Below are 72,089 nucleotides of genomic sequence, written 5' to 3'. Positions count from 1 at the left end.
ACAGTGATGGAAAAAGGCCATAATAGTTGAAAAATTATTTTTCCATATTTATTGCTTTTATTTGCTGTGATGTGTATGTGCATGATAAAATCCTCATTTTAAATAACTAAGTGGGAGAGAGATTTATAAATAAATTCCACTGTCTCCATTATTGGTTTGTAAGTGATGCAACAAACTTGCGCGTTAGCTCTAAGTGCCTCCCTCCACATCAGATGAGTTTGTTTGCGGATCACCAGATCAAACTTCCTTTATGGATGATTATAGAAAATTATTTAGGATGTGTGTGATCTTCTCCAATTGAAGGGGCACAATTCTTTTAGTGGACTTAGTATCAAGTAATGGTATACACACTTAGACACATTTAATAGTATCCTCCCCATCGGAGTCATTGCTACTATTTGCATGACCGAAGAAAAACTAACTATTAATTTATCATAAATCAAGGTAAACCCCCCTCTTACAAATGTTTGAATTTGTATATGTCCACACTAACCTGACATACAAAATTCATGGTGTTTGAGGTAATTTTATTTGTTATAAAGTTAGGTTGACAAAATTAAATGGGTAAAACCTCCTCTATAAATAATTGAATTTGTATACGTCCACACTATCGTGACATACAAAATTCATGGTGTATGAGGTAATTTAAGGTTGACAAGATAATTAATGGGTAAGACCCTCCTCTTACAAATGTTTGAATTTGTATACGTCCACACTAACGCGGCATACAAAATTCACGGTGTTTGAGGTGTTGGTGAATTTAAATAATATTGTTTTGAGGAATTAATATTATTTTAAATTCTAAAGTTTTGACCAAATATTTGATCGAAGACAGACCAAATATTAATTTTATTTGTCATAAAGATAGGTTGATAAGACAATAAAATTAATGGATAAAATCTCGTCTTACAAATGTTTGAATTTGTATACGTCCACACTAACGTGGTATACAAAATTCACGGGGATTTTGAGGTGTTGGTCTTGACCAAATATTTTTGTGATTCTTAGGATTTCAAATGTTTTTCAATCCCCTAGATGTTAGAAAATACACTTACTAGTCCAAATTATAATGATTGAAAACAAAACTTGGATACTAAGGTGGACTGCCTTCTCAGAAATGAGAACAATAAAGGTGTATTTTATTCATTAGTTGTTGAAACATGTTTAGTGGTGTTATCTACTGGTACCTGGTGTGTAGATACGGGAACCACTGATCATGTCTGCAATTCATTACAGGGGTTCCAGGTAACCTGACAACTACATGAAGGAGAAATCACTGTTTACATAGGCAATGCTGCAAAAGTAGCAGCTATTGCAGTGGGAGATGTTTATAGGAATAAAATATTAGTTTTGAGAAATTGTCTATTGTTGGGACTTTCGGGCTGCAAAAATCACTTTTTACGTTGCGGAAACCCCGAAGTCTTACCATCGGATCCGTGTGAAGATTAAAATAAATTCATGTACTTTTTTCTATTCTAGATCTACATGGTAGAGATTTTATACCTTTGATGCGAAGCCCTTCGCTTATCCCGCTCGTCCAAGGTTGCCGGATCTCGAGAGTGTCAAGTGAACACTCCTCTATATGTATCCACACGAACAACGAGATGGAGAAAAGACACTAGAGTGTGCTAGCACTCTTTGTGGCTCACAGCAATGGAGGAAGAGGGAGAGTAGAGAGGAAGAGATGAGGAAGAAGGAGTGAATGAGCACACAATTGCATTCACTTGCAATCAAGTGGCCGGACACTTCATGGAGAGGTTATAAACCTCCATGGGATACCAAGAGTCATGGCTCTTGGTCTCCCTCATGAGGTGGCACACACATAAGCCAACCTTGATGATGTGGAACATCATCATTGGCCCACCTTATGCCAACACACAAATGATGTGGCATTGGTCAAGTCAAACTTGACCTTTCATCTTCCCTCTCAAGTCAAGTCAAACTTGATCTCTTATCTCTCATGGTTGATCAAATCTAACCATTGGTTCAAGTTAATTTGATTTAATGAATCTCTATTTATTGAATTAAATTGACTCAATGAATCCAAGTATAAATTAGACTCATTTAACACATGAATCAAATTGAGTCCAACTCAATTAGTTTAATTTGGATTACTCTTAATCCAATTTGGTTCATCATATGAACCTAATCCTCTTGGTTCATCAAATGAACCTAATCTCCATCTAATTGTCCTTTGTGTGTGACCCTATAGGTTCTTGTAACGTTGGCAATGCTCCTAAACCCATTAAGAAGCATAAGTAATGAGCGGTATCTAGCAACACATCAATACTACCTAAGTTGCAAGAATGTTGAGATCAACATCACCTTGTGACTACTAATTGTGACCCTTCACAATATATGATAATGTCCTTCTATCCTTGACATCTAGATTGATCAATTTGAGGCATAGACCGTGTCATCCTCTAATCAATCTAAATCTTGAACTCCAAGTAGACTCACTCTAATCAAATGAGCTCAATATCTCATATTGACTCATTTGGGCATGGCCATGCACTAAGTGGCCTCACTCTATCAAGAATAATGATGTCGCTCCCCTCATATCGGAGGGATATATCCCATCTACATCACTCACATCCCTCCGCATAATTTGTTACATACCCAGTAATCGCCTTTATATTCTACCCAGTTACGGGTGATGTTTGACGAAGCCAAAGTATGTAATGCCTTATGCAGGGAACCATGGCGACTTCAGGTCCAAGGACTAATATGACACTCATATAATGATCCATGATACTTTCTCATGGTGGGTCATTCAGTATACATTCTCCAATGCATACCCATGTGTCAACTTGATATCTCTTTATCCATGACTGATGTGCGTAGATTTTATATACTTTTATGCATGTTTTGACGCACATTTACATACTTTGAGCTTGCTTGATTTATGCATTTTTATACTTCCAGCTTTTCTTTTAGCATATTTACTCTTTTTGTTCGGAGATATACTTTTTGTGCATTTTTTGTACACAGGAGTCGAATTTGGTGAAGATTCTACATTCTTGGACAAACTTATGAGCTAAGCATTGGAGAAAGCACTTGGCTGTGTGCCACACACGGCCCTGCCTGGGTGGAGTGCTATGGCCGCGTGGTCAACCAGGAGAAACAGACAAGGAACTTGGCCTGGCCGTGTGAACCTCACACGGCCGTGCCAAGTTTTGAAGCAAATCAGAGTTCAATCCTTATATGACCGTGTGGATCTACATGGCCGTGTAAGGTTTCCAGAGACCAAGAAGGCCCTGGCCGTGTGCATCACACGGTCGTGCAGGGTTCCCAACGCTTAAAAGTGTTTTGACCGTGTGCACCACACAGTCGTGTTAGGTTTCTAGAAGCTGGGGCAGTCCAGGCCGTGTGGATCTACACGGCCGTGCTTGGAGGTCTTGATGGGAGTTGTCCACGGCCGTGTACACCACACGACCGTGTATGGATGACAGAGAGGGGAAAGGCTCTGGCCGTGTGAACCTCACACGGCCATGCCTCAGGGCCGTGTGGCGCCCGAAAGCCCCCCTCTATTTAAAGCCTCTTTGAATATTTGAAAGGGGATCTTCTCCCCTTTGGGAGAAAGCAAGATTTGGTGGATTCCTCCCATTCTTGGGAGGATTTTTGGGTGATCTAAAGGGATATCTTGGCGAATTCGACTCCGGGAGTGAGGATTAGATCCGAAGATGGAGCTATATTGTAGATAAATTTTCTTTCTCTCCTCTTCTTGGATTGGGATTGAAGAAATGCTTGTAATCTTCTTATCTTTGGTTTTCTTTCTTCGTTTTATGGAGTAGATCTTTTTGTTCTAGGATGGAGGGAGTATTTGTGAGATAAATTGATGTAAACTCTTGTGGATTTGCCATTTCTTTGTTTCTATGATGTTGCCTAGTTTGTATCAATTGGATCTTGAATGATTAATTGTGATTAGGGCTTATTCTCATTCTTGATTGATTGTTTGGATATCTTATAGACTTTGTAGAGATTAACTCTCACTCGATTTTCCGAGGGATCCACGTGATAGGTGCAAGCCCGTGTAAGGACGTTTGAGGGATAACCTTGAAGGGGAAATGAGAATATTCAAGAGGGTAGGATAGATTTTATGATTCAATCCTTGTATCTTTATGGGTTAAGAAGCTATGAACTTCTATGTTGATATCCAAGGGAAGCATAGTAATAGGTGCAATCCTGTGTAAGGACAACGTAGGTTTATATCTAATTGATCACATTTAGGTACATTTTTCAGTCCTAAGCCGGTTATCTATTGCAAGAGAGAACCGGTAACCTTCTACAAATATTAGACAATTGAGAAATAAGAATTGGTAAACCATATACATTCAAGAGATCTTACAAAGAAACTAAAACTCCTAGAACCTCCCTTTATCATAACTCAAACCCCAAACTCTTGTTTGTTAATCTTTCATTTTAGATTTGTTTTTCATCCTTAGCATTTGAAACAAATTGATTAGTTGTTTAGCTAATTCGCTTTGAGATATTTCTAGTGCTTATTCCAGTCCCTGTGGATACGATAAATATTACTTGCGACATTTCCGTACACTTGTGGAACGTGATAATGACATGTGAGATCAAGTCATCGAGTTGACCTACATGCTAGTCTCGTCGCATTAATATTGTCCCTGAATGTTAATACTTGACTAGGAATGATTAAGAGTAGTGTTCTCTATATCATCTCACTATCGATTCAACCAATCGATTGATATAGATATGAACCTTCTACTCAAGGACGCTATTATACTTAGTTATTTGGCACCAATACAAATAAGTATAATAACCATAATGAAATGCCTTTATAAATATATAGGAATATGATACATCGAGTCCATACAACAATCATCATATGATTGACTCTAGGGCTATAACTAATAATCTCCCACTAGCACAAGTGCCAATCAGTGTTGGCTATCATGCTTTCTCTGTGCCAAAGCCTTGGTCAATGGATCATCGACGTTAGCCTCTATGAACTCTTCCAGCTTGCAGCACCACCATTCAAACAAAAACACAAACCCAGACTACGATCTATAATCATCCTGGTCAGTTTGGAAGCTGGCATCACTGTAACCCTTTACAGCTAGCTCGTCATTGCCTCCATATATCAAGAAATATTCTTTAGTCCTTCTCAAGTACTTAAGAATATTCTTGACTGCTATCTAGTGACTTTCACCTGGATCTGACTGGTATCTGCTCGTCATGCTCAAAGCATACGAGACATCAGGATGAGTTCATAGCATGGCGTATATAATAGATCCTATGGCCGAAGCATAAGGGATCTGATCCATGCGGTCTCTCTCCTCTCTAGAAGAGGGACCTTGAGTCTTCGAAAGACTCACACCATGTGACATCGACAAAAATCCCTTCTTGGAGTTCTGCATGGCAATCCATAGTAGTACCTTGTCAATGTATGTACTCTGACTTAGGCCAAACAATCTCTTAGATCTATCTCTATAGATCTGTATGCCTAGAATGTGGGATGCTTCACCTAAGTCTTTCATTGAGAAACAAGTCCCTAGCCAAGTCTTGACACTCTGCAGCAAAGGGATGTCTTTCCCAATCAGTAGTATGTCATCCACATACAATATAAAGAAGACAACTGTGCTCCCAACAACCTTCTTGTAGACACAAGGTTCATCTTCATTTTTGATGAAACTAAAATGTTTGATTGCATCATCGAATCGAAGATTCCAGCTCCGAGAAGCTTGCTTTAGTCCATAAATGGACCTATACAGCTTGCATACTCTGCCAGTATGCTGTGGATCTACAAAACCCTCAGGTTGTGTCATGTACACATCCTCGAGTAGGTTTCCATTCAGAAACACGATTTTGACATCCATCTGCCAGATCTTATAATCGTGGTATGCTGCAATAGCAAGCATGTTCCGAATGGACTTAAACATCGCTATTGGAGAAAAGGTTTCATAATAGTCAATACCATGAATTTGCTTGAAACCTTTAGCTACCAAGTGACTTTTATAAATAAGTCCATCCATGTCAGTCTTTCTCTTAAAGACCCACTTACACCCAATGGGGTTGACCCCTTCAGGTGGATCAACCAAAGTCCATACTTGGTTGGTGTATATGGATTGCATCTCGGATCTCATGGCCTCTAGCCATTTCTCAGAATCTGGTCTCATCACAGCTTCCTGATAGGAGGTAGACTCATTCTCAACGAGCATAATATCATCATGATCAGACAAGAGAAATGAGTATCTCTCAGGCTGACGACGTACCCTATCAGACCTGCGAAGAGGTATGTCTACTTGAACTGGTTGTTATTTCTCAACTCCTTGTGGAACAATCTCATCATCCACAACACTTTGTGGTTCCAGTTCAACTTCCATCAAGGCATCAGTGCTATGGTCCATATCTTGAACTTCATCAAGATTGAACATACTCCCACTAGGTTTTCTAGAAATAAAGTCCCTTTCTAGAAATACCCCAATTTTTGCCACAACTACTTTGTATTGACTGGGAATGTAGAAGTAATATCCCTTCATTTCCTTGTCATATCCTATAAAATAGTACTTATTGGATTTGGGTCCTAGTTTGTCCGAGACTTGACGTCGAACGTAAGCCTCACAACCCCAAATCCTCATAAAAGGCACCTGAGCATCTCTCCTAGTCCATATCCTATATGGTGTCTTTATCACAACCTTGGATGGAACACAGTAAAGTATGAAGGCTGATGTGTCTAGAGCATAGCCCCAAAGAAATATAGGAAGATCTGTGTGACTCATCATAGATCGCACCATATCTAATAGGGTACGATTCCTCCTTTCGGATACACCATTCCACTGTGGTGTTCCAGCAGGAGTGAGTTGGGATAGAATCCCACACTTAGCTAGATAGTCATGAAACTTATGGCTAAGGTATTCACCACCTTGATCTGATCGAAGTATCTTAATACTCTTGCCAAGCTGATTTTGTACTTCATTCTTGAATGCTTTGAACTTTTCAAAGGATTCTGACTTATGTGTCATGAAATACACATAACCATATCTACTGAAGTCATCAGTAAATGTAATGAAGTACCTATAACCACCTCTGGCAGCGACATTGAAAAGGCCACATACATCACTATGTATAAGTCCTAACAAGTCAGTCGCTCTTTCGCTGTGACCACTAAAGGGAGTCTTGGTCATCTTGCCCAGTAGGCATGACTCGCATGTCTCATATGATTCAAAATCAAATGAGTCCAGCAAACCATCATTATGGAGTTGGGATAAGCGTTTGTCATTTATATGACCTAAGCGACAATGCCAGAGATAGGTTTGATTCATTTCATTCGATTTGAACTTTTTGGTATTTATGTTATAGATGGGGTTCTCTAAGTCTAGAATATAGAGTCCGTTCATCAGAAGTGCACTACAATAGAACATATCGTTTAAATAGACGGAACAACATTTGTTCTTTATGATAAACGAAAAGCCTTTCTTATCCAAACAAGAAATTGAAATTATGTTCTTAGTAAGAGCAGACACATAACAACATTCATCTAATTCTAGTACAAGCCTAGAGGATAGAGATAGAAAATAAGTCCCTACAGCAACAGTAGCAACCCGTGCTCCATTGCCTACTCATAGGTCCACCTCACCCTTCGTCAATGCCCAACTATTTCTCAATGCCTGCACATTAGTACAGATGTGAGAAGCACATCCGGTATCTAATACCCATGATGAAGAAATAGAGAGATTAACTTCTATAACATATATACCTGAAGTAGAAGTCTCACTTCTCTTCTTCTTAAGATCTTCCAGGTAAACTTTGCAGTTCCTCTTCCAGTGCCCAGTTTGACCACAGTGGAGGCAGGTAATATCCTTGGCATCCCCTCCTTTAGGTTTCAGTGCCTTGCCTTTGCCCTTGGCTTAGGACTTTCCCTTACCTTTAGGCTTGCCCTTGCCTTTGCCCTTTTGCACCATCAAAATGGAGTTGGGCTTTACCTTCTTAAGGTTTAGCTCAGCAGTTCTCAACATGCTTAGCAGCTCGGGCAGTGGCTTGTCAATTTCGTTCATGTTGTAATTCATGACAAATTGACTGTAGCTCTCTGGCAAGGATTGCAAGATCAAGTCTGTGGCCAGCTCTTGGCCAAGTGGGAATCCCAACCTCTGTAGGTTTTCTATGTACCCAATCATCTTAAGCACATATGGTCCTACGGGAGTCCCACCTTGCATCTTGCACTGAAATAATGCCTTGGAGATCTCGAATCTCTCGTGCCTCTCTTGTCCTTGATATAGTTGACAAAGATGTTCAAACATATCATAAGCTGTAACACCCATAGGATCCCTAGCAATTTTATAAATTTTTCCATGATTAAAATAGGATTTATGTAGATTTTTCAAAATTAAAAATGAAATGGAACCAAAAAGAGGCATAACCAAGGTTTGAACCTTGAACCTCTTGGTAAGTGATTTCAAGTGATAACCAGTGGCCCCAGCAGGGGTGTGCTATTAGGAAAAGAAGGGAGATTGTAGTTAAGGTGAAGGCCCCTTCACTTAGAAGGAGAAGTTTGAGTTTCCTTCTTCCTTCCCAATGAGAAGATGGTTTTGCCTTCTTCCTTCATTTTGGCATAAATAAGAGAAAGGAAGGGAAAATTTCATTTTGTCTTCTCTCTATTTCCTCCTCTCTTCTTCCACCGAAATTCCCAACCATTTCCCTTCATTTGCCGAAACCAAGCTAAAGGGGATCTTCTTCTTAGGCAAACTTCTCAAACAAGGGTTTTTTTCTTAGCGAAAGGATGTAAGTATTCCCTCACCTACAGTACAAGTATCTCTCGTATGCTTTATGTTAAAAGGTTGTTTGAAAAACCTAGGAATTTGCCTTGCAAATTTCGGCCAAGATAAGGATTTGTGGTTACCTATGGTTGTTAAGTTTTCATGCTACATGTTGTATTAAAAAGTTTAGAACCTTACCTTAGAGTTTCGGCCAAGATTGAATAAGGCTTAGAGCAAAGTTTTGAAATCTAACCATGCTTGTTTATGCTTCTTCATGATGTATGATCTTTTACATGTTGTTAGTTTAAGTTTTCATGCTTCATGTTGTATTAAAAAGTTTAGAACCTTACCTTAGGGTTTCAGCCAAGATTGAATATAAGGCTTAGAGCAAAGTTTTGAAATCTAACCATGCTTGTTTATGCTTCTTCATGATGTATGATCTCTTACATGTTGTTAGTTTAAGTTTTCATGCTTCATGTTGTATTAAAAAGTTTAGAACCTTACCTTTAGGTTTCGTCCAGGATTGAATATAAGGCTTAGAGCAAAGTTTTGAAATCTAACCATGCTTGTTTATACTTCTTCATGAAGTATGATCTCTTACATGTTGTTAGTTTAAGTTTTCATGCTACATGTTGTATTAAAAAGTTTAGAACCTTACCTTAGGGTTTCGGCCAAGATTGAATATAAGGCTTAGAGCAAAGTTTTGAAATCTAACCATGCTTGTTTATGCTTCTTCATGATGTATGATCCCTTATATGTTGTTAGTTTAAGTTTTCATGCTACATGTTGTATTAAAAAGTTTAGAACCTTACCTTTAAGTTTCGACCAAGATTGAATATAAGGCTTAGAGCAAAGTTTTGAAACCTAACTATGCTTGTTTATGCTTCCTCATGATGTATGATCTTTGATATACGGTTAGTTTAAGTTTTCATGCTTCATGTTGGGTTAAAAACCTAGAATCCTACCCTTTAAGTTTCGGCCAAGAATGGATGAAAGGCTTTAGGAAAAGTTGTAAACCTAACTATGCTTGTTTATGCTTCCTCATGATGTATGATCTTTGATATATGGCTAGTTTAAGTTTTCATGCTTCATGATTGGGTTAAAAACCTAGAACCCTACCTTTAGGTTTCGGCCAAGAATGGATAAAAGGTTTAGGGAAAAGTTTTGAAACCTAACTATGATGGTTTATGCTTCCTCATGATGTATGATCTTATATATATTGTTAGTTTAAGTTCCATGCCTTATGTTGCATTAAAAATTTAGAATCATGCATCTAGAGGTTTCGGCCAAGGGTTGAACATTAGGGTTAGAACCTCATTTATGCCTATTAGGAGTCTCTCTTGCTATACTAAGTATGGTATGAAAGTTTCATGCTTTAAGCTGATAAAAGAAAACTAGAATCATGCTTACAAGTTTCGACCAAGTTATGATTTAGGGTTTGTAGGAAGATCAAAACCCCAACCATGCATGATAATGACAACTTATGATGTGATATGGTTTTATGTCACCATGATGTATGTTATGTGCACTTGTACCATCATGTTACGTTTTCTCTATGATATGCTAAATGTTATGTGCACTTATGCCATCATGTATGCTTTCTCTATGATATGCTAAATGTTATGTGCACTTATGCCATCATGTATGATTTCTCTGTGTGTTATGCGCACTTTATGTCATTATGTTATGCAAGGCTTATGTATGAAGTGTTAGTTAGAGCCCTAGAGCCAATCATTTGATAATTGTATTATGTACTTGTTGTATCATATTCTTATATAAATAAAGGCATTTGTTTTGGTTATTATACTTACTTGTATTGGTGCCAAATAAACTAAGTATAATAGCGTCCTTGAGTAGAAGGTTCTTACCTATATCAATCGATTGGTTGAATCGATAGTGAGATGATATAGGGAACACTACTCTTAATCATTCCTAGTCGAGTATTAATATTCAGGGACAATGTTAATGCAATAAGACTAGCATGTAGGTCAACTCGATGACTTGATCTCACAAGTCATGGATATAGAGATATCAAGTTGACACATGGGTATGCATTGGAGAATGTATACTGAATGACCCGCCATGAGAAAGTATCATAGAGCGTTATATGAGTGTCATATACTTTCTCATGTGGCTATTAGTATGACTACTAGTCCTTAGACCTGAAGTCACCATGGATCCCTACATAAGGAGTTATGTACTTTGGTTTCGTCAAACGTCACCCGTAACTGGGTGGACTATAAAGGCGATTACTGGGTATGTAACAAATTATGCGGAGGGATGTGAGTGATGTAAATGGTATCTATCCCTCCTATATGACGGGAGTGACATCGATATTCTTGATAGAGTGAGACCATGAAGTGCATGGCCATGCCCAAATGAGTCAATATGAGATATTGAGCTCATTTGATTTAGTGAGTCTACTTGGAGTTCAAGATTTAGATTGATTAGAGGATGACACAGTCTATGCCTCACATTGATCAATCTAGATGTCTTGGATAGAAGGACACTTGTCATATATTGTGAGGAGTCACAATTAGTAGTCACAAGGTGATGTTGGATCTCAACATTCTTGTAACTTGGGTAGTAATGATGTGTTGCTAGATACCGCTCATTACTTATGCTCCTAAATGGGTTCAGAGGCATTGCCAACGTTACAAGAACCTATAGGGTCACACACTAAAGACAATTAGATTGAGATTAGGTTCATATGATGAACCAAGAGGATTATATTCATGTGATGAATCAAATTGGATTAAGAGTAATCCTAATTGGGCTAATTGAGTTGGACTCAAGTTGATTCATGTGTTCAATAAGTCTAATTTAGATTATGACTCATTGAATCAATTTAATTAAATGAATTAGATTCATTATATTAAATTGGCTTGAATTAAATGGTTGGATTAGATCAACCATGAGAGAGATTAAGTCAAGTTTGACTTGACTTGAGAGGAAGAGGAAAAGTCAAGTTTGACTTGACTTTATGCCACATCATTTGTGAGTTGGCATTAAGTGGCCAATGATGATGTGACACATCATCAAGGCTAGCACATGTGTGTGCCACCTCATGGAGGTTACAAATCTCCTATTTAATGTGGCCTCCACATTAAATTAGAAGGGGGTTACAAGCTTTGTGGTGGCCGGCCACTTATGGGGTTTTGATGAGGTGAATTTCATTCAAGCATTTTGTAACTCTCATCTTCTTCCTTGCTCCAATTCTACTCTCCCTCTCCTCTCCATTGCCGAGACCTTCTTGGAGTGCTAGCAGACTCTAAGGTTCTCCCTCCATCGATTTGTTCATGTGGATACTTCTAGAGGGTTGTCTACTTTGACAATCTTAAGATTCGGCACCTTGGACGAGCGGGATTTGCGAAAGACGCGCATCAAGGGTAAAACTCATACTCTAATGTAGATCTAGAGTTTGTAAACTCATACTCGTAGGTTTTCTCAAAATTTTATTCTTCGCACGGATCCGGTGGCGGGGGTTTCGGGGTTTCCGTGTCGCGAAAACGCGGTTTTCGCGGGCCGAAAGACCCAACAGTGGTATCAGAGCCACGTGCGAAGCGAGTACGAATTTAATTTGATTTTTTATGAAAAATATAGGTTCTATAACTTTCTGTAATTTTATGGTTTTTATGATTTTTATGGGTATTTTTCTTGTAGAAGCGAAGCACAAGTGTTTCGACACTTGTAGGCTTCAACTACCGAGAAGTTTTTTCCGAAACGGCAAGGTTTCGCCCCAAAACTTTTTGGGACCCGGGGCTAAGGCGCTGTAGGATCGCTTAGGGACACTCGCGATGGTTAGATCACGAGTAGGGGCGCTGCCCCTGGCCTCGCAAGGGGATTCGTTCCGCGATTGCGTCCGAAAACCGCTAAACGGGACCGCCGGGAATTTTTACTCGTAAAAATTGTAGAAAAATTACAGAAAATTATAGAAAATAGATAATTTAGAATTATGTATTATTTTTATTATTTTGTGATAGTCATGGCCCAAAAAGACCCAATCTGATTGGAAAAGTGTTGTAACTCATATTACGGCCTGCGCGCCGTCATTTGTGTTGTGTGTGCTCTATACTTGATGCGCGACCTGCGCGTCGTGCCTTTCTGCATTTATTCTTGTTGTAAATTTGTTTAGACTCGAATGTAACTCAAGTTTTAAAAATTGTAATATACAAAATTGGAGCGGTGGAAGGTCCACTCGAGACGGAGTTACGAGGAGGGCGCGAGCAACACAAGGTGGTCAACGGGAGGAGCTTGAGAAGCTGTTGACCTTAGGTTGACCATCCGATCTTCTCATTGGCTTGAGAAGATCGTAGTAGGGCCATGACTAATCAAAAATAATTTAATTAATTGCTTGTGTGTATGTGATGCATAATTAGTAATTAATTAGTGCCTAACGATTATATTAGATTACTGTTGGTTGCTATTCGGAAAGCCTAATGGTTCCACTGTACAAAAATTTTGTACAAAGGTCTGAACCTTTCCTAGCTACCATGTGTTCTTTTAAATTAAACTTGGATCGCCTGTGGAACTTAACAATTTTGATCCCAAGTTTAACTTATATATTTTTTTAGGTTTAGACTTGGATCTCCTGCGGAACTTAACACGTTCGATCCAAATCACCTAGGTCACAAAGTTAATTAAATATTAATTTCCAAATTTGGCTTCCAAGACTGCATGGCGAGGCACATGGCCTTCTTGGATATGGGAACAACCACCACCGCCTAGACAAAGCCTTTTAAGGAAAGTTAATATTTAATTTCCTTAAATAAATCTAGGTTAACCAAAAAGAATAATCGAAGCACAAGTTCGAAAAGAAAACAAAAGAACACAACATCGAAAACTAATTCAAAATCTAGAATCACATGCCTCTTGTATTTGGTATTTTTACAAAGAAATAAAACTAGTATGATGCGAAAATTAAATACTAGTGTACCTTCTCTTTTGCAAGCAAAAAACCTCTAGGTCTTCTACCGTATTCCTCTTCTAACCTCGGACGTTGTGTGGGCAACGATCTTCCGAGATGAGAAACCACCAAAGCACCTTCTTCTCCTCCTTGCAAGGTTCGGCCACAAAAAGAGCACCTCTAAGGATGAAGAGATTCAACCACCACCAATGCTCCAAGGGATGCTATAAAAGAGACTTCTTTTCTCTCCTTCTTCTCCTTCTTCTCCTTCTTAGATCCGACCACCAAAGCTATCTCCACCAAGAGAAGGTTTCGGCCACACAAAGGAGAGGAGAGGAAAAAGAAGGGCAGGCCACACCCAAGGAGAAAAGAGAGGAAAAATAGAATAGAGATGTTAGCTATGAAGGCACCTCTACCTCCTCTTTTATAATCCTTGGTCTTGGCAAATAAGGAAATTTAATAAAAAACTTACTTAATTCTTTTGCCATGAAAAAGAAAAATTATTTAATTAAAAATAATTTTCTTTTCTTAATAACAATGGCCGGCCACCTCAAACCCCAAATCAAGGAAAGTTTTAATTAAAACAAGAATTAAAACTTCCTAATTTGTTTCCGGAAATTTATAAAAATTTCTCCAATAATTTTAATCCCTTAATGATTGGTTAATAAAAAGAAAATTTTATAAATTAAAATCTTTCTTTTAAACATGTGGATAAAAAGAAAGTTATCTCTAAAAATTAAAATCTCTTTTAATCTACAAATAAGGAAAGATATCAAATCTTTTCTTAATCTCTTGTAGAAACTTATAAAAGAGAATATTTAATTTTTAAACTCTCTTTTAAAACATGAACATGGTTAAAAAGAAAATTTTTATTAAAATTTAAAATCCACCTTTTAATCAACAAATAAGGAAAGATTTCAAATTTTAAACTCTCTATTAAACATGTAGATGATTTACAAATAAGGAAAGTTTTTACCAAAAATTAAAACCATCCTTTTAATCTACAAATAAACAAAGAGATTAATCTCTTCTCTTAATCTTTTGTAGAAAGCTATAAAAGGAAAATTTTAATTTTTAAACTCTCTTTTAAAACCATGATATCCACATAAGAAACAATTTTAATAAAAATCCTTTTTAATATTTTAGTGGCCATCCACCTAAGCTTGGGACCCAAGCTTTGGCCGACCACCAACTTGGCTCATCCACTTGGTCTTTGCCGGCCCTAGCTTGGGTTCTAAGCTAGCTTGGCCAGCCCCATTGGATGGATAAGAAGGTGGGTATAAATCTCTATATACAAGAGGCTACGATAGGGACCGAGAGGAGGAATTGGTTTTGGTCTCTCGATAAAATTAAGCATCCCGTGTTCGCCCCGAACACACAACTTAATTTCATCAATAATAATTCATTCCACTAAAGAACTATTATTGAACTACCGCACCAATCCCAAATTACATTTTGGGCTCCTTCTTATTATGAGTGTGTTAGTCTCCCTGTGTTTAAGATAACAAATGTCCACTAATTAAGTAAGTTACTGACAACTCACTTAATTAATATCTAGCTCCAAGAGTAGTACCACTCAACTTCATCATCATGTCGAACTAATTCCACCTGCAGGGTTTAACATGACAATCCTTATGAGCTCCTCTTGGGGACATTCTCAACCTAGATTACTAGAACACAATTTCCTTCTATAATCAACAACACACACTATAAGTGATATCATTTCCCAACTTTTCTGGCTTATTGATTTATCGAACTAAATCTCACCCATTGATAAATTAAAGAAATAAATATCAAATATATGTGCTTGTTATTATATTAGGATTAAGAGTACACACTTCCATAATAACTGAGGTCTTTGTTCCTTTATAAAGTCAGTATAAAAAGAAACGACCTCTAATGATCCTACTCAATACACTCTAAGTGTACTAGTGTAATTATATAGTTAAGATAAACTAATACCTAATTACACTACGACCTTCCAATGGTTTGTTCCTTTCCATCTTGGTCGTGAGCTACTGTTTATAATTTATAAGGTACTGATAACATGATCCTCTATGTGTGACACCACACACCATGTTATCTATAATATAAATTAATTGAACAACTACATTTATCATAAATGTAGACATTTGACCAATGTGATTCTTATTTCTAGATAAATGTTTATACCAAAAGCTAGACTTTTAGTATACAACCTAACAGCTACCTGCTTTCATTGCGGTCAGACCGGACATAGGAAGAGGAACTGCAACGTGTAACTGGAAGATCTTAAGAAGAAGCGAAGTGAGACTTCCACTTCAGGTATATATGTTATAGAAGTCAATCTATCTATTTCTTCATCATGGGTATTAGATACCTGATGTGCTTCTCACATTTGTACTAATGTACAGGCGCTGAGAAATAGCAGGGCATTAGCAAAGGGCGAGGTGGACCTACGCGTAGGCAATAGAGCACGAGTTGTTGCTGTTGCTGTAGGAACTTATCATCTATCTTTGCCCTCTGGGCTTGTATTAGAATTAGATGAATGTTGTTATGTGCCTGCTTTAACTAAGAACATAATTTCAGTTTCTTGTTTGGACAAGAAAGGTTTCTCTTTTATAATCAAGGATAAATGTTGTTCTATTTATTTAAAAGATATGTTCTATTGTAGTGCACCTCTGATGAACGAACTCTACATTCTAGACCTTGAAAGCCCTATCTATAACATAAATACCAAGAGGTTCAAGTCAAATAACTTGAACCAAACCTATCTCTGGCACTGTCGCTTAGGTCATATAAATGATAAGCGCTTATCCCAGCTCCATAAGGATGGTTTGCTGGACTCATTTGATTTTGAATCTTATGAGATGTACGAGTCATGCCTACTAAGCAAGATGACCAAGACTCCCTTTAGTGGGCACAGAGAAAGAGCGACTGATTTGTTAGGACTTATATATAGTGATGTATGTGGCCCTTTCAATGTCGCTGCTAGAGGCAGTTATAGGTACTTCATCACATTTACTGACGACTTCAGTAGATATGGTTATGTGTAATTGATGACATATAAGTCAGAATTCTTTGAAAATTTCAAAGAATTCAAGAATGAAGTACAAAACCAGCTTGGCAAGAGTATTAAGATACTTCGATCAGATCGAGGTGGAGAATACCTTAGCCATGAGTTTCGTGACTATCTAGCTGAGTGTGGGATTCTATCCCAACTCACTCCTCCTGGAACACCACAGTGCAATGGTGTATCCGAAAGGTGGAATCGTACTCTATTAGATATAGTACGGTCTATGATGAGTCACACAGATCTTCCTACATTTCTTTGGGGCTATACTCTAGACATGGCAGCTTTTATACTCAACCGAGTTCCATCCAAGGCCGTAATAAAGACACCATATAGGATATGGACTGGGAGAGATGCCCAGGTGTCTTTTATGAGGATTTGGGGTTGTGAGGCTTACGTTCGACGTTAAGTCTCATAAAAATTAGGACCCAAATCCGACAAGTGCTACTTTATTGGATATCCCAAGGAAACTAAGGGATATTACTTCTACATTCCCAGTCAGCACAAAGTAGTTGTGGCAAAGACAGGGGTCTCTCTAGAAAGGGAATTTGTTTCTAGAAAGACTAGTGGGAGTACGTTCGATCTTGAAAAGTTAAAGATGCGGACCATAGCACTGAAGCCTCGATGGAAGTTGAACTGGAACCTCAAAGTGTTGTGGATGATGTTGTTCCATAAGGAGTTGAGGAACAACAACCAGTTCAAGTAGACATACCTCTTCACAGGTCTGATAGGGTACGTCGTCAGCCTGAGAGATACTCATTTCTCTTGTCTGACCATGATGATGTTGTGCTCATAGAGGATGAGCCTACCACCTATCAGGAAGCTGTGATGAGACCAAATTCCGAGAAATGGCTAGAGGCCATGAGATCTGTAATGGAATCCATGTACACCAACCAAGTATGGACTTTGGTTGATCCACCTGAAGGGGTAAAACCCATTGGGTGTAAGTGGGTCTTTAAGAGAAAGACTGATATGGATGGACTTATCTCTAAGGGTCGCTTGGTAGCTAAAGGTTTCAAGTAGATTCATGGTATTGACTATGATGAAACCTTTTCTCCAGTAGCGATGTTTAAGTCCATTCGGATCTTGCTTGCTATTGCAGCATACCATGACTATGGGATATGGCAGATGGATGTCAAAACCACGTTTCTGAATGGAAACCACCTCGAGGATGTGTACATGACACAACCTGAGGGTTTTCTAGATCCACAGCATACTAGCAGAGTATGCAAGCTACATAGGTCCATTTATGGACTAAAGCAAGCTACTCAGAGCTGGAATCTTCGATTTGATGATGCAATCAAATAGTTTGGTTTCATCAAGAACGAAGATGAGCCTTGTGTCTACAAGAAGGTTGTAGGGGATATAGTTGTCTTCCTCATATTGTATGTGGATGACATACTACTCATTGGGAAGGACATCCCTTTGCTACAGTCTGTCAAGACTTGGCTAGGGACATGTTTCTCAATGAAGGACTTAGGTGAGGCATCCCGCATTCTAGGGATACAGATCTATAGAGATAGATCTAAGAGATTGCTTGGCCTAAGTCAGAGTACATATATTGACAAGGTACTCCTTCGGTTTGCCATGCAGAACTCCAAGAAGGGATTTCTACCGATGTCACATGGCGTGAGTCTTTCGAAGACTCAAGGTCCCTCTTCTAGAGAGGAGAGAGACCGCATGGATCAGATCCCTTATACCTCAGCCATAGGATCTATCATATACGCCATGCTATGTCCTCGACCTGATGTCTCGTATGCTTTGAGCATGACGAGCAGATACCAGTCAGATCCAGGTGAAAGTCACTAGATAGCGGTCAAGAATATTCTTATGTACTTAAGAAGGACTAAAGAATATTTCTTGATATATGGAGGTGATGAAGAGCTAGCTGTAAAGGGTTACAGTGATGCCAGCTTCAAGACCAATCAAGATGATTATCGATCGTAGTCAGGGTTCGTGTTTTGCATAAATGGTGGTGCTGTGAGCTGGAAGAGTTCGAAGCAGGACACAGTAGCTGATTCTACGAAAGAGGCCGAGTACATTGCTACATCAGAGGCAGCAAAGGAGGCAGTTTGGATCCGCAAGTTCATCACTAAACTTGGGGTGTTTTGCAAAAAGCGGTTTTCGCGGCCCGAAAGACCCAACTGTGGTATCAGAGCCACGTGCGAAGCGAGTACGAATTTAATTTGATTTTTTTATAAAAAATATAGGTTCTGTAACTTTCTATAATTTTATGGTTTTTATTGTTTTTTTGGGTATTTTTCTCGTAGAAGCGAAGCACAAGTGTTTCGACACTTGTAGGCTTCGACTACCGAGAAGATTTTTCCGAAACGGCAAGGTTTCGCCCCAAAACTTTTTGGGACAATGGGCTAAGGCGCTGTAGGATCATTTAGGGACACTCACGATGGTTAGATCACGGGTAGGGGTGCTGTCCCTAGCCCCGCAAGGGGATTCATTCCGCAATTGCGTACGAAAACCGCTAAACGGGACCGCCGGGAATTTTTACTCGTAAAAATTGTAAAAATTGAAGAAAAATTACAGAAAATTATAGAAAATACATAATTTAGAATTATGTATTATTTGTATTATTTTTTGATAGTCATGGCCCAAAAAGACCCAATCTGATTGGAAAAGTGTTGTAACTCATATTACGGCCTGCACGCCGTCATTTGTGTTGTGTGCTGTATACTTGATACGCGACCTGTGCATCGTGCCTTTCTCCAATTATTCTTGTTGTAAATTAGTTTAGACTCGAATGTAACTTGAGTTTCAAAAATTGTAATATACAAAATTGGAGCGGTGGAAGGTCCACTCGAGACGGAGTTACGAGGAGGGCACGAGCAACACAAGGTGGTCAAAGGGAGGAGCTTGAGAAGCTGTTGACCTTAGGTTGACCATCCGATCTTCTCATTGGCTTGAGAAGATCGTAGTAGGGTCATGACTAATCACAAATAATTTAATTAATTGCTTGTTTGTATGTGATGCATAATTAGTAATTAATTAGTGCCTAACGATTAGATTAGATCTAAATCGTGTACAAGATGCACCCTCTCGATTAGATTAGATCTCAATCGCGTCAACTCAAATGCCTATCGTGCCGTGATACCTATCACTACCTCTATCACATGTGTTGTTGAATCTGGCAAAGCAGAGCAACACATATTATCTGTTAGCTAGTGCCCTAGAGCCAATCATTTGATGATTGTATTTTGGACTTATTGTATCATATTATATATAAATAAAGGCATTTGTTTTTGGTTATTATACTTGTATTGGTGCCAAATAAACTAAGTATAATAACGTCCTTGAGTAGAAGATTCTTACCTATATCAATCGATTAGTTGAATCGATAGTGAGATGATATAGGGAACACTGCTCTTAATCATTCCTAGTCGAGTATTAACATTCAGGGACAATGTTAATGCAATAAGACTAGCATGTAGGTCAACTCGATGACTTGATCTTACAAGTCATGGATATAGAGATATCAAGTTGACACATGGGTATGCATTGGAGAATGTATACTGAATGACTCGCAATGAGAAAGTATCATAGATCGTTAAATGAGTGTCATATACTTTCTCATGTGGCTATTAGTATGACTACTAGTCCTTAGACCTGAAGTCACCATGGATCCCTACATAAGTAGTTATGTACTTTAGTTTTGTCAAACGTCACCCGTAACTGGGTGGACTATAAAGGCGAATACTGGGTATGTAACAAATTATGTGGAGGGATGTGAGTGATGTAGATGGGATCTATCCCTCCTATATGACAGTAGAGACATCGGTATTCTTGATAGAGTGAGACCACGAAGTGCATGGCCATGCCCAAATGAGTCAATATAGGATATTGAGCTCATTTGATATAGTGAGTCTACTTGGAGTTCAAGATTTAGATTGGTCAGAGGATGACACGGTCTATGCCTCACATTGATCAATCTAGATGTCTAGGATAGGGACACTTGTCATATTTTGTGAGGTGTCACAATTAGTAGTCACAAGGTGATGTCGGATCTCGACATTCTTGTAACTTGGGTAGTAATGATGTGTTGCTAGATACCGTTCATTACTTATGCTCCTAAATGGGTTTAGGGCATTGCCAACGTTACAAGAACCTATAGGGTCACACACTAAGGATAATTAGATGGAGATTAGGTTCATATGATGAACCAAGAGGATTAGATTCATTTGATGAATCAAATTGGATTAAGAGTAATCCTAATTGGGCTAACTTGAGTTGGACTCAAGTTGATTCATGTGTTCAATGAGTCTAATTTTGATTATGACTCATTGAATTAATTTAATTTAATGAATTATATTCATTATATATTAAATTGGCTTGAATCAAATGGTTAGATTAGATCAACCATGGAAGAGATTTGGTCAAGTTTGACTTGACTTGAGAGGAAGATTAAAAGTCTAGTTTGACTTGACTTTATGCCACCTCATTGGTGAGTTGGCATTGATGTGGACTAATGATACTCCACTTCATCATGGTTGCCAGCTCATGGGAGTTACTAGTGAGTGCCACCTCATGGAGGTTACATTCTCTCCTTGATGACAACTTAATGCATTAATGAGGGGAGTTACACATGAGAAAGGTAGCCGGCCACATTTTGAATGGGGTGTGAATTGATTTTCATAATTCATTCAAGTGTGGAATTTTGCATCTTCTTCCTCTCAAGCTCTCCCTCTCCTCCTTCCTTGGCCGAACCACATAGGTGCTAGCACACCTTGGCTTTTTGGTCACCTCCACCTAGTGTGTTCGTGTGGATACGTGTAGAGAGTTGTCTACATTGACAACTTCGAGATCCGGCGTACCGAGGACGAGCGGGATACGCAAAAGGGCACGCAACAAGGGTAAAGATCTTCATCATGTAGATCTAGAAGTTTTGTAACTCGTACTCATATGTTTTCGAATTTTTCTTCGCACGAGATCCGTTGGCTAGGGTGATTCGGGGTTTCCGCGACGCGAAAAAGCGGTTTTCGCGGCCCGAAAAATCCAACATTATCTTGGTAGGGTACGGAGGGACAATCTTGGCCCCGCCTATCAATGCATGGGTGAGTAGAGACTCATTTTGATTGAGTACAACTAGTTAAATCGAGATTAACTGTAGGCATTCTTCCAACGGTTGGAAAGATAGGACATAAATCACATTTATATTAATTCTTGGGCGTATTAGCCAAAGCTAAATCAAGTTTTAATATAACTGCGGATAATGATCCTATAAACTAGAGTTGCATAGAGATGTAATTGGTAAACCGTTACTTATCGATCATACTAAATCTTGGGCGTATTAGCCAAAGGTAACTCAAGGGTTAGTATGATGTGGATCTTGTCCCACATGAATTATAGAATTCAGTGGGAGCATCATTTAGTTAAAGGCCTAATTAAATGATTTAAAAGAATATGATATTTATTTTCTGCTTTAATTTTTGTTGTAGATTGCCATTACGTTGAATACGAAATCTTTCTCCCTGCGTTCTGTCCTTGAGAAGGACAAGCTCAACGGAGCAAATTTTCTGGACTGGTACAGGAACTTGAGAATAGTTCTCACCCAGGAATGTAAACTGTACGTTCTGGAGCAGCACATTCCGGAGGCTCCTCCTGCCATTGCCACGCGAGCAGACAAAGATGCTTACAAGAAGCATCAAGATGACGCATTAGATGTGTCCTTTCTAATGCTCGCAACCATGAACTCTGAGCTTCAGAAGCAACACGAGTTGATGGGCGCTTACGATATGGTTGAACATCTTCGTCAACTGTATCAAGGACAAGCGAGGCATGAGAGATTTGAGATCTCAAGGGCACTATTTCAGTGCAAGATGTCAGATGGGGCTCCCGTAGGCCCATATGTACTCAAAATGATTAGGTACATAGAAAACCTACAGAGGTTGGGATTCCCGTTTGGCCAAGAGCTGGCCACTGACCTGATCTTACAATCCTTGTCGGATAGCTATAGTCAATTCATTCTAAACTACAATATGAACGAAATTGACAAGCCACTGCTCGAGCTGCTCAGCATGTTGAGAACTGCTGAGCTGAACCTTAAGAAGGCAAAGCCCCACTCTGTTCTGATGGTTCAGAAACACAAGGGAAAGGGCAAGCCCAAAGGCAAAGGAAAGTCTCAAGCCAAGGGCAAAGGCAAGGCACTGAAGCCTAAAGGAGGGGTCGCCAAGGATGCTACCTGCTTCCATTGCTGTTAGACCGGACATTGGAAGAGGAACTGCATGGTGTACCTGCAAGGTGTAACTTCGTCTCGAGTGGACCTTCCACCGCTTCATTTTTGTACATTAAAAATTTGAAACACAAGTTACATTCGAGTCTAAAATCTATTTACAACAAGAATTAAATTAGAAAGGCACGACGCGCAGGTCGCATATCAAATACAATACACACAATTACACAAAAAATGGCACGCAGGCCATATTATGAATTACAACACATATTTCCAATCAAATTGGGTTCTTTGGGCCATGACCATCACAAAATTATACATAATTCTAAATTATGTAATTTCCATAAATTTCTATAATTTTATTACTATTTTTATAATTTTATGAGTTACAACTTCCCGGTAGTTCCGTTTAGCGATTTTCGGACGCGATCGAGGGACAATGGCCCTTGCGGGGTTAAGGGCAGCACCCATTCTCGTGAAATGAGTCTCACGAGTATCCCACGACGATCTAACAGCGCCATAAGCCGCTGTCCCAAAACATTTTGGACGAGACCTTGCCGTTTCAGAAGGTGTTTCTCGGTAGTCGAAGCCTGCAAGTGTCCAAACACTTGTTGCTTCGCATTTACGAGAAAAATACCCAAACAATCCATAAAAATAATAAAATCACAGAAACTTACAGATCTATAATGTTTCATAAAAATTAAAATAAAACAAGTACACGCTTCGCACGTGGCTCTCATACCACTGTTGGGACTTTCGGGCCGCAAAAACCGCTTTTTGCGTTGCGGAAACCCCAAAGTCTTGCCACCGGATCCGTGCAAAGATTAAAATAAATTCATGTACTTATTTCTATTCTAGATCTACTCTAGATCTGCATGGTAGAGATTTTATACCTTTGATGCGAAGCCCTTCGCTTATCCCGCTCGTCCAAGGTTACCGGATCTCGAGAGTGTCAAGTGAACACTCCTCTATATGTTTCCACACAAACAACGAGATGGAGAAAAGACACTAGAGTGTGCTAGCACTCTTTGTGGCTCACGGCAATGGAGGAAGAGGGAGAGTAGAGAGGAAGAGATGAGGAAGAAGAAGGAGTGAATGAGCACACAATTGCATTCACTTGCAATCAAGTGGCCGACCACTTCATGGAGAGGTTATAAACCTCCATGGGATACCAAGAGTCATGGCTCTTGGTCTCCCTCATGAGGTGGCACACACATAAGCCAACCTTGATGATGTGGAACATCATCATTGGCCCACCTTATGCCAACACACAAATGATGTGGCATTGGTCAAGTCAAACTTGACCTTTCATCTTCCCTCTCAAGTCAAGTCAAACTTGACCTCTTATCTCCCATGGTTGATCAAATCTAACCATTGATTTAAGTCAATTTGATTTAATGAATCTCTATTCATTGAATTAAATTGACTCAATGAGTCCAAGTCTAAATTAGACTCATTTAACACATGAATCAAATTGAGTCCAACTCAATTAGTTTAATTTGGATTACTCTTAATCCAATTTGGTTCATCATATGAACCTAATCCTCTTGGTTCATCAAATGAACCTAATCTCCATCTAATTTCCCTTTGTGTGTGACCCTATAGGTTCTTGTAACATTGGCAATGCTCCTAAACCCATTTAGAAGCATAAGTAACGAGTGGTATCTAGCAACACATCATTACTACCCAAGTTACAAGAATGTTGAGATCCAACATCATCTTGTGACTACTAATTGTGACCCTTCATAATATATGATAATGTCCTTATATCCTTGACATCTAGATTGATCAATGTGAGGCATAGACTGTGTCATCCTCTAATCAATCTAAATCTTGAACTCAAAGTAGACTCACTCAATCAAATGAGCTCAACATCACATATTGACTCATTTGGGCATGACCATGCACTTAGTGGTCTCACTCTATCAGGAATAATGATGTCACTCCCGTCATATAGGAGGAATAGATCCCATCTACATCACTCACATCCCTCGACATAATTTGTTACATACCCAGTAATCGCTTTTATAGTCCACCCAATTACGGGTGACGTTTGACGAAGCCAAAGTATGCAACTCATTATGTAGGGAACCATGGTGACTTCAGGTCCAAGGACTAATAGTTATACTAATAGCCACATGAGAAAGTATATGACACTCATATAATGATCCATGATACTTTCTCATGGCGGGTTATTCAGTATACATTCTCCAATGCATACCCATGTGTCAACTTGATATCTCTATATCCATGACTTGTGAGATCAAGTCATCGTGTTGACCTACATGCTAGTCTCGTCGTATTAACATTGTCGCTGAATGTTAATACTTGACTAGGAATGATTAAGAGTAGTGTTCCCTATATCATCTCACTATCAATTCAACCAATCGATTGATATAGGTAAGAACCTTCTACTCAAGGACGCTATTATACTTAGTTATTTGGCACCAATACAAGTAAGTATAATAACCATAAACAAATGCCTTTATATACATAAGAAATATGATACAATGAGTCCATACAACAATCATCAAATGATTGGCTCTAGGGCTCTAACTAACAGCTGCTTCACCTAAGTCCTTCATTGAGAAACAATTCCCTAGCCAAGTCTTGACAGACTACAACAAAGGAATGTCATTTTCAATAAGTAGTATGTCATTCATATATAATACAAGGAAGACAACTGTGTTCTCAACAACCTTCTTGTAGACACAGGGTTCATCTTGATTCTTGATGAAACCAAACTGTTTGATCGCATCATCGAATCAAAGATTCCAGCTCCGAGATGCTTGCTTTAGCCCATAAATGGACTTATGCAGCTTGCATACTCTGCCAGTATGATGTGGATCTACAAAACCCTCAGGTTGTGTCATGTACACATCCTCGAGCAAGTTTCTATTTAGAAACGCGGTTTTGACATCCATCTGCCAGATCTCATAATCGTGGTATGCTGCAATAGCAAGCATGATCCGAATGGACTTAAACATCGCTACTGGAGAAAAGGTTTCATCATAGTCAATCCCATGAATTTGCTTGAAACCTTTAGCTACCAAGCGACCTTTATAAATAAGTCCATCTATGTCAGTCTTTCTCTTAAAGACCCACTTACAACCAATGGGTTTGACCCCTTCAGGTGGATCAACCAAAGTCCATACTTGGTTGGTGTACATGGATTGCATCTCGGATCTCATGGCCTCTAGCCATTTCTTATAATCTGGTCTCATCACAGCTTCCTGATAGGAGGTAGGCTCATTCTCAACAAGCATAACATCATCATGGTCAGACAAGAGAAATGAGTATCTCTCAAGCTGACGACGTACCCTATCAGACCTGCAAAGAGGTATGTCAACTTGAACTGGTTGTTGTTCCTCAACTCCTTGTGGAACAATCTCATCATCCACAACACTTTGTGGTTCCAGTTCAACTTCCATCAAGGCTTCAGTGCTATGCTCCATATCTTGAACTTCTTCAAGATTGAACGTACTCCCACTAGTTTTTCTAGAAAAAAAGTCCCTTTCTAGAAATACCCCAGTCTTTGGCACAACTACTTTGTGTTGATTGGGAATGTAGAAGTAATATCCCTTCATTTCCTCGGGATATCCTATAAAATAGCACTTATCAGATTTGGGTCCTAGTTTGTCCGAGACATGACGTTGAACGTAAGCCTCACAACTCTAAATCCTCTTTAAAGACACCTGGGCATCTCTCCCTGTCCATATCATATATGGTGTCTTTATCATAGCCTTGGATGGAACACAGTTAAGTATGAAGGCTGATGTGTCTAGAGCATAGCCCCAAAGAAATATAGGAAGATCTGTGTGACTCATCATAGATCACACCATATCTAATTGGGTATGATTCCTCCTTTCGGATACACCATTCCACTGTGGTGTTCCAGGAGAAGTGAGTTGGGAAAGAATCCCACACTTAACTAGATAGTCATGACACTCATGGCTAAGGTATTCACCACCTCAATCTGATCGAATTATCTTAATACTCTTGCCGAGCTAATTTTGTACTTCATTCTTGAATGCTTTGAACTTTTCAAAGGATTCTGACTTATGTGTCATCAAATACACATAACCATATCTACTGAAGTCATCAGTAAATGTAATGAAGTACCTATAACCACCTCTGGCAGTGACATTGAAAGGGCCACATACATCACTATGTATAAGTCCTAACAAGTCAGTCGCTCTCTCGCTGTGTCCACTAAAGGGAGTCTTGGTCATCTTGCCCAGTAGGCATGACTCGCATGTCTCATATGATTCAAAATCAAATGAGTCCAGCAAACCATCTTTTTGGAGAAGGGATAAGCATTTGTCATTTATATAACCTAAGCGACAATGCCAGAGATAGGTTTGGTTCATTTCATTCGATTTGAACCTTTTAGTATTTATGTTATAGATGGGGTTCTCTAAGTCTAGAATATAGAGTCCGTTCATCAGAGGTGCACTACAATAGAACATATCGTTTAAATAGACGGAACAACATTTGTTCTTTATAATAAATGAAAAGCCTTTCTTGTCCAAACAAGAAACTGAAATTATGTTCTTAGTAAGAGCAGGTACATAACAACATTCATCTAATTCTAGTACAAGCCCAGAGGGCAGAGATAGAAAATAAGTCCCTACAGCAACAGCAGCAACTCGTGCTCCATTGCCTACTCGTAGGTCCACCTCGCCCTTCGTCAATGCCCTGCTATTTCTCAACGCCCGCACATTAGTACAAATGTGAAAAGCACATCCGGTATCTAATACCCATGATGAAGAAATAGAGAGATTAACTTCTATAACATATATACCTGAAGTAGAAGTCTCACTTCTCTTCTTCTTAAGATCTTCCAGGTAAACTTTGCAGTTCATCTTCCAGTGCCCGGTCTGACCGCAGTGGAGGCAGGTAGCATCCTTGGCAACCCCTCCTTTAGGTTTCAGTGCCTTGCCTTTGCCCTTGGCTTGTGACTTTCCCTTATCTTTAGGCTTGCCCTTGCCTTTGCCCTTTTGCACCATCAAAATGGAGTTGGGCTTTACCTTCTTAAGGTTTAGCTCAGCAGTTCTCAACATGCTTAGCAGCTCGGGCAGTGGCTTGTCAATTTCGTTCATGTTGTAATTCATGACAAATTGATTATAGCTCTCTGGCAAGGATTGCAAAATCAAGTCTGTGGCCAGCTCTTGGCCAAGTGGGAATCCCAACCTCTGTAGGTTTTCTATATATCCAATCATCTTGAGCACATATGGTCCTACGGAAGTCTCATCTTGCATCTTGCGCTGAAATAGTGCCTTGGAGATCTCGAATCTCTCGTGCCTCGCTTGTCCTTGATATAATTGACGAAGATGTTCAACCATATCATAAGCACCCATCAACTCGTGTTGCTTCTGAAGCTCAGAGTTCATGGTTGCAAGCATGAGGCATGACACATCTAATGCATCATCTTGATGCTTCTTATAAGCATCTCGGTTAGCTCGCGTGGCAGTGGCAGGAGGTGCCTCGGGAATGGGCTGCTTCAGGACGTATAGTTTTCATTCTTGTGTGAGAACGATTCTCAGATTCCTATACCAGTCCAGGAAATTAGCTCCATTGAGCTTGTCCTTATAAAGGACAGAACACAGAGAGAAGGTGTTAATGTTTGTCGACATGACAATCTACAACAGAAAAATGTAGAAAATAAATATCATATTCTATTAATCATTTAATTAGGCCTTTAACTTAATGATGCTCCCACTGAATTATAGAACTTTTGTAAAATCAAGTCATGGATGTGGTCAAACCACACCTACTAGATTCTAACCAACTATAATTCGTGCGGGACAAGATCCACATCATACTACGCCTTTGAGTTAGCTTTGGCTAAATCACCCAAGACTTAGTATGATCGGTAGGTAACTATTTACCAATTACATCTCTATGCAACTCTTGTTTATAGGATCAAGATCTGCATGTATATTAAAACTTGAGTTATCTTTGGCTAAATCACCCAAGAGTTAATATAAATGCGATTTTGACCTATCTACCAACCATTGGAAAATGACTATAGTTAAACTCGATCCAATTGAGTTAACTAGTTACTCAATCTAATTGAGTTGTACTCACCCATACGTTGATTGGCGGGACCAAGATTATCCCTCCTCACCCTACCAAGATAATATGCGTTGCTCTGCTTTGGCAGATTCAACAACAACATGTGATCGAGGTAGTGATGGGTATCAAAACGTGGTAGGCATTTCGAGTTGACGCGATTAAGATCTAATCTAATTGTTAATGTGTATCATATACGCGATTAAGATCTAATCTAATCATTAAGATGTATCATATACGCGATTAAGATCTAATCTAATCGTTAAGACACTAATTAATTACTCTACTCTAGCATGCATCACATACACACAAGCAATTAATTAAATTTTTGATTAGGTCATGGCCCTACTATGATCTTCTCAAGCCAATGAGAAGATCGGACGGTCAACCTAGGGTCAACAACTTCTTCAAGCTCCTCCCTTTGACCGCCATGTGTTGCTCGCACCCTCCTCGTAACTCCGTCTCGAGTGGACCTTCCACCGCTTCATTTTTGTACATTACAAATTTGAAACTCGAGTTACATTCGAGTCTAAAATCTATTTACAACAAGAATTAAATTAGAAAGGCACGACGCGCAGGTCGCGTATCAAATACAACACGCACAATCACACAAAAAATGACACGCAAGCCATATTATGAATTACAACACATATTTCCAATCAAATTGGGTTCTTTGGGCTATGACCATCACAAAATTATACATAATTCTAAATTATGTAATTTCCATAAATTTCTATAATTTTATTACTAATTTTACAATTTTATGAGTTACAACTTCCCGGTGGTCCCGTTTAGCGATTTTCGGGCGCGATCGCGGGACAATGCCCCTTGCGAGGTTAGGGGCAATACCCATTCTCATTAAATGAGTCTCACGAGTGTCCCTCGACAATCTAACAGCGCCTTAAGCTACTGTCCCAAAACATTTTGGATGAGACCTTGCCGTTTCGGAAGGTGTTTCTCGGTAGTCGAAGCCTACAAGTGTCCAAACACTTGTTGCTTCGCCTTTACGAGAAAAATACCCATAAAATCCATAAAAATAATAAAATCACAGAAACTTACAGATGTATAATTTTTCATAAAAATTAAAATAAAACAAGTACACGCTTCGCACGTGGCTCTCATACCACTATTGGGACTTTCGGGCCGCAAAAACCTCTTTTTACGTTGCGGAAACCCCGAAGTCTTGCCACCCGATCCGTGCGAAGATTAAAATAAATTCATGTAATTGTTTCTATTCTATATCTACTCTAGATCTACATGGTAGAGATTTTATACCTTTGATGCGAAGCCCTTCGCTTATCCCGCTCGTCCAAGGTTGCCGGATCTCGAGAGTGTCAAGTGAACACTCCTCTATATGTATCCACACGAACAATTAGATGGAGAAAAGACACTAGAGTGTGCTAGCACTCTTTGTGGCTCACGGCAATGGAGGAAGAGGGAGAGTAGAGAGGAAGAGATGAGGAAGAAGGAGTGAATGAGCACACAATTGCATTCACTTGCAATCAAGTGGCCGACCACCTCATGGAGAGGTTATAAACCTCCATGGGATACCAAGAGTCATGAGGTGGCACACACATAAGCCAACCTTGATGATGTGGAACATCATCATTGGCCCACCTTATGCCAACACACAAATGATGTGGCATTGGTCAAGTCAAACTTGACCTTTCATCTTCCCTCTCAAGTCAAGTCAAACTTGACCTCTTATCTCCCATGGTTGATCAAATCTAACCATTGGTTCAAGTCAATTTGATTTAATGAATCTCTATTCATTGAATTAAATTAACTCAATGAGTCCAAGTCTAAATTAGACACATTTAACACATGAATCAAATTGAGTCCAACTCAATTAGTTTAATTTGGATTACTCTTAATCCAATTTGATTCATCATATGAACCTAATCCTCTTGGTTCATCAAATGAACCTAATCTCCATCTAATTGCCCTTTGTGTGTGACCCTATAGGTTCTTGTAACATTGGCAATGCTCCTAAACTCATTTAGAAGCATAAGTAACGAGTGGTATCTAGCAACACATCATTACTACCCAAGTTACAAGAATGTTGAGATCCAACATCACCTTGTGACTACTAATTGTGACCCTTCACAATATATGATAATATCCTTCTATCCTTGACATCTAGATTGATGAATTTGAGGCATAGTCCGTGTCATCCTCTAATCAATCTAAATCTTGAACTCCAAGTAGACTCATTCAAATCAAATGAGCTCAATATCTCATATTGACTCATTTGGGTATGGTCATGCACTTTGTGGCTTCACTCTATCAAGAATAATGATATCGCTCCCGTCATATAGGAGGGATAGATCCCATCTACATCACTCACATCCCTCCGCATAATTTGTTACATACCCAGTAATCGCCTTTATAGTCCACCCAGTTACGGGTGACGTTTGACGAAGCCAAAGTATGCAACTCCTTATGTAGGGAACCATGGTGACTTCAGGTCCAAGAACTAATAGTCACATGAGAAAGTATATGATACTCATATAATGATCCATGATACTTTCTCATGGCGGGTCATTCAGTATACATTCTCCAATGCATACCCATATGTCAACTTGATATCTCTATATCCATGACTTGTGAGATCAAGTCATCGAGTTGACCTACATGCTAGTCTCGTCGCATTAACATTGTCCCTGAATGTTAATACTTGACTAGGAATGATTAAGAGTAGTGTTCTCTATATCATCTCACTATCGATTTAACCAATCGATTGATATAGATATGAACCTTCTACTCAAGGATGCTATTATACTTAGTTATTTGACACCAATACAAGTAAGTATAATAACCATAATGAAATGCCTTTATAAATATATAGGAATATGATACATCGAGTCCATACAACAACCATTATATGATTGACTCTAGGGCTCTAACTAACATCTATACGTACCAAGTTTTTGAAAGAACTTGATTTTAATTGGTTTCTAATCTATACAAGGATGGATATTCTGCCTATTTTGATAACAAAGGTGTTATCAAGAAAAATAGGGAAGATATTAGTTCTGGTACGTTGATTGGCAATTTGTATACTCTAAATCCAATAACTCCCATGATGCAACAAATGGAAATTAATAACACATCTTCTAATTCTAATAAGAGAAAGCAACCTTCGGAAATGAACCAAACATATCTTTGGCATCTAAGGTTAGGTCATATTAACTTGAGTAGGATTCAAAGGTGAATAGCCGATGGACTTTTGGGTTCATTGGTGGTAGAAAACTTTTCAACCTCCGAGTTTTATTTGGAAGGAAAAATAACCAAGAGACCTTTTAAGGCCAAAGGGTATAGAGCCAAAGATGTGTTGGAATTGGTTCATTATGATTTGTGTGGACCTATGACCATCCAGTCAAGAGGTGGTTTCGAATATTTCATCTCTTTTATAGACGACTATTCAAGATATGGGTACATTTACTTGATGCGCCGTAAGTCTGAGTGCTTTGATAAGTTCAAATAGTAAAAGGCTGATGTGGAGAAACGTCATGGTAAAAGTATCAAGACACTACGGTGAGATCGTAGTGGTGAGTACCTCTTAGGAGAGTTTACAAGTCACTTATCAGAAGTCGGAATTCAATCCCAACTGTCTGCACCTGGTACACCCCAACAGAATGGTGTGGCAGAAAGAAGGAATAAGACTATTATGGAAATGGTTAGATCAATAATGAGTTATTCAGAATTACCAAATTTGTTTTGGGGATATACTCTGGGAACGACAGTGAACATAGTACCTTCTAAGTCAGTATCCTCTACCCCATAGAATTGTGGAATGGGCATAAGCCTAGTCTGAAGCATATTCGAATTTGGGGTAGTCCAGCATATGTGCTAAAGGGAGACACTGATAAGTTGAAATTACGAATTTGGGGTTATCCTAGAGAAACGAAAGGAGGTTTATAGTCCTAAAAATCAGAAGGTCATTGTTAGCACTAATGTCCGATTTTTAGAAGAGGACTATGTTATGAACCACAAGCCATGAGTAAAATTGTTCTTAAGGAAATAATAAAGGACTCTTCTAATCTAGTACCAATAGTACAAGATGAGATACCACAAGAAACTGCAACACGTGTCATAAATGATGCACAATTATAAATAGTACCTCGTCGTAATGGGAGGGTTGTTAGGCAACTTGAAAGATTCATGTTTTGGGAGAGTCTTTGGACTTGATCCCTGGTGAACATAAACCTAATCCCCGGATATATGACGAAGCACTCCTAGATAAAGATGCAGCATCTTGGCAAAGAGCAATGAATACAGAAATAGAATATATGTATTCTAATCAAGTCTGGGAGCTTGTAGAACCATCAAATGGTGTAAAAGCCATTAGGTGTGAATAGGTCTACAAAAAAAAAAGAGGGACAAACGGGAAGGTGGAAACCTTCAAAGCAAGGTTTGTTGTGAAGGGGTATACTCAGAAAGAGGGAATCGATTATGAGGAAACCATTTTGCCAATTGCTATGCTTAAGTCTATCCGGATACTCTTATCTATTGCTGCTTATATGGATTATGAGGTTTGGCAAATGGATGTCAAGACAGTTTTCCTTAACGGAAGTCTTGAAGAAAACATCCATATGAAGCAACTAGAGGGGTTTATTACAAAGGGTAAAGAACATCTAGTATGTAAACTCAATCGATCTATTTATGGACTGAAGCAAGCTTCAAGATCTTGGAACATCCGGTTTAATGAAGTAATCTAGTCTTATGGATTTGTTCAGTATCCAGATGAGTCTTGCGTATACAAGAAGTGTGACGAAAACATGGTGGTATTTCTTGTACTATACGTAGATGACATTTTATTAATTGGCAACAATGTCAAAGTGCTGTTAGAAGTAAGGGTATGATTATCTAAACAATTCGATATGAAGGACTTGGGAGAATGCGGACATATTCTTGGGATCAAAGTAATAAGGGATCGCAAGAAAAGAATGTTGTGCTTATCCCAACCTTCATATATCGATACTATCCTAGCTCGTTTTAACATGCAAAACTCCAAGAAAGGTTTTCTACCTTTTCGGCATGGAGTATCTTTATCTAAAAAGATGTCTCCTAAAACATCAAAAGAGATAGAGGAAATGAAGGCAGTTCCTTATGTTGTAGGAAGCCTAATGTATGCAATGTTATGCACGAGATCGGATATCTGTTTTGCCGTGGACATGGTTAGCAAATATCAAAGTAATCCAGGACAATGATATTGGACTGCCGTAAAACATATATTAAAGTACCTAAGAAAGACTAGAGATCATATGCTGGTTTACCAAGCAGATGATTTACTTCCTGTGGGTTACACAGATTCTGACTTCCAATCAGATAGGGACAATAGTAAGTCTACCTCAGGTTATGTGTTTACTTTAGGAGGTGGAGTCATAGCACGGAGGAGTGTTAAGTAGAAATGTGTTTCAGACTCTACCATGGAAGCTGAGTATATGGCGGCCTCTGAGGCAGCCAAAGAAGCTGTATGGCTCAGGAACTTCTTGATGGACTTAGATGTGATTCCTGGTTTTCCCAAAATCATCACAATTTATTGTGATAATAGTGGTGCAGTAGCAAACTCGAAGGAACCACGAGCCCGTAAGGAGAGTAAACACATTGAGCGTAAGTACCACCTGATACGAGACATTGTAAAGCAAGGAGAAGTTATTGTCGCCAAGATTGCATCAGCAGATAACCTGGCAGTTCCTTTCACTAAGGCCCTTCCGCCGAAAGCTTTTGATCGACATGTTGAGGGGATGTAATCAGATGTATGGCAGTATAGTCTTTTAGTATAAGTGGGAGATTGTTAGAATGTATACTAAAAGTCTAGCTTTTTATATAAATATTTATTTTGAAATAAGAATCACATTGATCAAATGTCTACATTTATATGCTAAATGTAATTATTCATTTAATTTATATTGAAGATAAAATGGTGGGTGGTGTCACACAGAAGATCATGTTATCAGTTCCTTATTAATTATAAATAGTTGCTCACAACCAAGATGGAATGAGACAAACCATTGGAATGGTTGTAGTGTAATTTGGTATTAGTTTATCTTGACTATAAGCTTGGATGGCCCCTTGCTTGGTCTCCAAGCAAGTCTTGGCCGACCCTAACTTGGGCCTAAAGAAGCTAGGCTTTGGGTGGATATAAGGCTTTATATTAGAGGTTAGAGGAGGAATTGGTTTTGGTCTCCCGATGAGCTTGAGCTTCCCGTGTTCTCCCCGAACACTCAACTCAAGTTTATCAATAATAACTCATACCACTAAAGAGTTATTATTGCACTACCGCACCAATCTCATATTACTATATGGGCTCCTTCTTATCATGAGTGTGTTAGTCTCCTTGTATTTAAGATATTGAATGTCCACTAATTAAATGAATTATTGACAACTCACTTAATTAATATCTAACTCTAAGAGTAGTACTACTCAACCTTATCGTCATGTCGGACTAAGTCCACCTGCAGGATATACATGACAATCCTTATGAGCTCCTCAAGGGTACATCATCAACATAGATTACTAGGACATAGTTTCATTCTATAATCAACAACACACCATATAAATAATATCATTTCCCAACTTATCGGGTCTATTGATTTAACGAGCTAAATCACACCCTTTGATAAATTAAAGAAATAAATATTAAGTATATGTGCTTGTTATTATATCATGATCAAGAGTACACACTTCCATAATAACAGAGGTATTGTTCTTTTATATAGTCAGTATAAAAAGATACTACCTTAAATGATCCTGCTCAATACACTCATAGTGTACTAGTGTAATTTATTAGTCAAGATAAACTAATACCTAATTACACTACAACCACTCCAATGGTTTATCCCATTCCATCTTGGTCGTGATCAACTGTTTATAATTTATAAGGAACTGATAACATGATCTTCTGTGTGTCTCCTCACACCATGTTATCTACAATATAAATTAAATGGGCAACTACACTTAGCATAAATGTAGACATTTGACCAATGTGATTCTTATAAATGTTTATACAAAAGCTAGGATTTTAGTATACATCCTAACAATCTCCTACTTATACTAAAAGACTATGCTGCCATATATGCTGCCATACATCTGATTCTCATCCCCTCATCATGCCCATCAAAAGCTCTTGCCTTAAGGGCCTTAGTGAAAGGATCTTCCAGGTTATCATCTGATGCAATTTAGGTGACAACAACTTCTCCTCGTTTATACGATGTCTCGTATTAGGTGGTACTTGCGCTCAATGTGTTTACTCGCCATATAGGCTCATGGTTCCTTCGAGTTTGCTACTGTACCACTATTATCACAATAAATTGTAATAAATTTGGGTAAACCAGGAATCACATCTTGTTGGTGCAATCGACCTCCAAGGTTTTAATGTCAGACAAATATGTTTAAGTATGTTTAAGTATGGAGCTTGATCAAGGGAAGTCCTAGTTGTAGGCTAGGCAAGGGGAGAAATCTCGGTAGATCGTGGAAGCCAGGTGGATAGGTCTGGAGGACCTGATCCCTGGGTAGCTGAATACTGAGTCCTAGTTGTAGGCTAGGTAAGGGAAATCTCGGTATATCGTGGAAGCCAGGAGGATAGTTCTGGAGGACTTAATCCCTGGGTAGCCAAATACTGAGTCTTATTGAGTGAAGCCAAGTGGATAAAATCCTAGGGGGTGGTAATCTTAGGTTCTGGTAAGTGAAGCCAGATGAAGTAAATCCTAGGGGGTGGTAACTTTAGGTAACGAGAAGTCTTGGAGGAGTGAACTCAAAGCAAGGTTGTTCGGATGGCGGTCGACCGGACCAGCGGATCTCGGTAAATCTATGTTTAGGTTTACCATTGTATTATGTATTACTATTATTGTTGTTGGCTAATATAGTATTGCAGGAAAAGTCTTAGTGGATCGGGTGATTAGACACTAAGTTAACAAAAGTCCAAACAGGTTGGAGGACCAATGTTTGGTAGGTAAGTTGAGGTATGCAACTGGAGGAGCGACAGTTAGGTCGGGTTCCTAAAGGGAACAACCTTATGTCATTCATCCAACTGAAAAAACTGGGAAGGTTTCCAAGTTGAGATCAAGACAGTTCTACTGTCTATATTACTCATGCATTATATTACTGTGCTAACCTTTGTTTTACAGGAATATTGTTTAACTCTGTTTTGCATATTCAGCCTGATCGGTCGGCCGAACAGGAGGATCAGTCGACCGAACTAGCTTGACTCAGACCAGAGATCAGTTCAGACCAAAGCAAAGCACATTCCGATCGAAGCTTGATCGGTCGACCGAACCAGGGATCGGTCGACCGATCCAATCAGTATTAATGGAGCATTAAATGAAGATCTCAGCAGATTTCGATGAATAGGGAAGGAAGTTATTCAGTCGACTGAAAAAGAGGTTCGGTCGATCGAACCCTTAAAGAACAGTAAATGCAGAAGATCGAGCCAACGTCAGATTCCAGCCAGGAAGGAAGGGAGCGGGTTCGGTCGACCGAATAGAGGGATCAGTCGACCGAACGACAGTGACACTTATAAAAAGGAGCTCGAGATCTGAGGCTTAATAGAACACTACTGATTATCAGAAGGCTCTTCTCCGCACAAGCTACTCATACTGCAAGATTCACTACAACTCTTCAAACTACTTCGGAAGTATCGACCGAGTGTCCATTTCTACATCTTTTCGGTATCATTTTTATAGCTTGCATTGTAATTAATTTAAGCAAGATAGTAGGGTGTTACTATCTTGCTCATTTGTACGATCTGCTTCTTTCTGAGGATCTCGGAAAGAAGGGTTATAGTGGATTGCCCATCGGTGCGATCAAGGATCGCAGGCCTTCGAGTAGGAGTCGAGCTAGGCTCCGAACGAAGTAAACGACTTTGTCTCTTTTCTTATTTTCGCTGCATGATTCTGATTTAAAAGTAAAAGAAGAGTTTTAAAACAAACGATATTCACCCCCCCCTCTATCGCTCGCATCCGATCTATCACATCTAAGTCCATCATGAAGTTTCTGAGCCATACAACTTCTATGACCGCCTCAGAGGCTGCCACATACTCAGCTTCTATGGTGGAGTCTGAAAAAGCATCCCTGCTTAACACTCCTTTATTGTTATGGCTCTACCTCCTAAAGTAAACACAAAACCCTGAGGTTGACTTACTATATTCCCTCTCTGATTGGAAATCTGAATTCTTGTAACCTACAGGGAGCGAATCATCTTCCTTGTAAGCTAGCATATAATCTCTAGTCCCTATCAGGTACTTTAATATATGCTTTACGACAGTCCAGTGTCTCGGTCCTGGATTACTTTGATAACTGCTAACCATGCCCACGGTAAAACAGATATCCAGTCTCATACATAGCATCACATACATTAGTCTTCCTACAGCATAAGGAACTGCCTTCATTTCCTCTATCTCTTTTGATATCTTAGGAGACATCTCTTTAGATAAGGGTACTCTATACCGAAAAGGTAGAAAACCTTTCTTGGAGTTTTGCATTCTAAAACGAGCTAGGATAGTATCAATATACGAAGCTTGGGATAAGCACAATATTCTTTTCTTGCGATCCCTTATTACTTTGATCCCAAGAATATGTCCGCATTCTCCCAAGTCTTTCATATCGAATTACTTGGAAAACCATATCCTTACTTCTGACAGCACTTTGATATTGTTGCCAACTATCAAAATGCCATCTACGTATAGTACAAGAAATACCACCACGTTTCCGTCACACTTCTTGTATACACGAGACTCATCCGGTCACTGAATAAATTCAAAAGACTGGATTACTTCATTAAACCAGATATTTCAAGATCTTGAAGCTTGCTTCAGTCCACAAATAGACCGATTGAGCTTACATACTAGATGCTCTTTGCCCTTTGTAATAAACCCCTCTGGTTGCTTCATATGGATGTTTTCTTCAAGACTTCCATTACGGAAAACTGTCTTGACATCCATTTGCCAAACCTCATAATCCATATAAGCGGCAATAGATAAGAGTATCCGGATAGACTTAAGCATAGCTACTGGAGAAAAGGTTTCCTCATAATCGATTTCCTTTTTCTGAGTATACCCCTTCACAACAAACCTTGCTTTGAAGGTTTTCACCTTCTCATCTGTCCCTCTTTTTCTTTTGTAGTCCTATTCACACCTAATGTCTTTTACACCATTTGGTGGTTCTACAAGCTCCCAGACTTGATTAGAATACATAGATTCTATTTCTTTATTCATTGCTCTTTGCCAAGATGCTGCATCTTTATCTTGGAGTGCTTTGTCATATATCCGGGGATTAGGTTTATGTTCACCAGGGATCAAGTCCAAAGACTCTCCCAAAACATGAATCTTTCAGGTTGCCTAACAACCCTCCCACTATGACGAGGTACTATTTGTAATTGTGCATCATTTGTGACACGTGTTGTAGTTTCTTGTGGTATCTCATCTTGTACTGTTGGTACTAGATTAGACGAGTCCTTTATTATTTCCTTAAGAACAATTTTACTCATGGGCTTGTGGTTGATAACATAGTCCTCTTCTACAAATCGGACATTAGTGCTAACAATGACCTTCTGATTTTTAGGACTATAAACCTCCTTTCGTTTCTCTAGGATAACCCACAAACAAGTGAACTCCTGTTCGTAATTCCAACTTATCAGTGTCTCCCTTTAGCACATATGTTGGACTACCCCAAATCTGAATATGCTTCAGACTAGGCTTACGCCCATTCCACAATTCTATGGGAGTAGAGGGTACTGACTTAGAAGGTACTATGTTCACTGTCATTCCCAGAGTATATCCCCGAAACACGGAAATCTGAATCCGTGTAACCTACAAGGAGCGAATCATCTGCCTTGTAAGCTAGCATATAATCTCTAGTCCCTCTCAGGTACTTTAATATATGCTTTATGGTAGTTTAGTCTCCCGGTCCTGAATTACTTTGATATCTGCTAACCATGCCTACGGTAAAATAGATATCCAGTCTCGTACATAGCATCACATACATTAGTCTTCCTACAGCATAAGGAACTGCCTTCATTTCCTCTATCTCTTTTGATGTTTTAGGAGACATCTCTTTAGATAAAGATACTCCATGCCGAAAAGGTAGAAAACCTTTCTTGGAGTTTTGCATGTTAAAACGAGCTAGGATAGTATCGATATATAAAGCTTGGGATAAGCACAATATTCTTTTCTTGCGATCCCTTATTACTTTGATCCCAAGAATATGTCTGCATTCTCCCAAGTCCTTCATATCGAATTGTTTACACAACCATACCTTTACTTCTAACAGCACTTTGACATTGTTGCCAATTAATAAAATGTCATCTACGTATAGTACAAGAAATACCACCACGTTTCCGTCACACTTCTTGTATACGCAAGACTCATCTGGATACTGAACAAATCCATAAGACTAGATTACTTCATTAAACTGGATGTTCCAAGATCTTGAAACTTGCTTCAGTCCATAAATAGACCGATTGAGCTTACATACTAGATGTTCTTTGCCCTTTGTAATAAACCCCTCTAGTTGCTTCATATGGATGTTTTCTTCAAGACTTCCGTTAAGGAAAACTGTCTTGACATCCATTTGCCAAACCTCATAATCCATATAAGCAGCAATAGATAAGAGTATCCGGATAGACTTAAGCATAGCAATTGGCGAAAATGTTTTCTCATAATCGATTCCCTCTTTCTGAGTATACCCCTTCAAAACAAACCTTACTTTGAAGGTTTCCACCTTCCCGTTTGTCCCTCTTTTTCTTTTGTAGACCTATTCACACCTAATGGCTTTTTCACCATTTGGTGGTTCTACTAGCTCCCAGACTTTGTTAGAATACATAGATTCTATTTCTGAATTCATTGCTTTTTACCAGTATGCTGCATCTTTATCTTGGAGTGCTTCGTCATATGTTTGGGGATCAGGTTCATGTTTACTGGGGATCAAGTCCGAAGACTCTCCCAAAAACATGAATCTTTCAGGTTGTTTAACAACCCTCCCACTACGACGAGGCACTGTCTGTATTTGTGCATCATTTGTGATAGGTGTTGCAGTTTCTTGTGATATTTCATCTTGCACTGTTGGTACTAAAGTAGACGTGCCCTCTTTCATTTCTCCTAGAACAATTTCACTCATGAGCTTGTAGTTCATTACATAGTCCTCTTCTAAAAATTGGGCATTAGTGCTAACAATGACCTTCTGATTTTTAGGACTATAAAACAATCTACCTTTCGTTCCTTTAGGATAACCTATAAACAAGCGAACATCTGTACGAGATTCCAACTTATCAGCATCTCCCTTCAGCACATGTGCTGGACTACCCCAAATCCGAACATGTCTCAGACTAGGCTTATGCCCATTCCACAATTCTGTGGGAGTAGAGGGTACTGATTTAGAAGGTACCAAGTTCAGAATGCACACTGTCGTTTCTAGAGTATATCCCCAGAATGAATTTGGTAATTATGAATAACTCATCATCGATTTAACCATTTCCATAAGAGTCCTATTCCTTCGTTCTACCACACTATTCTGTTGGGGTGTACCAGGTGCAGGCAATTGGGATTGAATCCCAACCTCTGATAAGTAATTCCTAAACTCTCCTGAGAGGTACTCGCCACCATGATCAGACCGTAGTGTCTTGATACTTTTACCTTGACGTTTCTTCACATCAGCCTTGTACTCTTTAAACTTATCAAAGCACTCAGAATTGCGGCGCATCAAGTAAATGTATCCATATCTCGAATAGTCATCTATAAAAGAGATAAAATATTCGAATTCACCTCTTGCCTGGATAGTCATAGGTCCACACAAATCAGAATGAACAAATTCCAACACATCTTTTGCTCTATACCCCTTGGCCTTAAAAGGTCTCTTGGTCATTTTTCCTTCCAAGTAAGATTCGCATGTTGAAAAGTTTTCCACCACCAATGAACCCAAAAGTCGATCGGCTATTAGCCTTTGAATCCTACTCAAGTTAATATGACCAAGCCTTAGATGCTAAAGATATGTTTGGTTCATTTCTGAATGTTCCTTTCTCTTATTAGAATTAGAGGATGTGTTATTAATATCCATTTGTTGCTTTGTGGGAGTTATTGGATTTAGAGTATACAAATTGTCAACTAATGTATCAGAACAGATAACTACCCTATTCTTCTTGATAACCACTTTGTCATCAAAAGAAATAGAATATCCATCCAAAAATAGTTTAGAAATTAAAATTAAATTCCTTCTAAATCTTGGTACATAAAGACAATTTCTCAAAATCAAAGTTCTATTCCTATCAAATGATAAGTAAACATCTCCCACTGCAACAACCGCCACTTTCATATCATTGCCCATGTAGACGGTTATCTCTCCTTCATATAGTTGTCGGGTTTCTTGGAATCCCTGCAATGAATTACAGATATGATCAGTGGCTCCTGTATCTACACACTAGGTACTGGTAGATAACACCGCTAAACATGTTTCAACTACTAGAGAATAAGATATACCTTTATTGTTCTCTTTCCTACGAGGACAGTCCGCCTTCCAATGTCCAGACTGCTTGCAAATGAAACACTTGCCCTTTGGCTTTTTCACTCTTGCTTTTAGTTTAGTACCTAGAGATCGATTCACTTTCTTTGCCGAGCCAGCTTGTTTCTTTTTCTTCTTCTTGCCTTTCAACTTAGAAGTAGAAACATTTTCAATAAAGTGGATTTAAGAACTATGACGAAATAGCCCTTCTGCTGCTTAAAGTTCTGTCAGTAGTTCCGCCAATGAATAAATCCTTTTATTCATATTGTAGTTCAGGTGAAACTGCTCAAAACTTTTGGGTAGCGATTGGAGAACAATATCGACCTGGGTTTCCCCATCGATTTCAGCTCTAAGGATTTATATCTCGTTCAAGTAAGCCATCATTTTGAGGATATGATCCCTTACGGGTGTCCCCTCTGACATGGTGGCTGTCATTAAGTTTCTCATTGCCTCTTGCCTAGTAGCCCGATTCTGGTGTCCGAAGAGTTCCTTGAGATTGTACATCATGTTATAGGCAGTAGGCATGGACTGATGCTGATGTTGCAGCACGTTCGACATAGAAGCCAAAATTTAACACCGCGCCATCTCATCTACCTTGACCCATTTCTTATGATACTCAATCTCCTCTTCATTAGAATCACTATTAGGGTCATCAGGGCAGACCTCAAATAGTACAAACTTATAACCTTCAGCAGTTAGGACAATGTTCAGGTTTCGTTTCCAATCTATGTAATTGAGACCAGTAAGTTTGTTCTCTTTCAGAATAATAGCAAGTGGGTTGAAGACCATTTGAAATCCTAAGAATCACAAAATAAGTTTTGGTCAAAACTTAAGAATTTAGAATAATGTTGATTCCTCAAATAATATCATTTAAATTTACCAACACCTCAAAACACCGTGAATTTTGTATGCCACGATAGTGTGGACGTATACAAATTCAAACATTTGTAAGAGGAGGTTTTACCCATTAATTTTATTCTTGTCAACCTAACTTTATGACAAATAAAATTAATAGTTGGTATTCCTTCGGTCACACAAATAATAGTAGTGACTCCGATGGGGAGGATACTATTAAATGCGCCTAAGTGTATACCATTACTTGATACTTAGTCCATTAGATAGGATTGTGCCCCTTTAGATGGAGAAGATCACACGCTCCTAAATAATTTCCTATAATCATCCATAAAGGAAGTTTGATCTAGTGATCCGCAAACAAATTCATCCGATGTGGAGGAAGGCACTCAGAGCCAATGCACAAGTTTATTTGCATCACTTACAAACCAGTAATGGAGACCGTGGAATTTATTTAGAAATCTCTCTCCCACTTAGTTATTTAAGATGAGGATTTTAACATGCAAACACACACATCATAGCAAATAAAAACAATAAATATGGAAAAATAATTTTCAAACTATTATGGCCTCTTCCATCACTGCCCTCCGTGTGCCGCCATCCCTAGCAGTCGTCAAACCTAGACACCAGCCCTAGGGCTCATGTCGTCGCGTCCATAGAGCTTCCTTTTCCACTGTGCCTCTGGTCCTCAAATAACACCATACCTCACAAGGATACGATCCGTGATAAAAATAAAATTTTACATATATCGATCCTATATTCCACAAAGGAATGTACATAAAGTCTAGATCGAACAAAATGTAAAATCCTAAAACTAATACAGCTCCTGCTGTATTTTAATAAATACAATCATGCACACACATAAAATGCCCTCGACATGTCCGAGTGTCCAATAACATATAATCACAATAGGCCATAATAGTTAGAACCTACAACCACAGAGTTAATCTATTTGTACATCCTACTATTTTCATGCCTAAAATATGTATGACATGTGTATAATTAAACTAAAAACGAAACACACAGAGGCATAAACCTAGCTCTGATACCAATTGCTGGTTGCTACTCGGAATACCGTTCTAGTTCCCCTGTACAAAAATTTGTACAAGCATAGAACTATTCTAGCTACCCATGTGCTCTACTGAAGTTAAATTTGGATTGCAAACGATGCTTAACATTATTAATCCAAATTTTCCTTCAGAAGTTAAATTTGGATTGGAAACGATACTTAAGATTTTTACTCCAAGTTTAACCGATGTGTTCCTCATAAGTTAAACTATATTACAGAAGTTAATTAAAATATCTATTTCAAAGATCGGCTTCCAGGTTAAACATGGCGAGACACTAGGTCATCTTGGGTATGAGATCATCCATCACTTCCTAGACAAAGCCTTTCTAAGAAATTAGATATTTAACTTCTTATAGTAAACTAGGTTTAACTACAGAGACTTCAATAGAAGCACAATATCGAAACATGAAATCAAAAATAAAATCGATAACAAAATGATAACCTAAAATTGATAGCCTCTTGTGTTTAGTTTTTCAAGATCGATACAAACAAGATGAACAAGTTATGATGTGGAAACAAATAACTAGTTATACCTTTCTTAGTAGCTTATAGACCTCTTGATCTTCTATTGTATTCCTCTCATTCTCTTGGATGTCGTGTGGGAGACGATCTACCAAGATAAAATCTACCCAAGCCTCTTCTTTTGCTTCCAAGTTTCGGCCACCAACTAACTTCCAAGGGATGCTAGACAAGAGAGCTTCCTTCTCTTCTTCTTCTCCTTCAAGCAACCAGCCACCAAGAGAAAACCAAGCTTGATGCCGCCAGCCTCCAAGAAAGAAAACCAAAGGAGAAGAGAGAAGGAAGAGGGCCGACCACCAAGGGAAAAGGAAGAGAGGATTTCAGCCACAATAGAGAGGATGCAAGGCTTAGGTTGTTCTCCATAAGGCAACCTCTCTCTCTCTTTTATAATCCTTGGTGAATCCAAAAAAGGAAAGTTTTAAAACAAAAATTAAAACTTCCTTTTATTTCTTTACATGGTTGGCCACCACTTGTTCATCAAACAAGGAAAGATTTTAAACAAAAATTAAAATCTCTCTTTTAAAATATCTTTTGTGGTTAGCTATAAAAGGCATGTTTTATAAAATTAAAATCTTCTCTTTTAAATCCTTTAGTGGATGTCTATAAAAGAAAAGATTTAAAATAAAACTCCTTTTATATCATGGTTACAAAAAGGAAAGTTTAAAATTAAAATCTTTCTTTTAAACATTATAGATAACTACAAATAAGGAAAGATTTCAAATCTCTCTTTTAATCTTTTGTAGAAAGGTATAAAAGGAAAGATTTTAAAAATTTAGAACTCGCTTTTAAAACCATGTGGAAAGCATCATAAAAGGAACGTTTTTAACAAAAAAAAAACTTCCTTTTATTTCCTTTTGTGACTGATCTAAAAAAGGAAAGTTTTGTAATTAAAATCATCCTTTTAGATCCTTTTAATGGATATCTATAAAAGGAATGATTTTACAAAAAGTAAAACTTCTTTTTCTATGTGTGGATGGCCAGCCCCTTGCTTGGGCGCCAAGCAAGGCTTGGCCGACCCTAGCTTGAACGCCAAGCTTGGCTTGGCCAGCCCCTTGCTTGGGCTCCAAGCAAGGATGTGGCTAGCCCTTAAGCTTGGTTAAGAAGCTAGGCTTTGGGTAGATATAATGCTTTATAAATAACAGGCTACAATAGGGGCCAAGAGGAGAAATTGATTTCGGTCTCCCGATGAGATTGAGCTTCCTGTGTTCGCCCCGAACACCCAATTCAAGTTAATCAATAATAACTCATACGACTAAAGAGTTATTATTGCACTACCACACCAATTCCATATTACAATATGGGCTCCTTCTTATCATGAGTGTGTTAGTCTCTCTGTGTTTAAGATATCGAATGCCCACTAATTAAATGAGTTACTGACAACTCACTTAATTAATATTTAGCTCCAAGAGTAGTACCACTCAACCTTATTGTCATGTCAGACTAATTCTACCTGCAGGGTTTTATGACAATCCTTATGAGCTCCTCAAGGGGACATCATCAACCTAGATACTAGGACACAATTTCATTCTATAATCTTTTGGTGCGGGAAGCATCCGACGATCGAACTCGTATTGTGATAATGGCAAAGGATTCAAAGTTAAGATGTTTAGTGATCTAACAAATCTGTTAAGCGTTTCAGGAAAAGACCTAATTGTGGTTAGACAAGGTAAAAATCCAAGGAGTGGTAACCCTAGGTCATAGGGGGTGGTAACCCTATGCGGAAAGTCTTGGCAGGTCGAAGGCTTCAGGCAAAAGCCCTAAGGGGTGGTAACCCTAGGTAGAAAGTCCTGGTGTCGCGAACCAGGTGAAAGACTGGACTAGCCGGGAAGAGGATGTCCAACAGAAAGTCCGGAAGCTTCGAGTGCTGAGCAAAAGTCCAGTCGATCTGGAGGATCGCACTGGCAGCGGGTAAATCTCCTGAGTGGAGTAGGTGAGGACGCGTTCCCCGCAGTGGGAACAGTAGGCGTCGGGTCGACCTAGGGTTTCCGGTTGGAAACCCGAAGTCAAACTCGGACAGTCAGGAGATTGTCAAACTTTCACTTTTATACTATCACTTATGTGTTATGAGCTAACTTTGTGTTGCAGGGTATTTTTGTGTTTAACATATCTTACAGGGACCAAAGTGCAAAATTGGCCTCGGATGAACAGTACCGAGGTGGCTCCATGGAGCTGGGAGGCACCTCGGGTGCAAAACCTGAGCTGGCTACGAAGCAAGCTTGGAGACGCCTTGAAGGAAGCCAAGGCGCCTTGGACAGCTTGATGAAGGCGCCTTGAAGAGGATGAAGGCGCCTTGAACCTGATAAGGTTCGACCAGTTCTGCCCTTATCTCCGCGGCAGACTCGGTTCATTCAAGGCGCCTTGGTGAACAGTAGAAGACGCCTTGAACACCCTTTATAAGGGATCTCGACCAGCAGCTCATTACAAGAATTCCAAGCGATCGCTATACACGATTAGCTGCTAACGAAAGGTTCCCGAAGTGCTGCGACTACTTTCTGACGACCCTGAGCTCCAGAATTCATATTCTCTATGTGTTGTCGGTATTTTTAATTACTGTTTTAATTTGTATGTAGATTGTAATAATTCTCGTGCTTATAGTTGTTGCCCACAGAAAGCGATCAAGGATCGCGGGCCTTCGAGTAGGAGTCATCACAGGCTCCGAACGAAGTAAATCCACTGTGTTCATTTGCTTGTTCTTTAATTCCGCTGCATTTGTTTTTACTCGTACGAATTCGAAAAGTGTGAAAGCCGCGAGCGCTATTCACCCCCCTCTAGCGCTTCTCGATCCAACAATTGGTATCAGAGCGGGGTCGCGTTGATCTGGTGCAACCACCAATCACGCAATTTTTCGCGGTGTTTTAAATTTTTCGGAGTCAACTAAAATTAGAATTATTATTATATTCCAATTTTTTCGTATCGATTTCGCGCGAGGTTAGTGCAACACCACTCGAGTTAGTTCTCTTTTTCAATTCTTTACTCCCTCACTACTAATCCAAGACTTAGTCTTGGGACATATTTGTTTTCTATTCCTTTTTGCATATTCTCTCAATGGCCCAACAAGAGGGTTTCAGCACCGTCCGTCCCCCGCTCTTCTCCGGAGAAGATTTTGGGTACTGGAAGGGACGGATGAAGACGTTTCTAAAGATCCAGTTCGAGATGTGGATGATCATCCGGACTGGATTCCAACTACCGACTGGCACTGATGGCAAACCTACTCCTTGTGAAGACTGGGAACCCTCCCTCATCAAGAAAGTGGAAGCCAACGCCAGAGCTACCTACACCCTCCAGTGTGGACTGACCAAAGAGGAGCTCAACAGAGTTGGTCCATTTTCATCAGCAAAGGAGCTTTGGGAAAAGTTGATTGAACTTCACGAGGGAACCTCCGACACAAAGGTAAGTAAACATGATTTACTACTTAATAAATTATATAATCTTAAAATGCAGGAAGGTGAGATGGTGAGTTCACTACACGCAAGAATTCAAGACATCCTCAACTCCCTCCACGGCATCAGGCAAAAGATAGAGAATCGGGACGTCATAAGGTACGCACTAAACTCATTTCCGAGGAGCACATTGTGGGCATCAATGGTAGATGCTTACAAAGTCTCCAAGGATTTATCTTCAATAAAGTTAGATGAATTATTCTGTGAGTTTGAATTACATGAGCAGACTAATGCACAGCCGACCGAGAAGGGGGTTGCTTTGATTGCAGGTGCTAGTCGAACACGCGAACTGAGAGCACGACGAAGAACTGAACCTGAATCGGAAGAAGATCCTGACTCAGACGATGAAGACGACGAACTAACAACCGAGCTCGTGAACCTCGTAAAGAAGCTCTACGAGAAGGAGAAGGGCTTCAACAAGAAAGATCTAAAGAAGGTGGTACAAACCAAGGAGGTTTAACCAAGTTCGGAAGGTAAGTTCGAAGTTATCTGCTACGGGTGCAACCAGAAGGGGCACATCAAGGCCAACTGTCCAAATCAAAAGGAAGCTAAGAAGCAGAGAAGGAAGAAGGCCCTGAAGGCGATGTGGGACTAATCTTCTTTGGAAGATGACGACGACGAACTTGATCAGACAAGCCTACTTGCTTTGATGGCTAGGGACCAGATTGACGGATCCGAGAGCGAGAGTGAGTCAGAGGCCGAGTCCGAGCGAAGCCACGGATCCATATTCGATTCCGAAGGGCTAGATCCTACTGTAAGTATCCCTCGTCTAAATAATCTAGTCAATTATTTGTTGCGCAAACTAGCTAAGTCGAACCTTAAGGTCAAGTCACTTCTAAAGGAAATAGTAGTCCTTAAAGAAGTGACTAACTCTAAATCATTACCTGACCATGTTCAGACTGGAAATTCAACTCAAGTTCAAAAACATGAGGAAGAAAACTCTGGTCTGAAAAATCAGGTCAAGAATTGAAAAAAATACTTTAGAACGGTTTTCTTTAGGTTCCAAGAATCTTGACTTAATTCTTGGGACACAAAGAGCCGTTTATAATAGAATTGGGCTAGGATACAAAACCAAAAAGAAATATAAATCTTATTTATCCTTAATAAACAAACCAAATATTAAGGTAATCCAAGCATGGGTCTCCAAGTCCAAATTGGTCAATCAAGTTGGACTTGGTCAATACTGGGTCCCGAAGGATCAAATACACTACCTCGATAGGCCATATCGAGGCTATGATCAAGGGGGAGCAAAAAGAAAAATGATATTAATTAAACAAACTTAAAATTCAAAATTTAATTAAAAAATTCGAAATTAAATTAAATTAAAAATTCAAAATTCAAAATTAAATTAAAAAAATTCAAAATTAAATTAAATTAAAAATTCAAAATTCAAAATTAAATAAAAAAATCGAAATTGAATTAAAATTAAAATTCAAAATTCAAAATTCAAAATTAAATTAAAAATTCGAAATTAAATCAAAATTCAAAAACTCAATCAAATAAAAATTTAGAAGGAGGATCCAGAATAGTTGGCACCCCTAACTAAACTACTCGATTGGATAACCGAACTTAATCTACCTGAAATGGGTAAACAAGAGTAAACTACCCGGCAGGGTAATTAAGGTTAGAAAAAAAATTGGGCTAGGTTTAACTTGACGCACGGTACTGGTGAAGTTTTTTGGATGATAGTACGTTAGGGAAGCTTGGGCATCGCATGTCTAGGAAGATATAGCTTCGACCTGGTGCATTTGGCCAAGTGAAACTGACCGAAGCTACCCTTAAATGGATCATAACCAGTTAGACCAAAGTTTAGTATTAAGTTCAATAGGTAGGACTATTTGGAAAATCTCGAAGACATGATTACTTTAATGAGTTCCTTGTGACTCACCATAGCCCAGAAGTTTATCCAAAGAATGCTACTTGTTGAACCCAAAGCTAAACCTGAATCTAACACAAAGTTAAACCAGACCCTAAAATTCAACCATAATTCATCTCACAATAATTATAGGATACCCTGATTAAAAATTTAGATCAGGTGAGATGACTAAGAATAAAAATTAATTAAATTAGAATAAACATTAATTCAAATTAAATTTGGAATAAACATAAAGTCAAATTAAATTGGGAACACAGAAATTATTTTCAAAATTAATTAACTTAAAATTATTTTCAAAATTAATCAACTTAAATCATTCTCAAAATTAATCAACTTAAAATTATTTTTCAAAATTAATCAACGTAAAATTATTTTCAAAATTAATAAACTTGAAATTACTTTCAAAATTTAATAAACTTGAAATTATTTTCAAAATTTAATAAACTTGAAATTATTTTCAAATTTAATTATTTTCAAAATTTCTAACTTAAATTATTTTCAAATTAATTAACTTAAAATTATTTTTCAAAATTAATCAACTTAAAATTATTTTCAAAATTAATTAACTTAAAATTATTTTCAAATTTAATTAACTTAAATTATTTTCTTAAATTATTTTCAAAACCTCTAACTTAAATTATTTTCAAAATTAATCAACTTAAATCATTTTCAAAATTAATCAACTTAAAATTATTTTCAAAATTAATCAACTTAAAATTATTTTCAAAATTAATCAACTTAAATCATTTTCAAAATAATCAACTTAAAATGATTTTCAAAATTAATCAACTTAAATTATTTTCAAAATTAATCAACTTAAATCATTTTCAAAATTAATCAACTTAAAATTATTTTCAAAATTAATCATCTTAAAATTATTTTCAAAACCTAATTAGGTTAAAGTTATTTGTTAGAAATCATTAACTTAAAAGCTTTTCAAAATTAAATTTTTTTTTAAAAAAAATGCGTGGCGCTTATTAGAGGCGCCTCTCACCAAATGGAGGCGCCCTAGCAAGCGGCGGGAAAATTCCCGCCACATCGTCTTAAGGCGCCTCGGATCAATTCGAGGCGCCTCCAAAAATTTACTTAAGGCGCCTTAATTTGCTTAAGGCGCCTTCAATCCCTGACTTTAGAAAACGAACATAAGGCTTTCTGTTCACTTTCTGTCGACGTCGAGCACGACTTCCGCGTGCAATTTCTAGCAACCAAGGCACCTTTAACCCGTTGTTCTTCCCTCAACACCTAGCAATGCCTCCTAGGTATAATCTCAACCCTTCCCGATCAAGTTTTACATAAGATTCATGCTTGGATTTAAGGACCAACTGAATAATTAACCTCAATTTTTAGCTACTCCCTCCTTGTTCTAAATATTCCCAAGTTCTTAATCAAGTTCTTAATTTTACCCCTATTTTCAAAATCAAGTGTTGTGTTATTCAAGTTAAGCTAAGTTTTTTTTAAAAAAAACTTAAGCTATATTTTCAAAATTCAATGTTTGCAAAAGACCTAGCAACTTTCATTTTTTAAACTTCTACTAAGCATATTTTTGAGCTAAGGTTTCTCACAGAATCATTTGTTACTTAAAAGTATTAATGCATATTTTTGCAAACTTTAAAATTTTCTGCTAAGCAAAAGTAGCTCTCAAAATTTTCTGCGTTTGAGTACTTGGTTTTTCAACAATACAAGTTCAAAATTTTCTAAGTGTTTCACTTATCTAAACGATGAAATCACTTATAAAATGTTAAGTGTTTTTGAAATTCTCTATCTTTCTAACAAACAATTGTTTTTGGAAAATCATTGACTATTCTACCAAAGCTAAGTATTCCATCACTTATTTTTGATATATGGCAAAGGGGGAGAGTAGCCAATTCAATTCAAAAGTAGCCAATTCAAAATTAATCGCAAAATATTATTTAAAGGGGAGTAATACTTAAGGGGGAGGCTTTACAAGATCATTTTTGCTCGACCTAAATATTTCTTTATTTATGCTTGCTTTACTTGCATATCTGTTTACTTAACTTTGAATTTGAGTTGCTATAATCAAAAAGGGGGAGATTGTTGGTGCGGGAAGCATCCGACGATCGAACTCGTATTTTGATAATGACAAAGGATTCAAAGTTAAGATGTTTAGTGATCTAACAAATATGTTAAGCGTTTCAGGAAAAGACCTAACTGTGGTTAGGCAAGGTAAAAACCCTAGGGGGTGGTAACCCAAGGTCATAGGGGGTGGTAACCCTATGCGGAAAGACTTGGCAGGTCGAAGGCTTCAGGCAAAAGCCCTAGGGGGTGGTAACCCTAGGTGGAAAGTCCTAGTGTCGCGAACCAGGTGAAAGGCTGGACTAGCCAAAAAGCGGATGTCCAGCAGAAAGTTCGGAAGCTTCGAGTGCTGAGCAAAAGTCTAGTCGATCTGGAGGATCGCACTGGCAGCGGGTAAATCTCCTGAGTGGAGTAGGTGAGGACGCGTTCCCCGCAGTGGGAACAGTAGGCGTCGGGTCGACTTAGGGTTTTCAGTTGGAAACCCGAAGTCAGACTCGGACAGTCCGGAGACTGTTAAACTTTCACTTTTATATTATCACTTATGTGTTATGAGCTAACTTTGTGCTGCAGGGTATTTTTGTGTTTAACATATCTTGCAGGGACCAAAGTGCAAAATTAGCCTCGGATGAACAGTACCGAGGCGGCTCCATGGAGCTTGGAGGCGCCTCGGGTGCAAAACTTGAGCTGGCTGCGAAGCAAGCTTGGAGGCGCCTTGAAGGAAGCCACGGCGCCTTGGACAGCTTGATGAATGCGCCTTGAAGAGGATGAAGGCGCCTTGAACCTGATAAGGTTCGACCAGTTCAGCCCTTATCTCCACGGCTGACTCGGCTTATTCAAGGCGCCTTGGTGAACAGTAGAAGGCGCCTTGAACACCCTTTATAAGGGATCTCGACCAGCAGCTCATTACAATAATTCCAAGCGATCCCTATACGCGATTAGCTGCTAACGAAAGGTTCCTGAAGTGCCGCGACTACTTTCCGACGACCCTGAACTCCAGAATTCATATTCTCTAAGTGTTGTCGGTATTTTTAATTACTGTTTTAATTTGTACGTAGATTGTAATAATTCTCGTGCTTATAGTTGTTGCCCACGGAAAGCAATCAAGGATCGCGCGCCTTCGAGTAGGAGTCGTCACAGGCTCCGAACGAAGTAAATCCATTGTGTTCATTTGCTTGTTCTTTAATTCCGTTGCGTTTGTTTTTACTCGTACGAATTCGAAAAGTGTGAAAGCCGCGAGCGTTATTCACCCCCCCTCTAGCGCTTCTCGATCCAACATAATCAACAACACACCATATAAATAATATCATTTCCTAACTTTTCGGGCCTTTTGATTCAACAAACTAAATCTCACCCTTTGATAAATTAAAGAAATAATATTAAGTATACATCCTTGTTATTATATCATGATTAAGAGTACACACTTCCATAATAACAGAGGTCTTGTTTGTTTATGCAGTCAGTATAAAAAGAAACAACCTCAAATGGTCCTGCTGAACACACTCAGAGTGTACTATTGTAATTTATTAGTCAAGATAAACTAATACCTAATTACACTACAACCACTCCAATGGTTTGTCCCATTCCATCTTGGTCGTGAGCAACTATTTATAATTTATAAGGAATTGATAACATGATCTTCTGTGTGATACCACACACCATGTTATCTTCAATATAAATTAAATGAACAACTACATTTAGCATATAAATGTAGACATTTGACCTATGTGATTCTTATTTCAAAATAAATGTTTATACAAAAATCTAGACTTTTAGTATACATTCTAACACAGGAACCCACTAGGACTCAGTGTGCTCAAGCATGGTGTTCGAGGTGTTTGGACATGTGCACATGTAAGGTGCTCGGGCATTAACCAATTCATCAATCAGAAACCAGAGACTTAGAGTCGACACTCGAGCAGTCGACCATAAGCATGCGCATTATTGTTGCACACCAACAGTGTGTTATGACCTCAACCCACAAGTTAGGGATTATTAGTTGGCCTTGACCTCAACTCACTTGGGCTCAGGTTAGATTGCACATGCGATGGTTATGCACAAACAAAGCACTATAATAGCCAACCAACCTAGTTGAGTCGTGCGATTATGTGACTAGTCTGTTGCATCAGTTAAGTGGTACACTTGATTGATAACACTGTTGGAGCAAACAAAATATTTTTAACATGACTACGACACAACTGATGGTAATGATCAGTCAACTATTGAAGTCAAAACTGTTGGTGCAATCATCCTTCTGGGTTTCGATGTTTAATAATTTGTTTGTGTGTGATCAATATTAAACAAGTAAATGTATTTGGTAGGGAGATTGTTGGTATAATCAATCCTCAATGTTTAATGAGTTTGATCAAGATTGACCAAGGATTGATCTAAGCAGGTCAAGATTGACTGGATGCTTAGAAGCAAGTGTAAAAGTCCAAGTAGGTTAAGGATGACCGGATGCTTAGTAGTTGGGTAGAAGTCTTACGAGGTCAAGTTTAACCTAAACAATAGTGAGAAGTCCTAACATATTAAGGTTGACCTTAGAAAAAGTGAGAAATCATAATAGGTTAAGGGGGACCTAGGCAAGGGAAAAAGTTCAAACATGTCAAGGGTGACCAAATGTTTGGCAAAGAGGCCCTAGGTAATTGGAAGTCTTGGAGGAGTGAACTCTTAGCAAGTGAGCCCAGTAAGTCATGTATACTAGATACTAGGCATTATATGTGCTTAACTCTATCTTAAAGGAACTTAAAGTTGATGGAGTAGACAAAGGGGTTCGGGTGACTGAAAGCGGTCTGGTCAATAACAACCCACCCTTCTAACCTTACCTTACAGGGCAGACGTTATTGTTGGTTGCTACTTGGAATACCATCCTAATTTCCCTGTACAAAATTTGTGCAAGCATAGAACTATCCTATCTACCCATGTGTTCTACTAAAGTTAAATTTGGATTACAAACGATGCTTAACATTATTAATCCAAATTCCCCTTTAGAAATTAAACTTGGATTGGGAACGAAACTTAACATTCTTACTCCAAGTTCAACCGATGTGATCTTCCTAAGTTAAACCATATTACAGAAGTTAATTAAATAACTATTTCAAAGATTGGCTTCCAGGTTAAACATGGCGAGGTACTAGGCCTTCTTGGGTATGGGATCATCTACTACTTCCTAGATAAAGCCTTTCAAAGAAATCAGAATTTTAACTTATTATAGTAAACTCGATTTAACTATAGAGACCTCAATAGAAACACAATATCGAAACATGAAATCGAAAAATAAAATCAATAACAAAATGATAAACTAAAACCCATAGCCTCTTGTGTTTGGTTTTTCAAGATCTATACAAAGAATATGAACTAGTTATGATGCGGAAACAAATAACTAGGTATACCTTTCTTTGTAGCTAAAGACCTCTTGATCTTCTGTTGTATTCCACTCCTTCTCTTGGATGTTGTGTGGGCAACGATCTATCAAGATGGAATCCACTCGAACCACTTCTTCTCCTCCAAGACTCTCGAGCCACCAAGGGATGCCAAAATAGGAAACTCCTTCTCTTATTCTTCCATGTTTCGGCCACCAATAGCTTCTCCTTTTTCTTACAATTTTCGGCCACCAAGAATAGATGGAAGCTGGCCTTAGAAAGAAGAAAAGAAGAGAAGAAGAGATGGTTCCGCTGGCCTTAGGAAAAGGAAAGGGAGAAAGGAAAAATCGGCCACCAAGGATTAGAAGATGAGGAGATGCCCTAGATTGTGTGTTCCGCCGGCATAAGAGAAGAGAAAAAGGAGAAGGGGTTTTATTATATATTGCTCAGTCCGGAGATCTACTTTAAACTTGTTCAGACTGATAGGACGTGACCTGAAGCCAAGCAGAGCTGGAAGGGAGTCCAGAGCTTCCAGCGGTTTTGGCCAGTGTGGCCTTGACCGTCCGTGTCACCTTGGCAGCGCATGACCATGTGAGGGTCACATGGCCGTTCCACCTTGGCTGAGAGAAAGAGGTGCACGATCGTGTGAACTCACATGACCGTGTACCTTGGCCAAGAGGAAGAGGTGCACGACCGTGTGAATCCACACGGCCATGTCACCTTGGCAGAGAGGGAGAGATGCATGACCGTGTGAATCCACACAGTCGTGTCACCTTGGTTGAGAGGGAGAGGGGCACGGCCGTGTGCACGGTCGAGTGAATTCATACGGCCGTGTCACCTTCGGCGATGGAAAGAGGTCCGAGGCCATGTGAATTCACACGGCTGTGTCACGGGCTGTGTGGGGGTCACACCCTGCTCTACAAAAAGGGGTTGTTCTCCCCTTTGTACTTATCTTTGCCACTCTAATTACTGCCAAATTGATAAATTCATCCTAAGCAATTAGTGATAGTATTTCATGTAAAGCGGAGAGAAGAAAATACTTTAGCATTAGTTCTAACATATTCCAAACAAACACAAGTTCCCAGATCCCTTCCATTGTTTCGTCACACACACACAAAACACTGATCCTGCTGCCTCCTCCTACTCGATCTTTCCTTTACCTTTATCTGTAGTATAAGAAAATGCAAATTTATAAGCGAACGCTTAGTAAGTCCCATCTACTCACAAAACAAGCATTAAAACAAGAATAGGCTTTTCAAATGTGCTTGGGAAAAATACAAAACTCGCACTGGATAATAATTCATGTTAAAATGTATAATTCAGAAATATGTACATGGCATACATTTTTAAATATATTTATCATGTAAAACATCAACTTAAGATTATTCTAGTAATGTAAACATGTAATGCAAACATAAGTCTTGCCATACTATAGAGTTCATCCATGCTACACTTCATAATTCAAATTCTCAAACTTATGAAGGCTTCTACAAAGACAAATAACAAAGTTTGAAAACTTTATATTACATAACTAGTGAAAATAATAATAAACATGCTTGGGCCCGACATTGTACCACTTTACGTGCAACCTTAATAAGATACGAGGTAGCTAATCGCGAACCTATTAAGGTACTACTAGGCAATCTATGGGCCTAGGGGCGATCTAGGAGCCCACCCATGGACCTTGTGTCCGGTACATGCCATTTTAAAGTAAAATATTTTCTTTTATATACCGCTTTCTTATACTTGCACTTACTTGCCATTTAAACAAGCACCTTATGTGCGCTTAATCCCCCACACTTATAGGAAAGCACTTTAGGCACTTTGAATATGCTTCTTAGCCCCAAAACTATATGAGAAGCAATTCAAGATACTCTAAACATGCTCTTAATCCCAAAACTTCAGAGGGCATCTTACATATCATAACATGTATCTTTTTTAACATGCATAAAACATAACACAACATGTATCTTCTTTACATGCAGAAAAACATATCACTGTTGGAGTGTATACTTAAAAGTTTAGCTTTTGTACACATTTATTTTGAAATAAAGAATCACATTGGTCAAATGTTTACATTTATTTGTTAAATGTAATTGTTCAATTAATTTATATAGTAGATAACATGGAGTGTGGAGTCACACTTAGAAGATCATGTTGTCGGTTCTCTATAAATTATAAACAGTTGCTCACGACTAAGATGGAAATGAACAAACCATCAGAATAGACGTAGTGTAATTAAGTATTAGTTTATCTTGACTAATAAATTACACTGATACACTTTAAGTGTATTGAGTAGGATCATTTAGGTAAGTTCTTTTTATACTGACTTAGTAAAAGAACTAGACCTTAGTTATTATGGAAGTGTGTGCTCTTAATCCTAATATAATAACAAGTATGTATATTTAATATTTATTTCTTTGACTTATCAAAGGGTGAGGTTTAGTTCGATAAATCAATATGCCCGATAAGTTGGGAAATGATATTACTTATAGTATGTGTTGTTGATTATAGAAGGAATCTGTGTCCTAGTTATCTAGGTTGAGAATGCCCCCAAGAGGAGCTCATAAGGATTGCCATGTTAAACCCTGCAGGTAGACCTAGTCCAACATGACAATAAAGTTGAGTGGTACTACTCTTGGAGCTAGATATTAATTAAATGAGTTGTTAGTAACTCACTTAATTAGTGGACATTCGTAATCTTAAACACAGGGAGACTAACACACTCATGATAAGAAGGAGCCCATAATGTAATTTGGGATTGGTGCGGTAGTGCGGTAATAACTCTCTAGTTGAATGTGTTATTATCGATGAACTTGAGTTGTGTGTTCGAGGCGAGCACGGGATACTCAAGCTCATCGGAAGGCCAAAACCAATTTCTCCTCTAGGTCCCTGTTGTAGTCTCAATAAAGCCTCAAGTCCATCCAAAGAAAAGCCTATCTTGGTGTCTAAGAAGGGGCCGGTTCATTGCTTGGTGACCAAGCAATGGCCGGCCACATATTCTCTAGAAATGGCCGGCCCTTGCCTTGGGCAAGGGGGCCGGCCACAATATTTAAATTAGGAAGGTTGTTTTTGAATTTTTAAATTTCCTCAGATATTTACAATTTGTAAAAAGAGAGATTTTAAAAATTTATAAAATTTTCCTAATTTAAATTAGGCCACAAGGTTTTAAAAGAGAGTTGCAAAATTTATAAAACTTTCTTTTAAAAAGAAATATTATTAGAGATGTTTTAAATTTTAAAACTTGGTTTTAAATTTTAAAACTTTCCTTTTAATATCCACATTAGAAAAAAAGAGAGAGTTTGTAAAATTTTATTAGAAGTTTTCTTCTTTTAAAATTTTATAAAAATTTTTTCTTTCTTTTCCTTTTAATAAGTGGCTGACCACCTTGCTTGGTGCCCAAGCAAGGGGCCGGTCAAATAATTAAACATCAACAAATAGTTGTTTGATTAATAAATCAATCTAGGATTGATTAATTAAAAGGAAAGAAAAAGAAAAAGAAAAAGAAAAGGAAATAGGAATGAGTCTAATTTTTTTATAAAACTCTTTCCATATTTTTCTGTTGGGAAACTAATATAAAAAGGGGGGAAGGGGAGGCCTTGAATAACATAACAATTGATATTGTGTTGTTGGAGATCATCAAGTGGCCGACCCCTCTCCCTCTCTTCCCTTTGCTCTCTTTTGCTCCTTTGTGGTGGTGGTGGCCGAATTCTAGAGAAGGAGGAGAAGCTTTCTGGGTGGTGTTTGTCTTGGAGGATCGTCTCCCACACGACGTCCAAGAGGAGGCGAGGGATACGGCAGAAGATCTCGAGGTTTTTAGCATACAAGGAAGAGGTATAACTAGTATTTAATTTCCGCATCATACTAGTTAATTTTTCTTTGTATAAATACCAAATACAAGAGACATTCGATTCTTGTTTTTCGAATTTAATTTCGATGTTGTGTTCTTTTCTTATTTCCTTGTGATTTGATTGTTCCTTTTGGTTAACCTAGAGTTATATAAGGAAATTAAATATTAACTTTCCTTAAAAGGCTTTGTCTAGTCGGTGGTGGTTGCTCCCATATCTAAGAAGTCCAAGTGCCTCGCCATGTAGTACTGGAAGCCAATTTTGGAAACTAATATTTAATTGAATTTATAACCTAGGTGATTTGGATCAAACGTGTTAAGTTCCGCAGGAGATCCAAATCTAAACCTAAAAGAACATATAAGTTAAACTTGGAATCAAACGTGTTAAGTTCTGCAGGAGATACAAGTTTAACTTAAAAGAACACATGGTAGCTAGGAAAGGTTCAGATCACGTACAAAATTTTTGTACAGTGGTGCCATTGGGTTTTCCGAGTAGCAACCAACAATCACGACATGTATCATCGAAATAACTTATACTGTAGGTGAGTAGTGCTTACATTATTTCGCTAGATCTTACTATTATAGGGGTGTATTGAAGACAATTCTCTCTTGTACGCCTTAATCTCCAAGACACCCTTCCCACGCGTACTAATCCTTGTGAAAACTCTCCTATTGTAACACCCACTTAAGATAAATATATGAATGTGAGATTTTGCCTTAGAAAAATAATAAGAAGTGGGTTGAAGCAAAAAGAAATAAAATGAAATAAAAAGAAGTGAAGGTCAAGGAATGAACCTTGAACCTCTTATATTATAATTCATAGAATTAATTAGTAGAAACCAATTGGGATAGAGAGAAGATATTGATAGCAAAGGAGGGAAACTCATGATAAAGGTAAGAGTAAAAGCTAGCCAAAAGAAAACAAGAAAAGAGCAAGAGAAAGGCAACTTGCCTTCCTCCCTTTCTCTCCCTCTTCCTCTTTGATTTTTGCCGAAAACTTAAAGAGGAATTAAGGGGATTCATTCCCCCTTATTTTATCATGAATGGTGAGAATAAATAGAAAATAAAATAAATGTAAGAAAAATAGAAAATGGGTTAAGGGAGAAGGAAAGCAAAAATCAATTTTGCTACCTCTTCCCCCTTAACATAAAAGGGAGCAAGAAAAGAGAAAATTATTTTTCTCTCATTTTCTCTCATTCATCCTCTCCCTCATCGAGAACACCACAGTCCCCTCTCCTCCATCTTCGGCCCCAAAGCCAAGTTTTTCCCTAAGAAAGCCTAAGATACAAAGAGGACTTAGCAAAGGAATCAAGGGAAAGGAACTAGAAGAAGAGGCTACTTCTTCTTCACCATACCTTAGATCCACAAGCGAAAAGGATGTAAGCTTCCCCTCACCTGTGGTACAAGGCTTTTATGTGATTTTCGGATTCTATAAGGATTAGAAAACCTAGAAAAGAATTTAAGAAAATTCGGCTAAAGAAAGGGTTTTCAAATCTAGGATGGTTTAAACAAGTCCTTATTTCATGATATTCTTTCTATGCTATGTAGGAAGGATTTTCTTCATGTTTTTATACTTAAATGATGCTTGATCAGAGGAGTACCTAACCCTAGAATTTTGGCCAAAAATATGTTAAGGAGGTTAGGGAAAAATATTGTTTAACTAAACTAGTACAAAATTTCTCCCATGAACGACTAAGGGTTTTTATTGGATTTCTTGCTTGAAAGTTACTTGGAACCAAAGAAATCCATTTATATGTTTTGGCCAAGAAAAGGGCTTAGGGTTAGGAGGACCCTTAAATTTAAATAACCATGTTCGTATGATAGAATATAGAGTTCTCTTAAAGAATTGCATGTTGTACATTGCTAGAAATTCATGAACTCTTATTTTAGATTTTCGGCCATGATAAGATGGATAGTTTAGAAAAGCTTGAACAAAATTTTAATATGCTCAAGACCTCTGTGATATTATGATATGAATGTTGTTTAATGCTCTTATGTTTAAATTGAGTATAGAAAATTAGTTACATGATATATGACATGTAAGATCACAAGGGTCCTAGCTTGTTTATGAACCAACTTTGTATATGATGTTCTTAGTAATTTTTGCCATGAAACTTACATAGGTTTTCCATGCTTTAGGCCACTTAAAACCTAGTTTAGAGATTGGTAGGTTTCGGCCATGAGGAAAAATAAAAGAAAAAGGGAAAGAAACCTAGGAAGCCTAAGACACAATTCACGTGTATGCTTATTATGCTTGTCTTTATACATGCTATGAAACTTGTATAATTTCTCATGCTTTTAGGCTATTTGAAGCAAGTTTATATTCTGTGAGTTTCAGCCAAGTAGGGTTTAAAAGACCTAGAGGCCTTAGAAATGAAACCAAATGTGTTAAAAGTGCTTCTTATGAAAATAAGATAATGTGTTGATTGTGTCACATATTTGTATAATTTTTCCATGACCTAAATGGATCATTGTGTGTTTCGGCCATGAAGGGATAAATGCCCTAGAAACCCTAGAACAAAAATTAAATATGCTTATGTCACTCTACATGAAATATGATAAGTAGAAAACCAAAGTTCTCATACTATATGTTGTTTAGTGACCTAAATGAGGCTAGGGTAAGTTTCGGCCATACCTATTGTATGATGTCTTGTTATGAATTTATACATGATGTTAGTTCAAGTTCACATGCTTGTATGTTTATTTTTATCCCTAATGAATACTTGTTAAAAGTTCGACCAAGACATACGTTAAGGGCTTGAAGGACTTAGGAACTAGCTCAATATGATTACTATGCTACTTGGAAAAAAATGCTATAAATATGGTTTAAGGTTTCCATGCTTTCATGACATTTGGGACCTTGTTTAAGTACTGATAGGGTTCGGCCACATGAGTTTAAGGACTTGGAGAACTTAGAAACCAAGTTAATCATGCTTATAATGCTTCCTATGAAATTTATGTGATGATGATTTAGGTTTCACATGCTTGGAGGTTGTTTTTACCTAAATTGAGACCTAAGGGGGTTCGGCCATGATAGGAACCCAAGGGTTTAGGAAGCTTAGAACCCAAGTTAACTATGTTACCATGTTTCTTATGATAGTATAATCACATGATATACCCTTATGCTTAACCATGTATGCTTGTGATTTATACCTTTTTATGATATGATATGTGGATAGAGATATGCATGTTTTAATGATATGTTATGTGCTTAGAAATATGCAAGCTTTAATGATATGCTATGTGCTTAGAATATGCATGCTTTTATGATATGCTATGTGAGTAGAAATATGCATGCTTTAATGATATGCTATGTACTTAGAATATGCATGTTTTTATGATATGCTATGTGTTTAAAATATGCCTACTTTTATGACATGATGTATGCCTAAGTGATGCATACTTTTTATGATATGATGTATGCCTAAGTGATGCATACTTTCTTATGACATGATGTATGCCTAAGTGATGCATACTTTTTATGATATGATGTATGCCTAAGTGATGCATACTTTTATGACATAATGTATGCCTAAGTGATGCATACTTTTATGCTATGCTATGTGACTAAATGATGCATTTTTATACATGCTATTTTACTTTGTAAGGCTTGTACCAAAGGTGGACTCCTAATCAGTCCCTAAGCCTTCCTTTGTGATCTAGGCTAAGCCTTGCTTTGTGATCTAGGCTAATAAGGGATGGGCTCCTTAGTACACCCCTAGGCCTTGCTTTGTGATCTAGTCTAAGCCTTGCTTTGTGATCTAGGCTAATGAGGGATGGACTCTTCAAGTATGCCCCTAGGCCATGCTTTGTGATCTTGACCTAGTTCCTAGTATGATTCAAGACTTGCTACCTTGGATATACTTAGGACGCGCGCATCTATGTTATGTATGTATGGTACAAGCCGGGGCCCTAAATATGTTGATATTATGTTCAAGTATATATATATGTAAGAAGAAAATGGTTTTAAAAGATCATGAGACATACACATGTTTTTCGGATACATGCTTTTAAAATCATGATGCATATAATCTATGATTATGTTGTGTTGAGGCTATGATTTAAGATATGCCATGATATGATTATGTTATGTTTCATGCTATGTGTTAAGAGATGATATGCCATGATATGATTATGTTATGTTTCATGCTATGTTTTAAGAGATGATATGCCATGATATGATTATGTTATGTTTCATGCTATGCTTTAAGAGATGATATGCCATGACTAGTTATAATGTTTGTTATGTTGCATGATATGCTTAAAGAGTATGATATGTTATGCCATGACTAGTTGAGATCATGTTAAGTTGAGACATTATTTGATTATGTGCTGATTGTTGGCTTTAGTGAGTAGGAAAGGAATTTACTGAGCCATGAGTGCTCATAGCTTACTTTCCTTGTACCACAGATAAAGGAAAAAGCTGGATGAGTTAAAGGAGCAGCAGGAGGGGCAACGAAGATGTGTGTGGCGGTGGGTAGGTAACTAATTAAGAACCTGCTTTAAAACCTTTAAGAACTATGCTTTGGTTTTGTGAAATGTAATACAATATGGGTGACTTGATGTTAAGTTTGTATTTATTTTGTTATCATGTTATGAAACCATGTTAGTGTAGTTCGGTTTTAATTAAGTTAAGAAAAATAATTTTAAGTCTTCCGCTGTAATACGTACGTAGAGTATCGTAGCCCCGTCCCTTGTTGATAGCAGGGAGGGCGGGCGTTACACCTATTAGATTCTCCTCTTGAAGAACATAGAACCTCGGAACCTTAGGGTTCTTGGCCGAAAACTAAGAAGAGGGAATAGGAGATTTCGGCTAGGGAGAAGAAGAGAAGATGAAAAGTTAGGTTTTCTTCTCTTCCCTTCCCTTTTTATACTAAGTGGAAGTTGAAGCATCTCTTCACCCATCATCAACATATAATGAATAGTTTCCTATTTCCAATGTGATGCTTTACCACCACCCTAATGGCTACATAAACCAATCTTAAATCAAGGGTTTAGAGTTCAAATCCCAGCTCGGGTCATATATATATATATATATATTTTATTTCTTTTCTCTTCTTCTATTTCTTTTTGCTCTTTTGGAGGAAAGGAAATTTACGAGTGTTACAATCCCCATACCTTTTAAAAAGTTCATCCTCGAACATAGAACAATTGTGGATACTTTCGTCTCATATCATCCTCGCATTCTCATGTTGCCTCTTCATACTGTTGACTTTGCCACAACACTTTCACTAACGGTATCTCTTTGTTTCTTAGCTTCTTATCTTCGCGATCTATTATCTGTATAGGTCAACTTTCATAACTGAGATTCTCTTAAACTTGTACCAGCAGTGACTCAATCACTTGGTTTATATCGGGAACATGCTTCTTTAGTATTGAGACATGAAATACATTATGAATGAACGACATCTCCTGAGGTAGTTCCAGCTCATAAGCTACCTTGCCAACCCTTCTAGTAATCAGGTATGACCCCACATAACGTGGAATCAACTTTTCTTTCTTTCTAAACCTCATCACTCTTTTCATAGGAGCTACTTTGAGGAACACTGAGTCCCCAACATCAAATTCCAGCGGTCTACGGCGCACATCCGCATAGTTCTTCTATCGACTCTGAGCAGTTTCTATTCTCTGACGAATGTTCTAAATGACTTTGGTGGTGTCCTCGATAAGATCTGTCTGGAGTCCCATTTCTCTCTTTTCACCACCTTCATACCAGCAGATAGGAGATCTACATCTCCTCCCATATAGAGCCTCATAGGGTGCCATTTCGATAGTAGCTTGATAGCTATTATTATATGCAAATTCTACTAAGCATAGGTATCGACACCAGCTCCCTTTAAAATCTAAGGCACAAGCCCGTAGCATATCCTCTAGAACTTGATTTACTCGTTCTGTTTGCCCGTCAGTTTGAGGATGAAATGTAGTGCTAAACCGTAGCTTAGTGCCAAGAGCTCTCTAAACACACTCCGAGAAGTGTGAAGTAAAGCGACCATCTCTATCAGAAATTATGGTTTTGGGAACTCCATGCAATCTGATAACCTCGTTAACATACATTTGCGCTAGCTGTTCAATAGAGTAGGATATTCTGATAGTTAGAAAATGAGCAGACTTGGTCAATTTGTCCACTATTACCCAGATAACATCGTAACCATTCGTGGTTCTGGGTAGCCCTATTATAAAATCTATAGATATATACTCTCACTTCCACTCTGGGATCTGGATAGGCTGTAGAACTCCGCCCAGTCTCTGATATTTTGCTTTAACCCGTTGACATGTCAGGCACCTATTGGCATATCTTGCAATGTCTCTTTTCATTCTAGTCCACCAGAAGCATTGCTTTACATCTTGGTGGAACCAGGATGCATAGCGTAGGGTGTTCCATGGCCTTCATCTAAAATTTTCTGTCGCAGTTCTTCTTAATTAGGGACACAGAGGCGATCACCATAATATATTATCCCACAGTCTGATATTTGGAAGTCCCCATTTTCTCCTTTCTGTATTCCCTGCTTGATTTTTCGAATATTAGGATCTTCATCCTACCCTTTCTGTATATCTACAAGAAGGGTTGACACTAATGCCAAAGTGGAGAGCTGCCCAGTAACAATTTCAAGCCCAAAACTTGTTATTTCTTTCTATAGAGGATGGGACATAGCAGATAAGGACAATAAAGATGCGCAAGATTTCCTACTCAGTGCATCTGCCATTTTGTTCACCTTCCCTGGATAGTAGAGGATTTCACAGTCATAGTCTTTGACCAGTTGATGTGCGTAGATTATATACACATACATGTCTTGATACACATATACTTATATTTCATTAGAATAATCTATGTTTATAACACCCTATTTCTTTATAATGTCATACTTCCATTATATTTTGTTCAGAGATCCACTCTTTACTTGTTTTGATTGATAGGATGTGATTTGGAGCAAAAATGGAGCTTAAATGAAGTCTAGAGCTTCCAGAGTGTCACGGGCATGCAAAAACTAAGTCCTTGCAGGTTTTGGCCGTATGGAAACCACATGGTCATGTGGAGGCCGTGTTGGGGGTGTGTTGAGGCCGTGTGAATGTCACACGGCCGTGCGAAGGCCGTGTGAATGTCACACGGCCGTGCGAAGGCCGTGTGGAACTTTCAACACTGCTGACCAAAAGTAAAATAGCCATAACTTTTTGCTCGATTGGACATTTGGGCGGTTCTTTATACGGATTTGTAGATAACTTCAAGATCTACAATTTTGATGAAGACTTCAACCAGAGAAAACCCCATATTGATGGTGTAAAAGATGCTGAAATAAAACATAGCCATTTAGAGCTATAACAAGAGCTATGACAAGGGGTGTGCAAGGGCCATGCAAGGGGTGTGCAAGGGCCATGCAAGAGGTGTGTGAGAAGCACATGCCCATGACATGGCCGTGTCATATTTCCAGAGTGAAAGCAGTACATGGCCGTGCAGATTCACATGACCGTGCAACATTTTCAGAAGCCAAGAAAGCCCTGGCCCTGTCCCAGACACGACCGTGCAGGAGTACCAGAGTCAGAGGCAGAGTAGGCCGTGTAGATCTACACGGCCGTGCAAGGGGGCAGTGGCAGAGCATGCCACGGCCGTGTGAACATCACACGGTCGTGCCACCTGGGCAGTGAAGGGAATGGACCAGGCCGTGTGAGCTTCTCACAGCTGTGTCTCGAGGTCGTGTGGCGCCCAAACCCATGCTCTATATAAGGGTTTCTTTCTCATTTGAAAGAGGGGATCTCCCTTTTGGGAGAAATCAACATTTGGGGCATTCCTCCACCTTCTTGGAGGGATTTTCCGGCGATCTATGGGCGAATCTTCAACGAATCGACTCCGGGGAATGAGGATTGGATCCGAAGATGGTTCTTCATCGTAGATAAGGTTTTCTTCCTTTATCTTCTTGGATTTGGGATCCAGATGCTTGTATTCTTTTTGTCTTTGGATTTCTTTTCTTGTTCTATGGATTAGATCTCTATGTTCTAGGATGGAGGGAGTATTTGTAATGTGAATTTGATGTAAACTCTTGTGGATTTGCCAATTTCCTATTTCTATGATTTTGCCCTGTTTGTATCTATTTGATCTTGTGTGGATTGTTGTGATTCGGCTTAATTACTATACTTGATTGAATGTTTGGGTATCTTGTGGATCTTATAGAGGTGATTCCTCAATCGATTATTCGAGGGACGTTCGTGACAGACAAGCCTGTGTAACGACATTTGAGGGTTGATCTTGAGGGTGAAACAAGGGCATTCAAGGGGGTAGGATAGATTGGATGCATTAATCTTTCATATCTTGATAAGGTTGAGAAGAAATGAATTTCTATGTTGATTTTTCGAGGGACGCACGTGACAGGCAAGCCCATGTAAGGACAATATTGGAATCATTTCTAATTGATCACATTTTGGTATAAATTTCAGTCCTAGGCCGTTTGTCTATTGCAAGAGAGAACCGGCAACCTTCTACAAATGATGGATAATTGAGGGATATGATTTGGTTGATCACCTACATTGAATAATATTACAAAGAAACCGAAACTCCTAGAACAACTCTTTTATCATAGCCTTTATTCTTGTTTCTATTCTTTTATCTCTATTCTTTTCTTTTCATAGTTGCACTAGTTTTGATAAAACAATTGATTAGTTGTTTAGCTAATTCGCGTTGAGATATCTTTAGTGCTTATACCAGTTCCTGTGGATACGATATCTTTCTTTATTACTGACGACTTATCCGTACACTTGAGGATCGTTAACAAGTTTTTGGCGTCGTTGCCGGGGACTGCGCTATAACATTAGAGATTATCAATTGAGTTAGACTAAACATAACCTTTCTTTTCATTTGTATTGTTGTAACTAATCTTTAGAATTCTGTTTCCATAATTTTTGCATATCTTTCTACTTCTTGACAATTTGTTTTGTTGCAATTCTAATTCTAATTCTGCATTCTTGATTTCTAGCATTCTAGTCTAGCTTTCTCTGTTTTTCTTTTGATTTAAATTTTTCTCTACTTTTCTTTTGTAAACATATCTTGCAATATTGTTCTTGTGTATGAGAAGATCAAACTTTGTAAAGGCATCAAGAATAACAAGAACTTATAAACACATTAGTTGATTAGCATATGAATTATTCTAGACATTTTTCTTTTTTCCTTTTGTCTTTTCTTTTTTGTTTTCATTATGCACTTTCTTTCTTGCAAGTTAAATTCTGCATTTTTAGTTTTTTTATTATTTTTTTTAGATATCTTGAGCACTAATATGTCAAGCAGACCTTTAAGAGAATATTTCACACTCATGAATGCACAAGCAAGATCTCTCATTTATAAAAATCATGACTCAAAAGATGATGAATTTGAGTTCCTTTGTGGAGTGTGTGGTAGCACATCTCATCCAGCTGCCATTTGTCACTTCTTCTAAAAATCTGCTAATACTCCGGGACTTCGATATTTGGTTCAAGCTCAACATCAAGATACATATGAGCAAGTTCTTGATACTTATGGCTATGACTGGGGAGATCATCAAGTTCAGAACCTTCAACCCCAGCTAATTCCGGAGCAGAGTGAGTAGTTATTATTCTAGTAGTAGATCTCTGACCCGCCTCAACATTACAATCAATTTTGGATGGATCATCAAAATTTTGATTACAACTGCATACAAAATGTTGAGCATTCTTCCCATGTGTATCAGAGTCTGTTAGAGTTTCAGGATGATTTTTCATTGGATAGACCACATCATTTACCACCATATGAGCCGATTGACTTGGAGGGCACTCAAAATCCAAATATTCCTGCTCCAAGTCAAATGAAGACCACAACACAAGATTATGAAGAGCTAAAGGTGCAACGGGGGATCCTAGCTTTACGAACATTACTATAAATTTCTAATAAAACTGTTGATCCTTCTATTGATGATATTGATGTTAATGGACTCTTCACTACTTATGATGATGATGTGGTGGATAAAAGTGTAGGGACATGTACTATGGAGGAAACATCACAAGAATCACCTCCTTTAATCACACAACCGATTAATACTATGGAATTTGTAAGAATGGAATCGGTTGATGATAAATGTGTAGGGACTTATGCAATGGATTCAAAGCCCTAAGAATCACCATTTTCAGAGGCACCACCACTTGAGTTAGAGCTAGAACCAGTACCTAATTATGAAGAAGTTCCATCCACATGTTTAGAAATTTCAGGTATCTCTCAGCAAAGTTGTAACACCCACGAATTTATTTAAGCTATACCTATGGGTATTTTTCTTTTAGAATAAAAGGAAATGGAAATAGAACCAAAAAAGAAATAAAAAGAAAGGGTGGTTAAGGTTTGAACCTTGAACCTCCCACAAATGATAAAGTTAAATTGGTGTATAATAACCACTAGAATCATGAATGACACATGAATAGCAAAGAATAGAAATTATAGATAAAGGTAAAGAGTATGATTAAATAAGGGAACAGGAGAAAGACAAGTGGCTTTCCTCCTCTTTCTCTTGGTTAAGAAAAGAAGCAAGCAAAAGACAAGTTGCCTTTCTTCCATTTGTTTTCTTGTTTTCGTGGGAATGAAGAGAGTGAGAAGATAGAGAAGGCAAGGGGATGAATTGGGGCACTTTTCATCCTTATTGGGAATAAATAGGAATAAGAGAAGAGAAGGGAAAGAAAGTTTGGTTAATTCTTCCTCCTCCTTCTTCCTCCATTTTCTTCTCCTTCTTCCTCCTCCACCAAGACCTAAACCTCTCCCTCTCTCATTTCCGAAAATCCAAGCTAAGGTTTTCTTGTTAAGAAAACAAATTCACAAGAAGGAGTCCTCAAGATCTACTCCTTACAAGCAAGAGAAGAGAGAACTAGGAAGAGAAGTTTCTTCTTCCTCTTCACAAGGGTACCATCTTCAGTAGGAAAAACAAGCAAGAGGATGTAAGTATCCCCTCACCTGTGGTACAAGTTGTTTATGTGTTTTCCAAGAGGTTAGAATGCTTAAAAACCTAGGATCACTTCTTGAAACTTTCGGCCAAGACTTGAATAAAAGATTTAGAGAGGTTTAAGACCTAACTAAGCCAGCTCACTATGTTCTTATGGTATGTACCTGAGTATAGGAGTTAGTTAATGTTTCTTATGCTTGTATGCTTACTTAAAAACTTAGATCAATTCTCTTTAAACTTTCGGCCAAAGTGTGAATAAAAGATTAGGAAGGCTTAAGACCTAAACTAAACATGCTCACTATGTCCTTATGATATGTACCCTATGATAAGAGATTAGTTTGGTGTTCTTATGCTTGTATGTTGCTTAAAACTTAAATTCATGCTCATGAAGTGTTCGGCCATGATAGAAGAAATGGGCTAGGAGAGGTTAAAAATTTAGTCTACCATGATCATGACTTGCTTATTAATATGTTATGAAGAGTACTTAGTGTTTTCACACTTGTATGTTGATTGGAACCTAAATGCATGCCACCTTAGGGAATTAGGGTTTCGGCCAAGATAAAAATGAAGACCTAGAAGTGTTTAAAAATTTAAACTATCATGCTCATGACTTTCCTTATGAAAAAGGTAGGAAGATTTCTTAGGGTTTCATGCTTGTATGTTGTTTGGAACCTTGATGTATTGCACCTTAGGGCTTCGGCCATGATGAGAATTAAGACCTAGGAGAGCTTAAAACTTACTCTAACATTCTCATTTCTCTTCTTATGACATGATATAAAGCTAACTTAGGGTTATCATGTTTGAATGTTGCTTGAAATCTAGATACATGTCTTCTTATGTTTCGACCATGATTAATTTTAGGGTCCAAGGAAGCTTAAAATTAAATCTAGCATGCTCATGAATTCCCTTATGATATGATATGAAGTTAGCTTGATATTCTTATGCTTGTATGTTGTTTAGAACTTAGTTTCATACCCCTAAGTTTCGGCCATAACCATGTTAAAAGACCTAGGGAGCTTAGAACCTAAACCAAATATGCTCATTATGTTCTTAATGATTTATGATGTGAAATTGGTTTAGGGTTCACATGCTTTTATGTTGTTTATAACCTAGAACTAAGCATGGTAACTTTCGGCCACAACAAGACCAAGAACCTAGGGAGCTTAGAACCTAAACCAAATATGCTCATTATGTTCTTAATGATTTATGATATGAAATTGGTTTAGGGTTCACATGATTTTATGTTGTTTATAACCTTAGGCTAGGCTTGGAACTTTCGGCCACTACATGGAATTAGGGTTAGAGACCCAATTATGATTTTACTATGTGTCTCACATGCTACCATATGAATGAAGAGATGCTAGTTAAGGTTTTCCATGCATGATTATGTTTCCTATGATGCATTATATGCTCATCTATGTATGCTTATGAACCATGCATAATAATGATTCTTATGATGTGCTTTCTGCTCAAGTATGCATGCTTTATGATATGACAAGTAATATGCTCATTTATGTATGCTTATGAGCCATGCATGATAATGACTCTTATGATGTGATTTATGCTCAAGTATGCATGCTTTATGATATGACAAGTAATTGCTCATTTATGTATGCTTATGAATCATGCATTATGATGACTCTTATGATGTGTTATATGCTCAAGTATGCATGCTTTATGACATGATAAGTAAAGGCCTAAGAGTTGTTTCCCTATTAAGTGGGACTAAGAGCACTCTTT

The sequence above is a fragment of the Zingiber officinale genome, chromosome 2A (genome assembly GCF_018446385.1).
Source record: "Zingiber officinale cultivar Zhangliang chromosome 2A, Zo_v1.1, whole genome shotgun sequence".
NCBI lineage: Eukaryota > Viridiplantae > Streptophyta > Magnoliopsida > Zingiberales > Zingiberaceae > Zingiber > Zingiber officinale.
This window is presented reverse-complemented; position numbering follows the sequence as displayed.